The 67301-nt window shown below is 36.7% G+C and overlaps 2 protein-coding genes and 2 non-coding genes across 4 annotated transcripts; 1 reads left to right on the plus strand and 3 right to left on the minus strand.

Moving 5' to 3' along the window:
* Positions 1–3612: 3612 nt before the first annotated feature.
* LOC110675607 lies at positions 3613–4464 on the minus strand. Its single transcript, XM_021841051.1, has 2 exons — positions 4315–4464; positions 3613–4247 (listed from the first exon to the last, which is right to left on the minus strand). Exons 1-2 carry the CDS (start codon positions 4315–4317, stop codon positions 3651–3653), a joined length of 600 nt encoding a protein of 199 aa, XP_021696743.1. The 5' UTR covers positions 4318–4464; the 3' UTR covers positions 3613–3650.
* A 20336-nt stretch (positions 4465–24800) lies between these two features.
* Trnal-aag lies at positions 24801–24882 on the minus strand. The gene has a single exon. It is a non-coding gene; the product is annotated as a tRNA-Leu (tRNA).
* Positions 24883–26271: 1389 nt separating this feature from the next.
* On the plus strand, positions 26272–59887 carry LOC5566334 (titin). Its single transcript, XM_021841052.1, has 3 exons — positions 26272–26692; positions 38829–40571; positions 56885–59887. The coding sequence occupies exons 1-3, from the start codon at positions 26629–26631 to the stop codon at positions 58909–58911; spliced, it is 3834 nt and encodes a 1277-aa protein (XP_021696744.1). The 5' UTR covers positions 26272–26628; the 3' UTR covers positions 58912–59887.
* A 167-nt stretch (positions 59888–60054) lies between these two features.
* Trnae-uuc lies at positions 60055–60126 on the minus strand. Its single transcript has one exon. It is a non-coding gene; the product is annotated as a tRNA-Glu (tRNA).
* Between the last annotated feature and the right edge of the window lie 7175 nt (positions 60127–67301).

Here is a 67301-nt window from a genome sequence, read left to right on the forward strand (position 1 = left end):
TGGGTATTTTTGTAACGGGACCGACGCGTAGATGCCGGAAATAGATGTCCGGTGCCAATTGGCAATCCAAGATGGCGACTTCCGGTTTGGGAAAATCACTTAGAACCCATGCAATATGGGTATTTTTAGAACGGGGCCGACGCGTAGATGCCGGAAATCGATGTCCGGTGCCAATTGGCAATCCAAGATGGTGACTTCCGGTTTGGGAAAATCACTTGGAACCCATGCAATATGGGTATTTTTGGAACGGGGCCGACGCGTAGATGCCGGAAATCGATGTCCATTGCCAATTGGGAATCCAAGATGGCGACTTCCGGTTTGGGTTCTAAGTGATTTTCCCAAACCGGAAGTCGCCATCTTGGATTCCCAATTGGCACCGGACATCGATTTCCGGCATCTACGCGTCGGCCCCGTTCCAAAAATACCCATATTGCATGGGTTCCAAGTGATTTTCCCAAACCGGAAGTCGCCATCTTGGATTTCCAATTGGCACCGGACATCGATTTCCGGCATCTACGCGTCGGTCCCGTTCCAAAAATACCCATATTGCATGGGTTCCAAGTGATTTTCCCAAACCGGAAGTCGCCATCTTGGATTCCCAATTGGCACCGATGTGCGGTGCCAATTTCCGGCAAAGTTGCCATCTTGGATTGTCAAATTGGCACCGGATATATATTTCCGGCATCTACGCGTCGGTCCCGTTACAAAAATACCCATATTGCATGGGTTCCAAGTGATTTTCCCAAACCGATGTCCGGTGCCAATTTCCGGCAAAGTTGCCATCTTGGATTGTCAATTGGCACCGGACATATATTTCCGGCATCTACGCGTCGGTCCCGTTACAAAAATACCCATATTGCATGGGTTCCAAGTGATTTTCCCAAACCGGAAGTCGCCATCTTGGATTCCCAATTGGCAATGGACATCGATTTCCGGCATCTACGCGTCGGCCCCGTTCCAATAATACCCATATTGCATGGGTTCCAAGTGATTTTCCCAAACCGGAAGTCGCCATCTTGGATTGCCAATTGGCACCGGACATCTATTTCCGGCATCTACGCGTCGGCCTCGTTCCAAAAATACCCATATTGCATGGGTTCCAAGTGATTTTCCCAAACCGGAAGTCGCCATATTGGATTTCCAATTGGCACCGGACATCGATTTCCGGCATCTACGCGTCGGCCCCGTTCCAAAAATACCCATATTGCATGGGTTCCAAGTGATTTTCCCAAACCGGAAGTCGCCATATTATATTCCCAATTGGCACCGGACTTCGATTTCCGGCATCTACGCGTCGGTCCCGCTCCAAAAATACCCATATTATTTGGGTTCTAAGTGATTTTTACAAACCGGAAGTCGCCATCTTGGATTCCCAATTGGCAATGGACATCGATTTCCGGCATCTACGCGTCGGTCCCGTTCCAATAATACCCATATTGCATGGGTTCCAAGTGATTTTCCCAAACCGGAAGTCGCCATCTTGGATTGCCAATTGGCACCGGACATCTATTTCCGGCATCTACGCGTCGGCCCCGTTCCAAAAATACCCATATTGCATGGGTTCCAAGTGATTTTCCCAAACCGGAAGTCGCCATATTATATTCCCAATTGGCACCGGACATCGATTTCCGGCATCTACGCGTCGGTCCCGCTCCAAAAATACCCATATTATTTGGGTTCTAAGTGATTTTTACAAACCGGAAGTCGCCATCTTGGATTCCCAATTGGAACCGGACATCGATTTCCGGCATCTACCCGTTACAAAAATCCGGTCGGAATCCCAGGAATTCATATGGAATCCCAAGAATTACTTTGAATAACAAAGAACCGTGTTATTTCAAGAAACCGTGCAAAAAAAATCCGTGTTATTTCGAGAAACCGTGCAAAAAAAATCCGTGTTATTTCGAGAAACCGTGCAAAAAAAATCCGTGTTATTTCGAGAAACCGTGCAAAAAAAGCCGTGTAAAAAAAAATCCGTGCAAAAAAAATCCGTGCAAAAACAGAATCGGGTGTAATTGAATTTTGGTTACACGCTCAAAAAAGAGTTCTGGAAAACGTGAACTGTCAAAAATACACCATGAACTACCATCATGTTTACGCATAAACATGAACTAGTATACGGTGTATTGTTGCTTGTTGACGAGTTCACGTCTGCTGTTCACGGATACGAGAACGGATTTTTTCTTTGTAGATATTAGGCAATTTCTTTGGAAATTGTCTACATTTAGGGGTTTCCCGAGATATACTTTAAATTTAATTATTGATTCCATAAATATTGTATCATTAAGAATTCACCAAGCATATTCGGATTCAGGGACCCCATATTAGTTATGTAGAGTTGTTTTCAAAACGAACATTATTGGTAGTTGTTAATTTTACCGGGAAATTAGATTCATTGATTTTTTATTTTTAGCATGATTCTTAGCACTAAAACCACCTTTGTTAGAAAACTTCAATACAGGAGCCAAAGAAGTTCAACGTCGTACTTGTTTTCCTGCTTTCAGTTGTTTGGTATTGAAAAGATTTAGGAAACCACATCTGAAAAATCGTGAAAAATTATCAATTTCACCCGCAATTAGGTACCGTAAAACGAGGTATGTTTGATAATACGCGTAACTCTGATAGTCCGGGACCCGCTTCACACTAAACGAAGTAATATTATTGCTGTCTATCAGTTGACTAAATGTATGCAAAAGTAAAGGAAAATAGTATGCCACTTCATGTCAAAGCTATTTATGTTGGAATCGAGAAGACATTATGCCAAACGTCCTTATACAGAATGTCCCACCCTAAATCGGTTGGTAATACTCTCGGTAGGAATTATTAAAGTTTCAGTACATTTTTCCAAGAAATTTAACATAACACAATTATTTTGTAAAATTTATGTGTTGGATACATCTTTGAAAGAATTAAACACAAGATTCCATACATTTGACATGCAAATTGTATATTTCGGTCATGAAGCAGGCTCTGGAATAATTAATAGAATTCATGAAAACATATTATATTATTACAAGCAGTATGGATCATTGCATCACGGTGTGTTTCGTAGAACAACTTTATAACAAAAAATAGGTAAGTCTGAAACTTCGCCACAATAAAGTCTAGGTCTCTCACGTTCATTTGCTTTAAAAACCAAAAAAATCGGTCGGGGGGGCTAGAGTATGTTTTTTCGAAGATGCGTTGATTAAGATGAAAAAAAAACTGACAGTTAGATTTGTGTATCGCTCTGAGTACACAAATTCTTGAATAATAGTCATGGCTTCATGGCGCGTAGTCACATATCATGAAACATAAAATTTAATGAGGGAAAGTGTACCAGTTATGGTCATAGTGGTTCCCTATTTGGCCATATGTAAAGTGTCACATTTTAAATATTTTTGAATGCTTTAACATCAAGATTTATCTTAAATCTAACTGCCACAACACAAAAAAAAAATCAAAATTTGAAGACATTAAAGTTACCTCGTATGGCGAAATAGGGAACCACTATGTCCATAACTGGTACATTTACCCGATTTTATAACATTTTGTTCATGAATCCGACAAATGATCTTTCCGTGCAATATCAGTTACAAGGGACTCAATGCCACCAAAAACGAAGAAAAAATATTCATTTTTCATCTATCATCATCCTTTATTGCAAGAACCTAGTTCCACTGGAAGAATCCACGCAGACGTTCCAGGGTACCGTCGATGTCAACGCCGAAGGCGCGCATCTGGGCAGACCAGCGCATAACATCGGGATCCTCAATGGTGCGGGTGAAGGCCGGGCGGGCATCCTGGGTCATGCGGTACAGTTCAGCGAACTCGCTTCCGGGCGTGGCAATGAAGATGTTGGCCAAAGCAACCGCACCATCGGTATCGGTAACGGAACGGATTTCCTCCATCATGGAAGCCCAGGAGCGAGCACCGCTGCTGCGAACATTGGTTGGCATCGGCGGAAACCATCCGAACAGTTCAATGATACTGTACAACCATTCGCCGAAATCGACATCGCGTGCCGCAGTCCAATCGGAAACTCCCTGCAGCTCTGGTTGAGTGTACAGGACGTTCCAGGCACTATTGGCTTCGTTGGACTGCATGAAGGCGAAGATCTCACCGACTTCGGCATCGTGGGTGATCCACCAGTTGTAGATCTCGCGGACTTGTTCCATTGGATAGAATACCAACAGCTGATCAACCTCCGATCGGAGCGTGGCGTTGGCAAAGCCAACTCCGAGGATCACCAACAGCGAGAGCAGTTTCTGTAAATCCCATTTGGGAAGATTGTTAGATATGCAGTCCTATAAACCTTAGCAGTAGCGTAATTACCATAATGGTGGCTGCGTGGGTGCGATTACTACCTTCACTTCAGAACGGGAACTGTAAGATACTGTTCCAATGCAACGAGTCCCGCTTTTATACCGACCGCAGACAAATCAGCACCCAAATTTTGGCACACGGTCTCCAGCAAGCTGTTTTTTTTTTCTCGATAAGGTGCACCACAATCGGGTATTACATCGGACAATATTAGCGATAAGACAAGCCCCTCACGGAGCAAAATGCATCTTTATTGTCCGGCGATTTAGATTTATGTTCTGTTGCTACTGATAAAGGTTTCCCCCGATTGAGCTCCGTAGATGCATGGTAACAGGGCAATGTACAACGGGACCTGATGATGCATTTGAGCGATTTGGGGGTTTAGGCAAGGTCAACTGGTGATTGAACTCGGTCACAATCAAATACGTGAGCTCGAAGTAATCCTTGCGTCAACAAGTGTTCGCCGATTCGTTAAAAATGCGTAAATGCCCACTAAATGACAATGATTATAGCGCAAACAATTCAAAAATTGACATCTTTAAAGAGCAGATCCCTGCGGTACTCAAACGAACTGGAATGTTCGCCTAAAATCAGTCTTATGAGCTTCTAGCATGAGGACTAGCAATTTTTTGATTTTCAGGATTGGTCGCAATAATCACGTTTTTCTTAATTCTCGTAGATTGCATAGATTTCTATTGGTTTTATCTGTTTGTGACTTTTTCTCATAACGCTGCACATCCGCGATACTTGCAAATTTCAATTTTCAATTCTTCCAAAGAACTCAAGAGCTATGTCCTCTTCCATGAGTTTTCAGGTATCGAGGATTTCTTCATGAATTAATTAAGTACTTTTCCAGAGCATTCTTCAAGAACTCTTTTAGCAATTTTCATTTAGTTTCTAAAGGGAAATAGGGTAGATGTACCAATAGTGGACGTACTAAGCACCATTGAACTTCATTTAAACGACCAAATTCAAGATGCGCAATTAATGTACATGATAACGTTGTAACGGGAAGTAACGACCGTTGACTTAATGAGAAAAATGATTTCATCGTAGTAATCCACGGCATGTCAGTGAAAAATAATACCTCCACTATTGGTACACTGTTCCTTTAGTTGCGGTATATTTTTAATTTGTGTTCCTATAGTTGCGGAATCCGTTGTTTTCTTATGGGATCCTCAACTGTAGGAACACTTTACCGCAACTATTGGTACAAGCAAGTAAAGTTACAGCAATTTTAGTGATATTTTATCAGTTTAAAAGCAATTTGAACGCTCTTTTCAACTATTCCGTGTATCAACAAGCCAATACGTCGATTGGCAGTGTCGGTTCTGTGGTCAATGTAATAAAATCAGTAAAAACGGCACTACCGCAACTATAGGAACACCCACTACTAAGGGAACACTTACCCTACGTGTGGTTGCAACGGTATGACAAACTAGAATAATTTATTATGGCTAACATAATTCAAGGGTTACTATGATTAACATCCCCTCTTCATTCTGAATTCAATAAACCCCAAGTAAACGCCTTGCTTCCTGCTCCAACTGCTCCTTGATAAAATGATGACGCAGATCAATGTGTTTGGTCCACGTCGAGTATCCTACTTCTTTTTCAGCTAAACAGATTGCGCTCCTATTATCGTTATTCATTTGGACAGACGTGTTGACTCCGCTTAGCTCTGCTCATTCCACCAGAGAGTTTCCTGTCCAGTAGCTACGATAGCCATATACTCCGCTTCTGTTATGGATAGAGCCACTATTGGTTGCCTTCTGCAACTCCATGCAACTGCTCCGCCCGCATGCAGAAACACGTATCCTGTTACGGATCGCCTGGTTTCCGAATCGCTTCCCCAATCTGCATCCGAGTACGCGTTGAACTGTTCTACGTTGTCGCTATCATATAGGGCTCTGCACAAAAAATCATTGCCTCTCTTTCACTCTTTCACGACATTTGTAAACAACAAGGCCAGTGAACGTCAAACTCCCATACAAAATCAAAACAGTGCAGAGGCCTATCTTCTTCTTCTTGGCATTAACGTCCCCAGAGGCCTATACAAGTTGCATATCTTTTGTTCCTTTCAGATACCTGAGTATGCGTTTGGCTGCTGTCCAATGGGCTTCCCCCGAGTGGCTATTGAAGCTGCTGACTGCGTTGACCGTGAATGATACTTCTGGTCGTGTGCATTGTGCAAGGAGCTATAGCCCACCAACAAGCTCCCGGAACGGTACCTTTGTCATCCTTTCAGCTTCATCGGACGATTTCGGGCACATTTCCCTCGTCAACTTCTGGCATGAATCGAACGGTGTTGAAACGGGATTGCAGTTGACCATTCCAAACCGTTCTAACAGCTGCTCGATGCACTTCTCCTGGTCCAAGGTAATCCTCCCATCGGTTTGCGTAACGCGCATTCCTTGGACCTGCTCCGCATACCCCAGATCCTTCATCTGGAATTGTGCCATCAGCTGCTCCTTCAACGCTATCACCATGTCGTCATGAGAATCTTGATGTCGCCTTGGATCAAGTAGTAGACGCACGTGTCTACCTTCGACCTTTGCAGGACAATGATGCGCAACACCGTGTCGAGTTCCATACGCGGCTTGCTTGCTTCAGCCCGTACAGTGCTTTCTTCAGACGGCATACCTTGCCACCGGGGACGACGAAACCTTCTGGCTGCTCCATGTATATTTCTTCATCCGCTAAGTCACCTTGAAGAAAAGCCATCACCGCATCGAGTTGGTGTATCTTCAGTCCTAACTTCGCTGCCACCGCCATCAGATAACGGACCGTTGCATATCGAACGACAGGCGAGTACGACTCGCCGTAATCGACTACTTTGATCTGCGAGTATCCCTTAATAACGAGCCGTGCCTTGTTCCGCTCGATGAATCCATCTGCCTTAGTCTTCAGCTTGTAGACCCATATCGATTGCAGAGCCTTTCGCCCGACGGTAGATTATTGAGCTCCCACGTTCGGTTGTCGTTTAGAGATTACATCTCCACCTCCCGAGGAGGAAAGAATAACTCACCAATAACTAATGCATACCATATTTTGGTATCATACCACAATTAGGTATTGTTCAGTTATCAATACCTCATTTTGGTATTATAATGGTATTTGAAAAAATGTTTAAAACAATTAAAAATACTTCATTTTGGTATTCGACAGCTATTGAGGACTGCTGGAGGTATCGAACTAGTATTGGAAAATTTCACTTTTATATGAAAATCCATCAAGTATTATTTAGGTATTACATTACCTGATCCAAATATCAGCTTGGTATTTGTAGAATATGTAGAAGGTATTATTTGAGGTATTTTACCTCTTATGCAGGGCTCATTCATACCTCATTCAGGTTGTAAGTATTGGAAATTATCTGGTATGGAATACCTCAACTTGGTATTCAGTAGTTATTTTCTTCTGCTCGGGCTCCATCACTTTTCGCTGTCGTCTGATCGCAATGCCTCTGCGAGGAATTGATTTGAGGGACGGCACTGAAGCTCAATTGAAAATCATTGTACTTGCCTGGGATATGGTGCTCCCTGCCACTGCGCCGGACCACACATTGTGGATCCTTTTGTTGTCGAAAAACCGCTCTTCTGGTGTCACTTGCAGGCAGGGATGAGAAAAGTACTGGAGCAAACATTTACCGCCTCTACATTTACATCTTTCTACACGACCATCAAAATCCAAAGCAAACCATGACCGTTCAAAACAAAAAAATGTCACGGCTCTTCAAAACTGTTATCTTCTTCTTCCTAACGTTTTTCAACCCCGAATGCGAAATGACTCGAGCACAGTGGTGACACGATTTTTGCGGTTTTCGGGGTTTTGCATTTTTGCTCGATAAAGGCAGTATGAAATTGAACTTGTTTATATGTATCGCAACGGAATGATTGTGCTCTTTCTGTTAAAGCTAATAAATTTCAATTAGTTGAAAACACAAGCGAAATATTAGCGATTGAATGATTTAACACTTTTTTCAATCATTCAGCTTGGAATGGCTGCCCGAAAACGGTCATAGTGGAGAGACAAAAACAGTCAAGCAGTGTGTGAACCGTTGGCAGCGCAACGCCTGATGGTATTGATGCTGCTGCTGCTTTGTGTTTTGGTGGAATGGCAGAATCGATGAACTGTGGTGAATTGTGGTCACAGTTCCCAAGACTGCTTGCAGGCCCTTCGTTGGTGACCGGTTGATCAGGTAGCAGGTTGTTCCAACCGCTTCCGCCCATAACGAGCCGGATCTCCGGCTGCTGGATTGCTTCCTTCTGGATTTCCGTTCATGCTTCGTACTGGAGTTCTCTGCAGCGACATCAAATTCTTCGGAATTCTTCAATTTTCACTTCTTGGTTCTTGACGTGGGTGAAAAAATTTTCTTCAATTGTTTCCCCGTTGCTATGGTGCCACACTTGCGGCCCATAACCTAAAGGAAAACACGTGTGATTGCAACGGTATGACAAACTAGAATAATTTATTACGGCTAACATAATTCAAGGGTTACTATGATTAACGGTTATATTTGAACTTTTCAACAGATGTTAACCTGAAGATTCTTTCGGATTGTACCAGGAAAATTCTCGAAGAATTTGTATCAAATTTCTCAAAATACTCTCTTGAAGAATTCCGAGTTTCAAACATTTCTCCACGATGATCCTCAACGTGCTTTTTTAATTGTTTTAATTGTTAGTATAAAAAAGTCCAGTTATTCATTGATAGTTTAATAATCACCAAAATCAAGTAGTGTTTGATTCGTTGAATCAGTTGCATGCTCATTTGTGAGCGAGGGACGAAATCTGGATCGTGTCTTGTTACTCCCACTGTTTTCTTGTTGAAATGCAGAGGATTTCTCGGCTTCTATAAAGCAAGTTACACGTCAACATTTCCCTCCCATCCCCAAAATGACCTTCATTCGGACACAACCGGCGTCGGTATTGTTTTTGATAATATTGAGAGCCCAAGTACTTACACATTGAGGATGCTACTGATCCTGAGTAGCGTCTGTTGGTTCCCTGTGTAAGTGCAGCCGTTCCTGCAATAACGGAGTAGTATCTGCGGGCGGTCAATCATGCTCATGCTCAATTATTTAATAATCACCAAAATCGTCTTCAACATCGCCAAGCAAGGATTGTTTTTATAAATTCTCTATAAAGTGCGGCGACGGCAACGTACATCGGCGTGAAAAAAAATTGAACATAAAATAAAATCGTAAATTTATAAATTAATGAACCGTAAGTGTACAAATACAATGACAAACAAGTTTGAAATTCAATTTGCCATATCTGTCTTACAATTTAATGAATAAAATAGATATCAGGAATATTTTCAGTCATTTAGGTAAGAATTCAAAGGTTGGATGTTTATATAAAAAAATCCTAGTTTTAACTCTAGTAAAACTATCATATCATATCTTATATTCACGTTTTGAGAAAGTTACAGAAAAGCAATTTAATTTTGTTCAAAATTTTGTTTGCGTTTTTGTAGAAGTTTACTAGACTTTTCGTGTTCCTTTTTGAATTAACTTATCTGATATCCATATCTATAGCATCGTTCGTAGAACTCCAAAATTGAAAATCACAGTCGGTATTTTATTTTCTCGGAATAAAAAAGATGTACAAATTTCAATCATAATTTCTTACGAGCTGTTTAGATTACTCTTTTCTCGAGTAGTATCAAGAAGGAAACATGTCGAAAACACATCTTGTTTTCAGCAATAAGATAATAATGTTATTTAATATCAAATCTTGTTCGATATCATATTTTGTTTTTGTTCTTCTGTCAGTTTTTATTATTGTAACAATTTTACATTATTATAACTTTTGAGTGCTTTATGCATTAATACTAATATAAACATAAAATCTTTATTTTGATGCAGGCTCATTTCAATACCAGTCAAAAATATGTGTAACCTCAGTGAGTTCTCAATGCCATTAATGCTGAAAAAGTTTTCCAATCTTAAAAATGGTTTCACTGAAAGCTGCCAAATGTCGAATTTTCGGATACATTGAAATGCTTATAGCGTTTTTCCATGCGCAAATATGGCCAACTGCAAGTAATTCAGAAATGATCACCAGAGACAAACATTTTTCAATGACTATTTCCACGGAGAGGGAAGATATTCGCAACATTCGATTGTCAAAACCAGGTGATGTTCATGACATTTGACATCAATGATGGCAAAAATCGTTTTTAATCTGATTTGTTAGAATCAGTTTTGATGTTTTAACTATTAAAACTACCAAAATAAAAAAGGCTGAGTTATCAAAATCTGCGACAACGCAGTATCAAAATTAGTTTCCAATAATACTCATCGTCATATTCGGGTATCACGTGATTAAAATGTTGTTTTCATGCCCCGATTTTGTCAGCCCCTATTCCAAAACTTTGTTGAGAATTTTGAACATTGTAGGAATAAGTTAATGATTTTTTTTGTCGTCCAGGGAGGTGCAACGGATTCTCGCAAACTGAATATGAGTTTTTTTTGTCTTTTTCCGCTCGATCAGGCAAAAATAACAAAATTTAAGTATAATATGTACATTTTAAGCAAATTACAAGTTTTTCCGTGAGTTATTATATGGATCAAACTGTTGCCCCACTAAGTCTAACTTTTCACCTAAAGTGGGAAAAAAATGTAGTCCATTACAATCCGGGTTTGTTCTAGACAATCCTTCTAAGTATTAATAAGAACCAGTGTGTTACGTTTATCTTTCAACAGGGTTCTGCCAATGTTGTCGGTCGCGTTGCGCAAAAAACATTTTTTATTTTTATTGACAAAATCGGTAATGTTGCTTTCAGGTTTCGGAAAAAAAAATGTATGTGTTCAAGCACTTAACCACTCTTCTTACTAACTTATGAGGATTTTGTTTCTCTCACTGGAATTGGCCTTTCTTTGCACTTCTTGGCACAATTTCTTGGGGAAATGTTTTCCCACCACACTACACAGCACAAACGGGACGATAAGAATAAATTTATTAACCCGCGGTAACCATTCGGACACCACAAAAACCGAAAGCAACAAATTGTGTGTGCAAACACGGCGGAGTGACGATTTCAACTGAATTATTTCTCTTATGCTACTATTTACACGTTTTAAAGCTGCACTGTTTGACAGCTGCGTGTTGTGACTTTGCACGGTGGGTTTGCACACTGGGTGCGGTGTATAATTATAAAAACAATATGTTGGAAATTTCATTCCCTTTTCATAGGGGTTTTAAACAGTATGTTTATAATTGTTTGTTGTTGATACATTCGACATTCTGCTTCACAGTGGAGCAATTTGATCCTATACCGGTCAAAATTAAAAACATTATAAAGCAAAGCCAAATATGGCGCCTGATATGGCACCTTCCGCACTTCTTCCCACTTTCACCCCCTTTGCCATGCAGCTGGCTCGGGCGATCGAATGCAAACATAGTATGCGAATTAAATTCCCCTTACCTGCCTGGTTGAGGCATAAAATTACTATAGCTGGTTCGTGCATATGTATGTTGTATCTGCTGAAGCTCCGTTTCTCACTTTATTTCATTAGAAATGCTAAATTCGTGCATTTTCATCACTTTCCTAAAATATGTTTCTTCCAACTTCTGGTTTTATTCCTCTTTGCCTCACTAACGTTACATATTTTTATACAGCAATTTTACACCTCATAACGAAAGATTCACTGGTAAAAATATAATCACTTGACTCGGTAATTTATTCATTCTCCATAACTACAGTTAAACTCAATGTTTAAAGCTTAAAATCGTGAGGAAGTGCTTAAACATTTTCACTTCCAATTTCACTCTTGCAAAATGTCACGACGTCGACGTGTTGTTTTGTAGTATTGGTGGCTTTCTTAGTAGCGATAGATTAGTTTTACAATTGTATTAACACACCGAGGACTAAGCCTCAAAATCAGTTGGAACGCTAAACTCAACCCACTATATCTCGGCTTTCCTAAGCCCGATTTACAAAATTTTGGCACCTACAGAAATGTATGGGCTTCTAGATTCATGTCAGATTTTTGAAATATGTTTGGGAACTACTGTTTGATTTGTAGTACTTAAAACATCGGAGCAAGTCCTAAAAAAATTTCTAACCGGCGGTAATTTGTAGATAACTTAAAATTCATCGCGATAACCTATAGATTTTTTTATTATATGATGATCGTTTTAGTGTAATCTAACAATTGGCATTAAATTTTTGATTGTTAGCCGTTCAAAGAACTACAATATATTCACAAAACTGCGTAGAATACAGAAAAAATACATTTTCAATTATAACTTGAAATTTACCGCGATGACCCAAACATTTTATGATCTTAGTATATACTCATATTTAAGGCTATCAAATTTTCAGAACACTGATAATAAATTTCTGCTGGAAAAACTACAATATTTTCACAAAATAGTAAAAAATACAGGAAAATACAGGTTTTCTACAGTAATTTCATGTTTTTCGCAATGAGTCATCAAATTTATAATTTTAAACTCTTTGTTTGTTCATGAGAAACAAATTTCCTGAACATCGATGATCGCTGTTTGTTCAAAGAACTACAATATATTCACAAAACTGCGTAGAATACAGAAAATAATACATTTTCAACTATAACTTGAAATTTATCGCGATGACCCAAACATTTTATGATCTTAAAATATACTCATATTTAAGGCCATCAAATTCGCAGAACACTGATAATAAATTTCTGCTGGAAAAACTACAATATTTTCACAAAATAGTAAAAAATACAGGAAAATACAGGTTTTCTACAGTAATTCCATATTTTTCGCAATTAGTCATCAGTTTTATAATTTTAATCTCTTTGTTTGTTCATGAGAAACAAATTTCCTGCACATCGTTTATCGCTGTTTGTTCAAAGAACTACAATATATTCACAAATCTGCGTAGAATACAGAAAAAAAATACATTTTCAACTATAACTTGAAATTTATCGCGATGACCCAAACATTTTATGATCTTAAAATATACTCATATTAAAGGCCATCAAATTTGCTGAACACTGATAATAAATTTCTGCTGGAAAAACTACAATATTTTCACAAAATAGTGAATCATACAGGAAAATACAGGTTTTCTACAATAATTTCATGTTTTTCGCAATGAGTCCTCAAATTTATAGTTTTAATCTCTTTGTTTGTTCATGAGAAACAAATTTCCTGAACATCGTTGATCGCTGTTTGTTCAAAGAACTACAAAATATTCACAAATCTGCGTAGAATACAGAAAAAAATACATTTTCAACTATAACTTGAAATTTATCGCGATGACCCAAACGTTTTATGATCTTAGAATATACTCATATTTAAGGCCATTAAATTTGCAGAACACTGATAATAAAGTTCTGTTGAAAAAACTACAATATTTTCACAAAATAGTGAAAAATACAGGAAAATACAAGTTTTCTACAATAATTTCATATTTATCGCAATGACTCATCAGTTTTATAATTTTAAACTCTTTGTGTGTTCATGAGAAACAAATTTCCTGAACATCGTTGATCGCTGTTTGTTCAAAGAACTACAATATATTCACAAATCTGCGTAGAATACAGAAAATAATACATTTTCAACTATAACTTGAAATTTATCGCGACGACCTAAACATTTTATGATCTTAGAATATACTCATATTTAAGGCCATCAAATTTGCAGAACACTGATAATAAATTTCTGTTAGAAAAACTACAATATCTTCACAATATAATGAAAAATACAGGAAAATACAGGTTTTCTACAGTAATTTCATATTTATCGCAATGACTCATCAGTTTTATAATTTTAAACTCTTTGTATGTTCATGAGAAACAAATTTCCTGCACATCGTTGATCGCTGTTTGTTCAAAGAACTACAATATATTCACAAAACTGCGTAGAATACGGAAAAAATACATTTTGAACTATAACTTGAAATTTATCGCGATGACCCAAACGTTTTATGATCTTAAAATATACTCATATTTAAGGCCATCAGATTTGCAGAACACTGATAATAAATTTCTGTTGGAAAAACTACAATATTTTCACAAAATAGTAAAAAATACAGGAAAATACAGGTTTTCTACAGTAATTTCATATTTATCGCAATGAGTCATCAATTTTATAATTTTAAACTGTTTGTATGTTCATGAGAAACAAATTTCCTGAACATCGTTGATCGCTGTTTGTTCAAAGAACTACAATATATTCACAATATCTTGTATAATACAGAAAAATCTTAAATTTCTGCTGCAATGTATTGATTGCCTCTAGATCAATTAAAAGATTTGAAGTATTTTTAGTTATGAAAATAAATATATTTACAGAACATTTTTGATGTTTTTTAAAGAACTACAACAGTTTCACAAAACCATGAATAATACAGGGAAATTACGATCCTAACAACAGTTTGAAATTCATTGCAATGATACATGTATTTTGTGATTTTAAAATATTGTCATATTTAGGGTTATCAAGTTTTCACAATATAATCGATGAAATTTTATTAAAAGAACTACAATATTTTCACAAATTACCATATCATACAAAAATATTTTGTTGCTACCGAAGTTTGAAAATTTATCATCTATATAATTTTCTAAATCGTTGTGTATTTTCAATAACAATAAATGTGGTCAAAATTATTAGAAGCTGTTTGTTTGTTTGTTCCTTTGGAATATTGTAAAACTTTCTATTTATGAAAACATAACCCAATTACTGAACTGTAGTGGAAATAAATCCGAGATACATTCGATTTGCATAAACTGCTGATTTAGACATAGCGTGATATATTCTAGCAGTATTAACAACTTTCAAATGAAGTCGTCTGACTTAATCGCTATTACCCATGAATTTTACAATATGTAAATTTTCTCATATCTAGTGTAGTTTGATATTCATTGCGATGACGCATTGATTTTATTAATTCAAACCATTATCCTGTTCACGAGAAAAGAATATAAATGAAAATTGATACGTGTTAGTTCAAAGAACTAACATATTTTCATTAAATAATTTATTCAAAACTAAGAACTCTTTTGTAATTTAATAATTTTACGCAATGACCTATATTTTATGGTTCAAAACTTTCTCATACAAAAACAAGAACATGTTTGATGCCATCTATCTAATAACATTTAATAAGAATTAAGAATAAAAATATAAAGGTAATTATTTCAAATATGCAGTTATCCTAATCACTGTCTCAGCTAGGGCTTAATTGAAAACCTATTTTCATGTCACTTTTTCAGATCCATTTTTATTTTGTACTAATAGCATATACTTTTAACTACCATGTAGTAAGTTAAACAGTAAGAATCGATTCGACCAGCTTTACTTAAATAATATTTGAACATGACACATCTTAAAAAATCTGCTTCAAAATAATATCATTTTATTCTTAAAAGAACTACAATCACAATAGAATGTTGAATGCAATAAAAAACTTTCGTTTACCTATTGCTATGGAAAACTTACAGATATTTTAATGTTTAACCATATCGTACTGTGTACTATCACCGTAGTTTTCCTATTTCGCAGGGAAAAGAAATAGAGTACCATCTGTGCACCTTATTCCCCTCATTTAAGAGAAGTAAGGTGTTCGAATACTTTTTTTATGTTACAATGTAGCTCCAAGTATAGATGATCCGCGTTAATATAGAAATTATTTTAAAAACATTAATAAAACATATTTAATTGAAACTGTTACTGCATCTAAGTGTTCCTATTCCGCTCACGGTAAACAGATTTCGTGACGAACATACTGGATAAAAAGCATTACATAATTAGAATTTCGTTATTTATCCTGCTATTTTTTATGGTCAAATATACCTACTTCAGCAAAAACAATTAGTATCTATATAAATAAAAATGGAGTGGTGTTTGTATGTCACGAAATGGCTTACGAACGGGTCAACAGATTTGAATAATTCTTTCTCCGTTTTGTTCTTCAAGGGTTCCGACGTGTTTGTGTGTATAAAAATCCCAGGATATTCACCGGGAAAATCGGAAAAAAACGAGTATGAACGGAACTGTCATTTTGTATGGGACGATCCACAGCGTTTTTTAACAGCCTACTTGATGGCAAGGTGAACAACATTCGGTACCGACGCCCGCCCCGGTACAATCTGGAGCGACTCAAGCAACCCGAAGTCGCAACTGAATACGCGCAAAGCCTTGAGGCAGCGTTGCCGGAAGAGGGAGAGCTCACCGAAGCCCCTCTTGAGGACTGCTGGAGTAGTCTCAAAGCAGCCATAAACAACGCAGCGGAAGGTGCCATTGGGTTCGTGGAAGCAAATCGACGGAACGGTTGGTTCGACGAGGAATGTCAGACGGTTTTGGACGAGAAGAATGCAGCGCGGGCGATGATGCTGCGGCAAGGCACCCGTCAAAACGTGGAACGATACAAACAGAAGCGAAGACAGCAAACCCATCTATTCCGGGATAAAAAGCGCCGCCTGGAAGAGTTAGAGTGCGAAGAGATGGAGCAGTTGTATCGTTCTCAAGAAACACGTAAGTTCTACAAGAAACTAAATGCATCCCGCAAAGGCTTTGTGCCGCGAGCCGAAATGTGCCGGGATAAGAATGGAGGTATCTTGACGGACGAACGTGAGGTGATTGAAAGGTGGAAGCAGCACTACGATGAACACCTAAACGGCGCAGAGGAGGAAGATCAAGACAGCAGGAGGAATGGCTTCATCAGTACGGCGGATGAGGGAGACGTGCCAATTCCCACAATAGGTGAAGTTAAGGATGCTATCAAACAGCTCAAGAACAACAAAGCAGCTGGAAAGGATGGTATTGGAGCGGAACTTATTAAAATGGGCCCGGACAGGTTGGCCACTTGTCTGCACCGATTGATAGCCAGGATCTGGGATACAGAACAGCTACCGGAGGAGTGGAAGGAGGGAATAATATACCCAATATACAAAAAGGGTGACAAGTTAGAATGTGAGAACTATCGAGCGATCACCATTCTTAACGCAGCCTATAAAGTGCTTTCCCAGATCATCTTCCGCCGTCTATCGCCACTGGCAAGCAGATTTGTTGGAAGTTATCAAGCCGGATTTGTGGACGGTCGATCGACGACAGACCAAATCTTTATGTTGCGGCAGATCCTCCAAAAGTGTCGCGAATATCAAGTCCCTACGCACCACCTATTCATCGATTTCAAAGCGGCCTATGATACCATCGACCGCGAAGAGCTATGGAAGATTATGGACGAGAATGGTTTTCCCGGGAAACTGACTAGACTAATCAAATCTACGATGGATAGTGTACAGTGCTGTGTGAAGATATCGGGTGCTTTATCGGACCCGTTTGAAACACGCAAAGGACTTCGACAAGGCGATGGTCTTTCCTGCCTCCTGTTCAATATTGCGCTAGAAGGTGTTATGAAACGGGCGGGCTTCAACATGCGGGGCACGATCTTCAATAAATCCAGCCAGTTCATTTGTTTCGCTGACGACGTGGACATTGTCGGAAGAACGTTCCAGGTGGTTGCTGAACAGTATACCAGGCTGAAACGTGAAGCAGATCGGGTTGGATTGAAGGTAAATACGTCGAAGACGAAATATCTGCTGGCTGGAGGAACCGAGCGCGATAGAGCTCGCATAGGCAGACGCGTGACGATCGACGGGGATGAGTTCGAGGTAGTGGACGAATTCGTCTACCTCGGATCATTGACAACGTCGGATAACAACTGCAGCAGAGAAATTCGAAGACGTATCATCGCCGGAAGTCGTGCTTACTATGGACTCCACAAGACCTTGCGGTCTGGTAAACTTCACTTCCGTACTAAGTGTACCATGTACAAGACGCTAATAAGACCGGTAGTCCTCTACGGGCATGAGACGTGGACAATGCTCGAAGAGGACCTGCAAGCGCTAGGAGTTTTTGAACGACGTGTGCTTAGGACGATCTTCGGCGGAGTATGTGAGAACGGCGTATGGAGGAGAAGAATGAACCACGAGCTTGCGCAACTCTACGGTGAACCCAGTATCACGAAAGTCGCCAAAGCTGGAAGGGTACGATGGGCGGGACACGTTGTGAGAATGCCGGACAACAATCCCGCAAAAATGGTGTTCAACTCAAATCCGGCCGGTACAAGACGAAGGGGAGCGCAACGAGCTAGGTGGTTTGACCAAGTGGAGCAGGATCTTGGAAGTGTGGGGCGATCGAGGAATTGGAGGTTAGCAGCCATGGACCGAGTTAGTTGGCGTAACATTGTGGCGCAGGTCATGTCTTGAAGGACGTAGCGCCAGCAAAAGTAAAGTAAGTTGATGGCAAGACGAAGTTTGCTGGGCCCACTAGTACATAATAATTTTTGAATGAGCGATTATTGAAACATAAAAAATACCTACTGGTCCAATAGCCGCTCAAGGCGTCTTGTGTTTTTAATATAAAGAATAATTTTATCACATAAAAATAAAGTCAGACGACTTCATTTGAAAGTTGTTAATATTGCTAGAATATATCACGCTATGTCTAAATCAGCAGATTATGCAAATCGAATGTTCCCCGGATTTATTTCCGCTACAGTTCAGTAATTGGGTTATGTTTTCATAATTAGAAAGTTTTACAATATTCCAAAGGAACAACCAAACAAACAGCTTCTAATAATTTTGAGCACATTTATTGTTATTAAAAATACACAACGATTTAGAAAATTATATAGATGATAAATTTTCAAACTTCGGTAGCAACAGAATATTTTTGTATGATATGGTAATTTGTGAAAATATTGTAGTTCTTTTAATAAAATTTCATCGATTATATTGTGAAAACTTGATAACCCTAAATATGACAATATTTTAAAATCTCAAAATACATGTATCATTGTAATAAATTTCAAACTGTTGTTAGGATCGTAATTTCCCTCTATTATTCATAGTTTTGTGAAACTGTTGTAGTTCTTTAAAAAACATCAAAAATGTTCTGTAAATATATTTATTTTCATAACTAAAAATACTTCAAATCTTTTAATTGATCTAGAGGCAATCAATACATTGCAGCAGAAATTTAAGATTTTTCTGTATTATACAAGATTTTGTGAATATATTGTAGTTCCTTGAACAAACAGCGATCAACGATGTTATGAAATTTGTTTCTCATGAACATACAAAGAGTTTAAAATTATAAAACTGATGAGTCATTGCGGTAAATATGAAATTACTGTAGAAAACCTGTATTTTCCCGTATGTTTAACTATTTTGTGAAGATATTGTAGTTTTTTCAACAGAACTTTATTATCAGCGTTCTGCAAATTTGATGGCCTTAAATATGAGTATATTTTAAGATCATAAAATGTTTGGGTCATCGCGATAAATTTCAAGTTATAGTTCAAAATGTATTTTTTCTGTATTCTACGCAGTTTTGTGAATATATTGTAGTTCTTTGAACAAACAGCGATCAACGATTTTCAGGAAATTTGTTTCTCATGAACACACAAAGAGTTTAAAATTATAAAACTGATGAGTCATTGCGATAAATATGAAATTACTGTAGAAAACCTGTATTTTCCTGTATTTTTCACTATTTTGTGAAAATATTGTAGTTTTTCCAACAGAAATTCATTATCAGTGTTCTGCAAATTTGATGGCCTTAAATATGAGTATATTCTAAGATCATAAAATGTTTAGGTCATCGCGATAAATTTCAAGTTATAGTTGAAAATGTATTATATTCTGTATTCTACGCAGATTTGTGAATATATTGTAGTTCCTTGAACAAACAGCGATCAACGATGTTATGAAATTTGTTTCTCATGAACATACAAAGAGTTTAAAATTATAAAACTGATGAGTCATTGCGGTAAATATGAAATTACTGTAGAAAACCTGTATTTTCCCGTATGTTTAACTATTTTGTGAAGATATTGTAGTTTTTTCAACAGAACTTTATTATCAGCGTTCTGCAAATTTGATGGCCTTAAATATGAGTATATTTTAAGATCATAAAATGTTTGGGTCATCGCGATAAATTTCAAGTTATAGTTCAAAATGTATTTTTTCTGTATTCTACGCAGTTTTGTGAATATATTGTAGTTCTTTGAACAAACAGCAATCAACGATTTTCAGGAAATTTGTTTCTCATGAACACACAAAGAGTTTAAAATTATAAAACTGATGAGTCATTGCGATAAATATGAAATTATTGTAGAAAACCTGTATTTTTCTGCATTTTTCACTATTTTGTGAAAATATTGTAGTTTTTCCAACAGAAATTCATTATCAGTGTTCTGCAAATTTGATGGCCTTAAATATGAGTATATTTTAAGATCATAAAATGTTTGGGTCATCGCGATAAATTTCAAGTTATAGATGAAAATGTATTTTTTCTGTATTCTACGCAGTTTTGTGAATATATTGTAGTACTTTGAACGGCTAACAATCAAAAATTCAATGCCAATTGTTAGATTACACTAAAACGATCATCATACAATAAAAAAATCTACAGGTTATCGCGATAAATTCTAAATTATTTACCAATTACCGCCGGTTAGAAATTTTTTTAGGACTTGCTCCGGTGTTTTAAGTACTACAAATCAAACAGTAGTTCCCAAAAATATTTCAAAAATCTGACAAGAATCTAGAAGCCCATACATTTCTGTAGGTGCCAAAATTTTGTAAATCGGGCTTAGGACAGCCGAGATATAGTGGGTTGAATTTAGCGTTCCAACTGAATTTGAGGCTTCGTCGTCCGTGTAAGTGACGAATATCTTAGGCGGACAAGTGTTAATGAAATGCTTTCTTCCTCACAAACATTATCACTGTTTGAAAAAAGTGGTTGCTCAACAGATACATATGCAGTACTCTATATGGCTTCCTTTTATAATGTCCTTAATTAACTGTTCTGTGAAGATTGTCGTGCTTAGTAAAAGCGTAGATGGCGCTTAGAGTTACCATAGAAATGTGACTTAATTCTTTGCAATTTATTTATTTGTAATAATTATTGCGACGTAAGACATTGTCTTTTAAAATGCCACAAACTGACTTCAAATTGGAGTTCATGATTTAATTCACTTATCTAATACTACTCTATTTTTCCTAGTTCCTGAAGGTTCCGTACTACCTAATTCATGTTGCTGAATCTGATAAGATCCCGCCTAAATCCAATAACAGAAGAACATAATTTAATACTGATGGGTAACGCATTCCAGTGTACGATGCTTCGCACAAAGAAAAATTGGCCGTAATAAACAGAGTAATGTTGAGGGATGCTAAAATTCATTGTACGAGGCTGTCGCATACGAGTTATTTTTGAAAATAGATAATTCGGGGTTCTAGATTTAATTATTTTATGAAAATTTAAACATAATCTGTATTCTTAGAAACGTTGGAAAGAGCATCCAAGTAATGATTCGTGCAAATGTGAAACTCTGGAGTATCTGGGAAGGCAATGGACATATCGCACACAAGCATTAAGGGCAAGACGCATTTTATTCATGGCAGCCATGGACGCATTACTGTATATAAAATCACAGTAGATAAAATGCGGTAGTAAGAGTGCTTTGAAAAGTTTGGTTTTTGTTTGAGCGTCCAAATGAATCGTAACTAAGTTCAGTTGCTTCAAATTATAATATACTTTTCTACATTGCTGGTTTATCTGAGCATCCCAACACAGATTTGAAGTGAAAATCATACCAAGATTAGAAGCTTGATCAACAAACTCTATATTTTCGTCACCCAAATATAAATCTGGTGTTCTCAGTGCATCTCTAGATTTATTGATTAAAAGAGCTTTGGTTTTGGTTGAATTGATTGGTTAACGATTTCTGTTTAACCATTCAAAAAGTTTTTGAAAATCAGAATTTATTCTTCTTGCTACCTCGTCTAGACTCATATTTTTATGACAGCAGAGATAAATTTGCACACCATCTGTGAACAGATGCACAGCGCAATATTCTAGAACAGACGGTAAATCATTAATAAATAACGAAAATAATAATGGTCCAAGAATTGACCCTTGTGGCACTCCAGATTTAATCTCTACGAAAGATGAATATGTCATGTTGTGAAAGACAGCAATTGACTGTTTAACGAGAAACTTGCGACGATCGATGCACCACCATAACTCATATAACGGTGGGCATCAGAATTAAGTTGGAGGTGATGATTTCGCATTTTGGAGGTTAACATCATCTCCAAACACTAGTGATTTTGCGGTGGGATGTTGATTTTTGATCACGAATAATATTTAGATGTTTCTGTTAAGTATTTTGAGAATGTTTTCGGAATAGTACCTGCGGATGGCGAAGTAAATAATGGTCGAGGGATTGAATTTGATTTTAAAATAAAATTAGAAAAACCCTTTCAACGATGTACTTTGAGAAGTATACTTTCGGCCTAGTCGACAGGCAGACGATTATGGTTGCCAGAACTAGCCGAAATTCAATAACACAGTGGAGTTAATGGATCGGATAAATGGGCAGAGTTATTCAAATGTTTCAATAGAGCATTTTAAAAATATTGTTTCAGAAATTTGTAGAAGACTATTCCAAATGGTGAAATAAAAAACCTGTAGATCTGTTGTACAGTGGTGTAATTGCACTTTGTTTTTGGGTTAAATTTGTTAACCGTCCTTTTGATATATTTTGAAAATGATGTTTCCATCTACGTTATGAAGATCATTTAGAGTGTAGGTGTTTAGGATTTACTAATGGTGGTCTGAAGGATAGGAAATTTTGTCACACAGGGGTGTAATTGAAAATGATATTAGGGCAATAATATTTCAACGTATCCATATAGTAGTTTGAAGATCATGTTTTTAGCAAAATTGTTGAGAAAGTTTATGGTCTCAAAATAGTAATCTGAATATCATGGAATTCTGTCACACAGAAGATTTAGTATATCAGATTATAAGGTGAAATAGAAAATACGTTTTAACTTGTAACATGCTAGAATGAACCTACAATTTTCAAAACGCTCGTTTCTAGCATTTATCGAATTGATTGTATTAGCTTTTATAGGGAAATAGTTGTACCAGCTTTAAGCATTGGCGCAATTCGTCTGAAAATTTCCACGTTTTTGTGAGATGCAAATATATATTTTCTATGTTTTTTTTTTGCACAAAGGGTGAGTTTCGCCTGATTTTTAGAAGTGATTCAAATCTTTTCAGAAAAGTGTCGGTCGGTAAATGGATAGCCTCACACATGCTGGGGACTACTTGGCTTCAACCTCATCCACTGGAAAATCCGCAATATCCATAAAAATTATCAATTCTTGAAAATCCAGCGTCAGAAATCATAATTATAAAACATAAATACCACATTTATCACCAAAGTTTATGATTATAGGGGGAGATCCCCCAGTACCGGACACTTAAGCCACTAAATTCATAATTCGAAAAATATTGATTTTATGGGCTCGTGTTACCCATTTATGATAAATATTATCATTTTTATAGTGTACAAAAATAAATTTGAAAATATAAATATGAATTTTGATATTGCAGTTTGATGATGAGTTTTAGTACCAAATTGATCGATCTCAAAAGGTGGCACCCAATACCGGACAAGATCTGGAAATGCCTCGAATTCTGTAAATTTGAACATCATCGAATGTGTACACTTTAGGAATAGTTTATAATTACCAATTCAATGCATTTGCTACATTTACAAGAATAATTTGAGTTTTTCTTAGTTTGCAAGATGCCTATCAAAAACCTCTTTCATATATGATGAAAAATAGCACATTTTACGATGTTGTTCTGAATGTTCATTATTCTTAATTTTATTGCATATTTGATACCATGATCGACGGAACCCATGAAAAATGAAAGTACTCTGAGACACTGATGCAATAATTACAAAGATATAATATAACAAATCAAGCTGTCCGAAACTGAGGGACAGGAGGTGCTTAACCAAAATTGTAATTTGTCCATATTTAGTTCAATTAAGGTACAAAATACATTCAAACTATCAAATTAGGATTATGTTCGATCATGCGAATTGGCTGAAATGTGGGTGACGAACTACAAATAACTTGAAGTTTTGCCTGTAAGGGAATTATTACATTGCAGTCATTTTACATATATGTAGTTTCAGAGGGTTTCTAAGTAACCGAGAGACTTTAATTCGAAAACGGTAAGTCGTGGAAAGTTGGTGTGTTCCACAAAGTTGTTCAATTTCAGAAGACACACAAATTTGCAGGGCACACCAACTTTCCACGACTGACCGTTTTCGATTTAAATTGAAAAGTCTCTCGGTTTTTTGTCTTTGAACAACCCTCTGAAACTATATGTAAAATGACTGCAATGTAATAATTCCCTAACAGGCAAAACTTCAAGTTATTTGTAGTTCGTCACCCAAATTTCAGCCAATTCGGACTACCAGAAGCTGAGATACAGCGCCCCAAACTTGGGCGTTTTGTATGGAAAAACAGAATTTGGTTACTAACTTATGTCACTGACTGTACATAACATGTTTCATAATGAACCTTTCGAAAATCTTATTTCAAACTTTAAACAGCATGGTATTTAATTCATCTGTTCAAGACTAATCCATTCTCAATGCAAAAAGATTATTGGCAGCGGTGGGATTCGAACCCACGCCACCGAAGTGACTGGTGCCTTAAACCAGCGCCTTAGACCGCTCGGCCACGCTACCGTTATGCTTGAGCGCCGGCTCCCCATCCCGTCAAAATCCCCATTAGTTGACACTACACGGCTAAACATTTATGACACATATTCCCTGTATGTATTCCTTTATCCCCAAAGCAGATGCCTGTTCGAGCGTTCTCACTGCTTTTCAACGCGACTACGGTTACTCAACTTGAGCGCTTAGCCTCGAGAGAGTATGGGGAGCAGCAGGTAGCAGCTATCGGATCGTTCGAAGTGGTTGTTTGTTTCTATGGCGCAAGCGTGGTTCTATCATACAACAGATTCGATTTTTTGCGGCTTCGGCTTGGTTTGGTATCAGTTCAGCGCAGGGCACAAAAATGAATTTCAAATGTGCCCAATATCGAAAAAGGTGATGCGTGATTGATTTTTAACTTTCAAATCTGATTCTATCACAAAGAGACAGTTCCCAAAAACAGCCGTGTTTGAAAGAATGCAATCGGTCATCGTCGGCGCAGACTCGTTTCGTACACTCACTTCCTCTTCTTCATCCTTTTGTAATTACGACCCCAATGAGATAGAGTTTGCTTCTCAGCATAGTATTCCAAGACCACTTCTAGAGCTATAAACTCTCTAATACCCTACCCCGGCATTAGAATTTTAAAATTTTGTATAATTTTTTCAAAGCTCTGAAACCAAAGTGTTTTTATTTTTGGCTTAAATGGACTAAACATGCATATTTGGAAGGTATTTTATGACTTTTGAAACATTTTTGTAATTCGTCAGCTTGTATGGCAGTTTATTTACTTAACTTGTCACAGAATTCAAACTTCATGTGTAAAACAATACTTATCAACAATGTTCATAACATCTTCAACGCTCAAAAGTTATTTTTTGATGGTTCAGAAAAGTATTTTTTTTTTGTCATATAAGAGAAATTAGGAATCTTATATGGAGCCTGCAAGCAGGTTGGAAATTCGATTTAATCTAAATTTAATCTTGCATTTGCAACCAAATACATCTAAAACGGAAGTTAAAGTCATATTTTGCATGATTGGTAGATAAGATCACAAAAAAAACTTTTACAAATAATACTTCAAATTTTATGTAGACAATTACAAAACCAGTGTTTTATACTACTTTGGCGACCCGCAGCTAAAAACTGTAATGTGCTGGAACATTTTTGAGAACGGTTACCCCAAACCTACTAGAGACACATAATTTGATCCTTGAGACATGCAAAAATGTCATTTCTGTAACGCTGTGTAATCGATCCCATATACCTCCAGCATAGCTTTGGTTTTTAGCCATAGACGTTACCACCAGACTAAGGAAGTCCCCCCACCACTCACTCACTCTCGATCCCCAAAACTCGATCCGGTGGCGCACCTGCGCAGCATGATTCGCGTCTAAATCTGACCGCGAGTGCCACGATCCCCGTCCGAGGTTCAGTTCTCGACCGGTCGCGACTCTGCTCGGACATCCTCTCGAAAGCGCGGTGAAACCTCGAAAAACCACTTGAACCCGCCGAAAACGCACGCGTCTCACGTTCCGAACCCCGTCGCAATCTCCGTCGCGATCGATCCTTCTCACCGAGAAAAACCGCGGTTCGGAAAAATTCCTCTGCCAGTGACACGACCGAGCAGCAGCAATTGCAGAAAGCGAAAAATGGCGCCCCTTGGCCTGTGCTAGTGATTAGCAAATCACTTCGATTTAAGAGTGTTGAAGTCGTGAATGCAATCCGATTGTGTTTTTTTTTTTGAGGGGGGAGGGACAGTGATCATCACTACGAGGGATGGGAAATCAACCAACGAAACACTCCGGAAAGCCGAAGAAGGCCGTCCACTGGAAGTCAGCAGGTGAGGATTTTCAACCCACAGGCGGGGAGAATGAAATTTTCCGTCCCCCGAAATATGGACGGCGAAGATGACGACGTAAGACGAGAGAACCGAGCAGCCGTTGGATTATTTTTAGACCCGAGTTAAATATTTACTGTTCAAGGTGCTCCACAGACCGGTATTGTCAGACAAAATTCCCCATCAAATCTTTTATTTATTAATTGATTTTAATCATAAATTAAGAAAGTAGTAAAAGCCTCTTAAATTGATTCTATTTAAACAAAAATCTCTCTCAAAAAGGCATGAAGCCTCTATATCTTTTAGAACATCGTTATACACTAAAACCTGAATTCACGAAGTCTTTTTTTTTTGCTTAAATTAAGTTTACGCTATTTATTTTTACGAAGTTCGTATACTTAATTGAGACGATTTGATTTTGTTGTTGTCGTGATGTATTTCACATATGTTCTAAGTCATCCAATAAATTAATAAGTTAAAAGAATACTCCGTTTACTTATGAGAATGGCTAATAGTCATAATCAAAATCTATCAATAAACAACTGATTAGGATCTGAGGCCTAAATTAGATGGAGGTTTTGGAGGACCAAGAACATCCGTACAAATCAAATCAATGCCCCGTTTAATTTTATATAGAGCTAAGAGTCTGGGCCATTATCAAATACCATCAATATACAACTGCTTAGGCTTGTAGCACTTTAGGCTTATATTCTATTGAGCCCTTGGAGGACTAAGAACATCGGACTAAGAAGGACTAAGAAAATTTTTCGATGAAAATGAGTTCACTGTGTTTCGTTTGGAGAATAGAATACAGTGAACACATTTTCCTGTAAATTTTATTGATTTTGAACGACGAAACTGCCTTTGAAAATTCCGAAATCAATGACGGATCCTGCCCCCTTAATATGAATGTTAAAGGATTTGCGTCGTATTAAAACAAATAAAAAATTGCTTATCAAAGGTATTCATTCAAGAAAGTTTTTGGGTAAATTAGAATACCTGTTGTATTCACTTCGTTAACAAAACGGGGATCTTGATAAAACGAATGTTTTTTTCGAGATCGTATAGTCTTCTAGGGTTAAGAATTATAAGATATTCTTGTACCTATTAATTTTGAATAGATTCCCATTTAATCTTGTAGAATTATATGTAGAGGTGCCAAGTTGTTTTTCGAACAAATCTGGAAGATTTTGGGAATTTTGTCCGGAAAAGTCTTGGATGCCCGTATATGGGGAACCTTACAAATTCACTACAAATTTGTATCTGGATCTTCCAGAGTTTTGTTAAATGGAGCTCTGAAGATCTGGAATATTCCAGTCAAATCTGGAAGGTTGGCATCGCTCTTAACTCTAAAACATTTTTGGGAGACCTTATAACTTGCTCATATTTTGTCCTGATTGAGCAGCATATAAATCAATATTATGCTTATGAAACTGAAAATGCATAATTTCTGGAAATAAAAACATTGATTTCTTACAAGTAGACTTCAAATGTCAAAACCTCGTTTTACGAACTAAACTCCCTCGTTATACGGATTGATTGAACTTACGAGCCAATTCAATTTGAAAACCCCCGAGATAGTTCGTAAATTGAGGCTACAGTGTATATATAATTATATACTAAACACTGCCGTTTGATTCATAGCGGAGTCACAATGATCAAGAAGAACAAGGACTAAGAATCAACTTGAAATAATCAAAAATGGGTCGGACTTGGAAGTATTTTCTTCAACAATAGGGAAAACAACAAAAGTTCTATACAAAATATGAAGCATAATTTAAGAACCAATAAGAAATTTCAGTGTTTGATTAAATCTACTTCGTAAAATACCCTGAAAATCTGTTCTCACCAATCGATTTTTATTGATAAACTGTATGTCTGATGGATATTTTTGTATGGGACGTAATAATATAAAGCACGTATACCCTCGTCATTCTTTTATGGGCAAAATAGAAAATGCGATTTAAGTCAATCTCGTCACGGGTTTAGTTAATTATTTTGGAAAAAGTGAACAAAACCTGAAGATTTGATCCGTGGCAAATAAGGTCAACAAAAAGAAAATCCCAAGAAGAAATTTCTCCAGCGTTTCATCTTGTACCTTCAGAATTTTTGCTGGCAATTCATAAAGGATTCTTCAAAGATTGCTCCAAAATCCGTCCGATTTTTCCACAATCTCAAAGTCACTGTTGAAATTAGTCTAGGAATTCTTTTAGACGTTGCTCCAAGAACTTAGGGCTTTTTAACGACTAAGTTTTTCTTGATATCAAACCAAACAGTTTTTTTGTGGCACGAGGAATAACATCGTGAGTACTTCCTGGAAATTCAGAATATATTCCTTTAAAAAAAACCTCGAGGGTTTTTCAAGAAACATTCTATAGGATTACACAAAGTATTCTCCTGAGAATTCATATTTATCAATCAGATATTTATCAATAGATACTTTATGAAAATTCCACTTGAATTCCTTTAGGGGTTTCACTCTATGAACTATCTTAGCAATACTGCATAGCTTCCCAGACTTCAATCTTCCAAATTTGTCTTGATACATCCTCAGGATGTTTTTCAGGAGATTTGCATGAAATTCATTGCATGTTTTATTCAAACGCTAGAATATCTTTAAGCATATATATTTTGAAACTTTTTTTAGAAATTCCATCAGAAGTTTATCAGTGATTTCTACTTAAATTTTCCCGGAAGTCTCTCAAAAAAGGTTTTCTCTATGATTTTCTTCTGGAACAATCCGTAAATTTTCTATAGTAAAAATTCAGTTTAACTTATAAAAAAATTTCCAAGAAGAATATATAAAGGGACTTTTTCTTTGGATCTATTCCTAATATATCCTTTTAATGATACCTAAAACATGGTTTAAATCATGGAAAAAATCAAGAAAAATAATAGCAGAAACGCTGAAAAAGTACATCTGAATAAATTGCTGGATTGTTTTCCGGAGAGACTGGTGAATAAAATGCTTCGAGAAATAAAACAATAATGTAATGGTTTATTTTAGGAATTTCTTAAGGATCTTTCAGGATAGCTTAAGTAAAACTTCTTTGTCGAACTTTCGAAAAAAAATGATGAATTCATTTTTTATCTCCTTAGTGCATATATTCCACACAAACCTCTGGAGTGCTTAGGTGTAATACCTTGAGTAATTTAAGGAAAAATCCGAAAAAGGTACTACTGGAAAATATTCTAGAGTTATTTATAAATAAATTCATATCAACCTCTTCGAGAGAAACATAGCAAAGATTGACTTTATATGCCAATGGTTGCTACTTTGTAACTTGTAACTTGCACTTCGATCCAAATGAATAAGGGAAGGAATTTTCCACTTACTCTCGGAGGGCACATTTTAGCAGCTCTCATATTATTGATCAGACTCTAAGACACTACCCCGAACGCCACTACCCCGAATGGCTCATTACCCCGAACGTCACTACCTTGAATGGGTCACTACCCCGAACGCCATTACCCCGAATGCATAACATTTTGAGACTTATTCTAGTTAGAGAGTGGGGAGATAATTGTACGATTCCTTATGAGTATTTAACGAGTTTGGCCCAACAATGTATTTTTCAAATTTTAGATGATAAAACAGCAGATAGTTTTTCAGCAAATAATTTTTACATACTTAGTTTTGCTTGGATTAGTCCTCTAATTTTGGTGAGATTCACGCAGCCACATTGCAATGCTCTGAAGAACAGCCTATTTCAAAAGTGGTTACATAACCATAAAAAATAATGTGTTTGATTCAAAACAATGAAGAAATTTTGATAAAAATTATGACAAATACATATGAGACCTGTTTTCATGCAAGAAAATAAATTAAATGGAAAATTTCGTATTAGAATAATAGCAGGATTCCTTAAAAAAAAATCTGTTCTGTATGCAAGTATTAGTGACTACTTATTCAATGAAAACTTGAAAGAACAGCCTATTTGAGAAAGAAGGGCATATTTCTGATGAAACGTTTGCAGCTATGGCAAAACCTATATTCATAAGAAAGGAAAATATAAGTTTAAAAACAAAATTGAAATATGAACACCACCAAGAAGTCCAAATACCAGTGATCACGCAGCTGTTCAGTAAGATCATCTTGAGGATTATGGGTTCAAATTTTTGCGCGTTATGAAATTTGTGTATAAATCCTTGAACGGCGAAAGTGCCCACTGAGCTGATAAACACTCAGGAATTGTCTCAGAAAGAATAAGAAGAAAATAGTTGCCAACAAAACATTTTGAAAAAATAGCTGACATATAAAAGAAGGGGAAAAATATGATGATCATTTTACTAACGAATTTTACGCTCAATTAATTACCAGTTTTCATTAGAGACGCATTTTTGCCCGCAAAACAAGATACTGCACTGTATCTCATACTATTCGGGATAATGGCTAATTCGGGGTAGTGACCCATTCGGGATGATGACGTTCGGGGTAATGGGATGGAGCCTATTGATCATTTTGGAACTTATTAGTCTTAAAAACCTTAATAAACCTTTGATAAAACTCCGTTCAACCCGAAAAGGTCCATACTGCACTGTTGTGTGCAGCATAGTTGTCTTACTAGAACGGGTCTATGAGTCACCTTAGGTCGGTGATGCGATCCATGGATAAGGAGGAAAAAAGCGATTCGGGCAAATTTTAGTGATCGATATTGGTAGAAGATTAAAAAAGCACGTCCTCGTTCAGAATGTTGAACTATTCAAGGCTTATTTTTCGTAATGACCATAAAGTAAAGGTACCGTAATCCGGGTTATCATTGATCAGTGGGGTAACATTGATCGGAGTGACTCATCTCGCAAAAAGTTCGTATCATATATTCATATATTCATAAGCTAACAAAAATTAAGATTTTTGGGAAAATTGCATTTACTTCATGCGCTAACTTGTCAACTTTCCGAAACAGCTATTTCAATGGTTAAGGATGACACTGCCTCACATAAGTTGTGGAAGCGATATGAGCAAGGAAAATGTGGTTCTAACTAAAAATGGCTTCGCCGGAAACAATTCAGTTGTCAAAACTACCATAAGAATATTCAATTGGACAACATTAACGAATTAATGTTAATAATGTAGATTTTCCTTAGGAAATTGCCCTTAGGCGTATTCCGCGGGTTTCAATTTTAAAATAACTCAATTAGTAAATGACTTGTAGGCGTTTCATTTAAGTAAGTAACGACATTTTCAATATTACCAAAAGTTGTTTACATAGGTGATCAATGTTACCTCATATCAGCTAAATCAAAAAATCGCCCCAAACATTATTGCAAACATACAATAAACGAAATATAGCATACAGTCATGATCTATTGGTGGTTCCCAAATCTTGATGAAGGAGACCTTATGTTGTGGGTTAAGCTTTAAGTTAAAAATAGAATTATGTTGAGTGATTCATTTTTAACAAAATACAGAGGTCGTCTTACAATTTTGGTGAAAATCCCTGGAAAACTTGTGTGGATCGTGTCCCAGACTGACTGCTACGAAGACCTAATTGAATAATTGCAGGTTAATTCAAATCTACACTGAAAAAAATATTTAAATTTCAATGTAGTGTAAACTGGAGTTTACTGTAAAAATAAATCAAATTCGTGTGTTTTTACAGCATTATTTAAACTTAAATGAATATACATTCAATTTTCAAATAAAAATGCTTGAATATTACATGATCGTGTAAATTCAATGTGAATTCGATTGAAAAATAATGGATTGGTCGTTGAAATTTAGGTTAATTTTGATGCTCCAAATATGTGCATGAAAATAAATTTAAATTAACAACATTTTTTTAGCTGTCTACCTTAGTTCTAGTTCTCGAGTCTTCATTATTTCAATTTGAAAGGTATAATAATCGAATTCACAGATTGAATATTCTTAGAGCATAAAGAATTTCATAATTTCATCCACTGTCTTTAAACTTCTTGTACTTAGGTATATTATTGATAATATGCTTCAATTTCTGCGAATCACTCTAGTCTAACAACTCACGTATAGTAACGTCAACGACGGCTCAGGTTGACAGCTCGACTTTCGAAGCGCTGTTTGTTGTTAGCAGCTTCGACGTGACGAGGGGTTTCATCGTGACAACTTGTTTTAAAAATATATAAAACTTGTAACATTTGCATTTTCAAATGCAATTTTTAATAATATGCTAAAAACTGATCAATGTTACCCCGAATCACGGTATAAATATATATATTAAAACTATACGAATCAGGACTAAGGGTCGACACTTGTAGTGAAGAACCATCCATAGTTTGTTTTATAATTACATAAACTATACTATCGCTGCCAGGAAAAACATATGTTATTATAAGTATGAAACGAGCTCACCAGTCGGCAATCCATCCTCGACTGAACACGTATAACTTTTCTCACTCGCACAATGCGAACCGTACACGATTGTTCTTGATTCCGTCTCTCACCCCACAGGACCGTGCAACGAAATCGAAAGACCAAACATTACTGACCTCATATCAACGTCTGTATAATTTATAAAATTATTCAAAGCACAATCTCAGATGAATTACAAAGAAAACTTTAAAAATTCATTCTTACATATAAGCCAAATTACCGGAAAAAAGTAAATGCATTGCTCTAAGAATTAAAGAACGTCTTGAAGAGATTGAAAAAAAAATCTGATTTTTTTAAAGTTTTTATTTAATTATTGGATGGTTTTGCTGGACAAGTTCGAAAAGAAACACCAGCACCAATAAATCCTAAATAATAAGCAATTATTGAAATCACTAGCTAAATACTTGATGGGAATCCTTAAAAATGAGACGAAATGTGTTTCAAAATAATTATTGCACAAATTACTGGAGAGTTTCATGAAGTAATTAATTCTTAGTTTAAAATATGAAAGAGTTTTAAGACATTTCTATCTAGATTTTTTTTGGAAATACAGTAAAACCTCCATGAGTTCCTAGTTTAAAATCTATCCAGCAAACACAAGATCGTTTATGATGGCACATAGAAGTACAATCTGGGGGCGTACATTTACAAACATTATATACGTATAAGATCTCCAGAATGTACAGTTAAATGGCATCATATACGATCTTGTTAGTTTGAGATTTCGGCCCTCAGTCACGAATTAAGCTTTGATTATTTTAAATCATTGCCAACTTTTCGATCCAGTTGTTGGGATCTTCTTCAGGGCCTGTTGTTTATTGTTCAAAAATTAATAGTATCGTGTTACATGATTTTGATTTCTTCTACTCACTCGATGGGAATCAAATTTTCGTTTAATCGTGTAGCGTATACGGTGCTTGTCTCAATTTGGAATCGCATGGGTCTCACTGTAGGGTCATAATTGGTTTTTGTGTTACAATTAGGTTGGGCTAGCTTACTTCATCACCAGCACCCTATATCAGATGTTGGGTGGGGCCATCGGCTAATGGAAACCATAATAGTAACCATTCAATTTTGTTGTTTTGTATGAATTTGTGAGTCGTTTTCGAGTCATTGAACTTTGACTTAAAGAGGTTTCACTGTATTTCATGAACAATCTCGGAGAAACGCATGAAATAGTTCAAGAAAAGAAATACAGAAATTCATGTGAAAAAATATAACATTACGTTCATAACTGGTATACCTATTCTATTCAAAAATACGCATACAAGCATAAAAATAGATTGTTCATTCAACCAAATGATGGGACAAATTTAACACTATACTGAGGTTGGACACCAAATTGAAAAGTTTTGCACGGTGACGTGAATGACCTTGTAATTAATTTTTAATAGTTTTCAGATTTATTACCGCCAAAATTTTGCAAATGTTCTTTAAGTTATATAAAATTACGATTTTCCAACCGACTTATTTAAAAAATTTAATTTAGCCTGAAAATTTGATTGTTCTTTTTTAAATGTCAGAATTAAAAGTAAAAATTTAGTAAAGAAATTTTACAACAATAAGATTAACTAACTTCCTTTTAAATGAGCTAGGTAGAACCACGTCGCATAACAAGTAACTATTCGATACTGTTTTAATCGATTTCTCTTGATTGATCTTTTTTTTTCCTAATAATTTTACTACATTCCATAATTTCACAAATCAAACAAATTTGATTATGAAGAAAAATAAAGTAATCTTTTATCGTAAAACACCAAGAAATGTTTCAGAAAGTGGAGTATTTCTGTAAAAAGATTAGATGCCCCAACAAAAATAAAGTGAAACTGTATGCAAAGAAACCAAAAACCTTTTTTGATTAAATTTACCGTCAAGCATGGGAAACATTCACTCGAATATTGCATTTCTCTCGCTCACATCCACAAGCGGTCAAGAGCGAGATTGCCGTTTATCCGACCAAGCAGAGTGTTTCAATTTCCAATGCACTTTCTTCTTGTTCGCCGAGCGACAAGTTAGACAAAAACGGCAACAGAATGATTCACTACCGACTCCTTGTACCGAAGGCATCCGATTGCTGTAGCAAATGATTCTTTACATTCCGATTCCGCACGAGTGGCATTCATATTTGAGAGGTGAAGAGCGTTCACTGACTGGTAATAGGCCAGGAGAAGTGGATGAACTTGTTATTCATTTTTCTGTCAATTCTCATACAAAATCTACTTTATCTTTGACATGAATTCACTCTAGGAGAACCACTTCCCCTGGCCTATACACAAGGCGAAATGTTTCAGTGAACGCAAAATCTGTACATTTCGCAGGAAGCATTCAGTGATCGAATGGCGAACGCGTTCTTTCTTGTCCAGTGTTGCCACATTTTTTCCGACTCTTATCTGTGTTTTCGGCTAAAAAAACCTTTTTTATCTTAAGTCAACCTCCAAAAATCTTGGTAAAAATCTGAGACGCAAAAATATCTAAAATTTTTATTTTTTAGGTCAAAAAGAATTTTTGCAAACGTATTATGACTGTTTTTGGTATGTCAAAAATTTTTAATTTGTAATTATCCTTCTAAAAGTACACTGAAATGAATTTTATAGTACAAAAACTGAATCCATGGTAAAATAAAGAACTGCACCAACGATTTTCAACCGACTACATTGATCTGTTAACTCTACCAAAACATAGTCAACATCACTACACAAGAAAATATATTCTGTTTATTTAACTAGAGTTGTAGTATTTATGACCAGAAACATTGTAGATTTGTCAAGTTTGGCATTATACTTTTGACCACACTGTTTTGTACGGTGGGTGTCACGGATTGAAATACAATGCTTTATAGTCAAGGTTACTATGGACATAGCTAAATTTACTGCACTTCTCAGTGATTTTTACCAGATTATAGTAAACATAACAGATTTTTGTAGTCGGTTGAAAATCGTTGGTGCACTTCTTAATTCTACCATGGATTCGGTAGATTATACAACAAAATTTGTTTGCGTCTAAGTTAAAGGTACGTAATAGCACAGACAAACAGACGTCACACTCTCATCGCTGTCCATCAAACAACGCTTTAACGATCGATTCGAATATCTGGTAGATGGTCATTCGACCACGCAGCGCTCGCGTCGTTTTTGTTCGGGTTTGACGTTTACACACTACCGTCACCTGTTGGTCAATCGGCCAATTACAGTGTTTTTAGCATTGGGCGTACACGTTTTCGCGACTATGATTTTGATCGTGATTTGTTCTAAGTGTTACGTCTGTTTCTCTGTGGTAATAGTTTCTAAAATATTGAAATATTTAAGTTTTTGAGAAAAACTAAATAGAGAAATGATATTTCTGATTTTATCTTCCAAAACCGAGTCCTAAACTCGTAAAATATCCTAAAATCTTAAAAATCTTTTTAATCTAAAAAATCTGTGATCTGTGATCAGCACAGGAAAAAATCTGTGTGATTACAGATAAATCTGTGTATGTGGCATCACTGTTCGTGTCTCCAGTTTAAGAGAGGATAGGTGCTCTCTCCGCTCCGTATATCTTTTCATTTTCGGTTTATCTCAATCGTTTACGATTCGTCGAGATTGCGCTCACCATAGTAGCGTTCGGCAGTCATTGAATATTCGGTGGCAGCAGATACTTAGCAGATATTTTATCGGTAGCGTTCGGGTGAGTGAGTGAATTTTCCCATGCTTGTTTACCGTATCTTGCTAAAGCTCTTCCAATAGGCCAGGAGAAGTGGATGAACTTGTCATTCATTTTTCTGTCAATTCTCATACAAAATCTACTTTTTCTCTGACATAAATTCACTCTGGGTGAACCACTTCCCCTGGCCTATTTGTAATAGCTCTAACATTCCTCGTTTAGCTAGTACAGTCAATGTTTAACTTGTGACTTCTATGGACTGCGAGTTAAACCATTAATATTTTGACTCTTAAATTTTGCAAATACTTTGATTTTAAGTACTTTGAAGCAAGGCTTACCAGAAGAAAATTTCAGATAGTAGAACGTTTTGCTTTATTGCTTTTAAAAACAAGAGGACATTTCAAAACTTTAACATACTAAATCAAAAATTGTGTTTATAAAAAATATTGAGAACGGCGTTGAAAAATACTGATAATTGAATAATTTGCTCAAAAAACAACATCAATCCATCAAAAACAAAAACAAAATAACATGTTTCTAAACCAAAAACTTGAATGGCAGAGTCGTCTGCAGCGAAAAGCAATAAATACAATAATAACCGAACGAACTTTATGCTTCTTCTTTATTTGGTACAAAACTTAAATTCAAGTCAACCTAATAAGCATAATTTTGTTTTGCTCTTAGAGGTGCTGACATTTTAGATCTCTGGTTTTTTGAACATATGAGTGATTTATTCCATTGATCACTCCTTGCTTTGTTTTTTTTTTGAAGAACTGTAGTTTTGGATAAGGATGTTGTTTTATGTTCATGCCTTTGGCTTGTGTTAGGGTATCAAGTTTCTTGCATATTCTGAATCTATGTTAAAAATTGAACTAGAATCTTCATACAAAAATTCAAGTTATACGATAAAAATTGAAGTAGAACTTGAAATTAGTATGGAAATCACTTTTGAATCACCCCTTGGCAAATTTTACTTCGGGACGAACTATCATTATGTAAATTGAAATTCAATTTTCAAGAGCACAAATGTAGAGAATCAGACAACCATCTTCTTCTTCTTCTTGGCATTACGTCCTCACTGGGACAGAGCATGCTTCTCAGCTTAGTGTTCTTGTGAGCACTTCCATACTTATTAACTGAGAGCTTTCTTTGCCAAAGTTGCCATTTTCGCATTCGTATATCGTGTGGCAGGTACGATGATACTCTCTATGTCCAGGGAAGTCAAAATAATTTCCTTACTTTCTCCAGATCCAGACCGACCGGGATTCGAACCCAGACACTTTCAGCATGACTTTGCTTTGTAGCCGCGGACTCTAACCACTCGACTAAGGAAGGCCCAATCAGGCAACCATCTGGGCTGAAAATTTAGCTTACTGGCCACTCGCTGGTGGTGATCAGTAAGTAAAATTTTCAGCACATATGGTTGTCTGGTTCTAGAGATTTGTGCTCTTGAAAATGCGAGGTTTGGCTTCAATGCATCTTCATCTAAACGTTGGGTTTCAAGTACAAAACCCTTCGTCCTTATTTAAAACTTATAAATAGCCGATTTAGTACCGTAAAACGGGGTAACTTTGATAGTTTTTTCGAAGAAAACTTCAATATTTATGCATGCTGTTTATACATTTATATTTTTAAAACAAGTACTGATATCATAGCTATTGATTGCAGTAGATAGATTGCCATAGGATTTATTTTGAATGGATATATAATTCTTCATATAATCGAAAGTCGGTTTTCCGTTTTGGGGTAACTTTGATAATGGAGTATAAATCGAACAAGATTGAATGAATTATGGAACATTTATAGGGCGTTGCATACCTCTAGGCGTTTAACGCTACATGGAAATTTCTGACTTAGATTACAAAAATGTTCCCAGTTTTTAAAAATGGTTTTCGCTAAAAGATTTGAGACCGAATTCATGTTCTACTATAACTAGGCTGTCATCCGCTATTTTTTTTCAATTTCGCCCAGATAGAGATTTATTTTCAATAATAACGGTCTGAGGAGCACTGTGACAGTTGAAATACAATTTTGCTGGTGACTGGTTTTCTCGTCCGTCTGAATACAGTCACGAATTGGGTTGCAGATGGCAGCATGATTGATTATATTGAACACCCAATGAGTGATTGCTTTTTCATTTCATTCCAGAGCCGCCTTCACCCCCGGGGAAGCCTATGCTGGTTCCTGGAACTCCGAACAATTCGGCACCGGATGTCGTGACGCTTCGATGGAAACGGCCCACCAGTGATGGCGGGTCGCCAATTCTCGGCTATATAATTGAACATCGGCGAACAGGATCGCCACACTGGGTTCGTGCCTCTGCTCAGCTGATCCAGGCCACTGAGCTGTCCTTGAGTGGACTCGAACCAGGGTGGCGTTACCAGTTCCGGGTAACGGCTCAAAATATCGTTGGACAATCGGATTGCAGTGAATTATCCGATCCGTTGACGGTGACCCTACAAAGGGCGGCCATTGCTCCACCACGGTTCGTTCAAGAACTGTACGATACAACTGCCATCGAAAATGAGAAAATTGAATTCCGAGTCTCGGTTGCCGGAAGTCCTGCGCCACAGATCGGCTGGTATAAGGATGGGTTCGAGATATTCAGTAGTCGGCGAACGAAGATCATTACCGAAGCGGACTTGAGCATACTTGTGATCCATCAGGCAGCGTTGACGGATGAAGGAGAGTTCAAATGCACTGCAACGAATCGCGCAGGTCACGCTGTAACCATATGTAGTCTATCTATCGACGCGTATCCTAAGATACGTCTTCCTAGACAGTACGAAGAAGGCTTGATTGTTGAAGCCGACGAAGTAATACGTCTTAAAGTAGGTGTAGCCGGTCAACCTACTCCAATAGTCGAGTGGAGCCACAACGGTGAACTCATAGAAAACGGTGGTCGCTACGAGATCGAAACCAACGACAAGAACTCGTCCCTTCGAATCGCCAACGCCCAAAGAAGTGATCGTGGCGAATATAACCTGCGGGCGTTCAACAAGCTAGGTGAAGACTACGCATACTTCTTGGTAACTGTCACAGCTAAGCCAGAACCTCCGAGCAAAGTTCAGATCAGCATCGGTCTTAGCAAAGCCATCACCCTCAGTTGGTCTGCCCCTGAAGACGACGGTGGCTGCAAGATCGGTAACTACATAGTAGAATACTATCGAGTCGGATGGGATGTCTGGCTCAAGGCAACCACCTGTCGACAACTCACCACTACCCTCAGTGGACTCTTCGAAGGTTCCCAATACCGATTCCGAGTGAAGGCAGAAAATCCGTACGGCCTGAGTGAACCTTCCGAAGAATCCGACACGCTCTTCATTCCGGATCCGAAGCGCGGAATCAACAGTGCCACGCAAATTCCGGAACCCGCACCCCCAGAAGACGAACCCACCCCGCAAGCCATCCCTCGTAAACGCCGAGACGTTTCTCACTCACCAACCAGGGAAGCCGAACATATCAAGAAGGTGAAAGCCTTCACCCCGGAAACTTACAGCCGGGACGAAATCGTCCGCGAAATGTCCTACGGAACTCGGGACGAAGACTTCTTCCAACCGAAGCAATCCACCGAAGCACCACCCAAACCACCAGCCGTCGTTATCACCGAACCAGCACCAACACCCAAGCAAGAACCCACCCCGCCTCCATCTCCAAAACCGCAACGACCCCAATCGTTCCCATCCCCACTGAAAGCGATGGAGAAATTCTCCAAGGAGGCCAGTCCACTCTTCAGTCGGCCGTCCCCATCCCCGTCGGACAATCAGCTGTCCCCGCAGCCGATCTCGCAGCCGACGTCCCCATCCGACGGTGCCAAGTCGCCGACCATGCACAACAGCAGCGAGTTCATGCTGGTCCTGTACAACGAACCGGAAGCGAAAAATAATACACGTAAGTAGGACGCGGAATTTGACGCGTCGCGATGTTACTCAGCTCACCGAACGGATTTGTTGCTTCGGTGACGTCGCCGTCGTGGTTTTGTCCCGAACTGTGACTGACTTCGTTCTTCGCCGTTGTCTGTCGGGGTAAAAATAGAATGCACGCTAATCACTGCTCCCGTTGTACATATACATACTTTCCCATGAATATTTCTGTTTATATTGCCGTCTCGCTCTGGTATTAAGCACTTATTTTGCGAGGGTGCAGTTTTCGTGAGTTTCCATCCCATCCTGACTAGCCCGGTAATGCTGTGATTTGTGAGCTAAGAGAAAATACATCTGTTCAATTGAAATTTGAATGTGCTTGAATTTTTTTTGTTTTTGGTGGAAGCTTCGTCCAATTTTACGCTAAATGAAAATCTGAGGGAATTCCTTAAATACTCTCCTTTTTTCATTATGTATTCACTTTTATTGAAGTATTTTAGCATTTCTATAGTCATTAACCTTCTTTAGTTTGAAGTACCGGTATAAATACACTGAAATTACGATTTACGAAGTTCTATTAGACGTAAATTAAATTCACGTAACTTTATTTTTACAAAATTCGTTAATTGAATTAGGAAGATTCTATGTGATTTTTTGTAGTCGAATGATAAGTTTCGCTAAAATAATGTGATTTATTTTAAACATTTGCGCTTTAGTTCAGTTGAGACGATTAGATTAAACTCTTAAATAGTAATACATACCTGCCCTAAACTTCAGAATACTTTATAATATACTCGCCAGGTATAAGCGTGATCTATAAAGCTTCGATATCTTTGTATACTCAAAGAATTTCAAAGCAAAAAAAAGATGTTCTTAGCTATCCAAGAATTTCCTTTAATATAGTTCTTCAGATCTTCATAATAAGTGACATAGTAACGAATATTTATGTACTACGTGCTCTTAGAAATGAAATGAAGTAATTCATTCAGCGATTCTCTATGAATTCACCACAAATTTGAAGCCAGCCAAGAATTTCCGGAAAGATTTGCCATTAGATCTACAAGGTCTTCCAGCATAATAACTAATAGTTTGATAAGCATTGCACGTATAGTGGACTCATATTATTAAGCTGATTGAGTTCAATTGTCATTGATGTGCCTTCTTGTTATGCAAATACATCAAGTTTGGTATGTCACAAATGCGGTTTCAGAATCATTTCGAAAGTGACCACTTCCCTGAGGGCACCAAATCTCCGAAATATGCCGGTAGGTGGCCAATGCTACCGGAAGTCATTGAAGCCAGAAGTCTTCTAATGAACTTATTTTTCGAAACGATGAAGTTTGATTTGGTGGAAGGTTTCAGAATTTCTATTCTTAAAGTGGCCACTACCCTCAGGGCATCAAATCCTTGTAATATGCCAGTGGGTAACCAATGTCACTATAAGTCATTCAAAAGTCAATAGAAGTTGAACTTGTTTTGCAAAATCATGAAGTTTGTGTCGAAAGAAAAGTTTTAGAACAATCCTAAGAGTGGTCACTCCCCTGGAGATGCCGTCCCCCTCTACCAGGGATCCATCCTTGGCCAACCACTTTTAGCTACACTCTTCCTCTAAGGGTAGCTTGAAAAAGTTCATTACTCGGTTTTCTAGTTTCTGAAAACGAGTCATTTGAAGCACACAAGTCTCGTCCCGGGATTTTGAGGGTTAAAAACCTCCAAAGATATTCCTCATAAAAAAGATCGAACTAACCGCAGTAATGTCCAAAGGAATATCTTGAAGTTATCTCAAGAAGAAAATTAGATAAACATTTGAAATTCTAAGCGTAATTCATTAAAAAACTTAATTTAGGAATAAATATCTGGAGACATCTCTGCAACATATATTGGAAGATAACTTATGAACTCATCAGGGTTGTTAACGTTAATCAACGATTAACGCCGTTTCGTTATTTCGTTAACGTTAGCCTGTAACGATTAACGAAGCATGCGTTGATTGCGTTGAAATGCGATTTAACGATAACGTTAACGCACAGCGTTGATTTAACGTCAACGACTTCGTTATTTCTAACGTTAACGATTTGGAGATTCTAATATTAAAAAACCGATAGATCAATAAAAAAGTTAATGTAGAAAAGCAGAAAATGATTCAGATTACATAATGATAACGAGTGAACAATTCATTACTAACATTAGTACAAGATAACTACGAATTGTGAGGACAGTTTCAACGGTTTCAACTTAGACGCTGACACATGCCATGTTCAGAAACGATTTTTAGAAGAAAACAAATGCATGATCTCAGTGCAGTTTTTATGGAATGATGACTGATTTTCTTTCAGTTGAATTTGGTGGGAAAATGATGTTTACAGTAAAGGTGCACAGTATCGGAAGTGGGAAAATCTGCTCTATTACCATTGCCACTTCCGATTGCAATGAAAACTCTCGTTAGGGTAGTATGACAACTTGTATTTGAAAATGAGAAATCGGGTCATTCTGGGGGCGGTCACTCGAAAACATCTTGGTTGCTGGAAGGGTAGAAAAAAAGCCATGTACTGGCTGGAGGCAAAGGAAGCCACTCTCTGGTAACGATTTCAGCTCATTGTTGTGGGTTGCTGGAACGGTGAGAGGTCATACGACGGTTACAATATTGCTAGGAAATCTTTGCAATTTGTAATAGTTCTTCCAAGCAATCAAAACTGACGGTCAAAGAGGCTGGCTGTTGAGTGTCAAATAATTACTCTGCACTGTGAACTTTCGATTTTTTTAATCAATTTTCCATGCATACGGGGTATCAGCATAGAAACGTGTAGTTTATTGATGTTTCGAAACATTCTCGGGGAACCTGTACGAAACATAATATCAACGCTTTGGTTAGCGGTGATCGTTGACGTTGATTCAACGCAAACGCGTTAACGTTGACGCTAACAACCATGAAAATTAACGCAACGGCGTTGACGTTGATCCAGAGCACAATCAACGTTAACGGCGTTTATCGTTGATTAACGTTAACAACCCTGGAACTCATGCACCGTATCTTTAATCCAGTCAATTCGATAGAATTCATTGAGCAGTTTCTGAAATAAATCCTTGAAGATTGCAAAAGATGCATGTTTAGACATATTCATATTTACAATGGTTTCAGTAAAACGTACCGCAGGCATTCGAAATATCGAAATATAATCATTATTCGCTATAAGAATGGAACTTATTTAACACCTGTAATACATATGGATCAAATAATTATTTGGAACGCCAAAATATCATCTCTCCGAACATTTTAGACAAATTGGATGTTCTACAAACTTTTCATAAATTTGAGTTCGAACTAAATACTAAAAACTTCGAAGTTGGTTGTAAAATAACAAAGTTATGCAGACTTCACTGAAGGTCATGTTAAATAAATTGAAAATTTATCTTCTAGTCACTTGCGCCACCTCTAAATTTCAATATTTTTGGCTCAAAGTTAGTGGTTTTCCTTTTTATATAATTTGAATTGAGAGAAGCATACGAATTTTTGTTTGATTTCCATCAAAAGGAACCCTTCCAAACGAATTTTCTAAATTCTAAATTTTTGTTGAGCATTTGATACCGAAATTCATCATTAACAATAAGTATCTATGAATTTCTTTTAGATCACTAAAAATTCCCACACATATTCACATGAGATTTTTTTCACGAATTCCACCAGAAATTCCTACAATTAATACAATTAATTACAATTAATTTTGGGAATTCGTCTAAAATTTCTTCTAAACATTTCTACATAAAATTTCTAAGGAATATGTACTTCGGAAATTCCTCTTAGAAATGCCGTTTTGTCTAAAATTCCGAACAGATTCATATTCCGAACACTTGCTTCTTGTATGGCGATTCAGTTGAAATATCTCGCTGAAATATGTCATCAAATTCCCAGAAAATGGCAGCCAATTGCTATTCAATTTAAACATATTCCAATTTATTTAATACCTCGAGAAAGGTGAAGCTTCTCTAGTTCGATGTTAATAAAACTAGCTCAGATAAATTTATTTGCGAAATTATTCATTTGAATACAGTTTATTCACACTGTTCGGAATTAGAATCAAGATGTTCGGAATATGAGACATAATGAAGATAGTGATCGGTATTTGAATCAAAGAGTTGTCCAAACCTTTACAAAAAAAAAACAGTACTAAACAAGTTTCAATCAACATTTTTATCGGCACACCTAACAGCTAACAGTCAGACCTTGCGAAGAAATTTTAATTTTCACAATCATCATCAAATTTATGCCTTTGAGAAGCATTTGAAGTCACTGTTGGCCTTAAGTGTTTGGAATATGAGCCACAACGGTGCACTAGATATTCTTTCAAAAATCCTTCAAGGATTCTTCCATGATTTTTTTCTTATATTGTTGGCAGAAATTTTGGGATCCAAGAATTAATATATTGAGAAATCTGCTTTGAATTTAGCAGTTGGTTTTTCGTTCCTAATATATCTTTGAAAGAGGGGGTAATCACAGAATTCATTTCTGAACAAATCAATTTTAGACACAATTCCTGCATGAAATCAAATTATATTACTTGAGGTACTTTTGGTTGGCTAATTGAATTGTTTTTTTCGAGGGAATGCTTGAAAGTTTCTGATTTTTTATAAGAAATTTCGGGGAGCTTTTCGAGATATTCTCAAGAGAACTCCAGGAGAGACTCTTAGAATAAGTTCATGGAAAAAACTCGGATGGAATCCTAAAGAACTGCTTGCAGAAATTTCTGCAATAATCGCACTAAGCTCTTTTTGTGTAGACGGAATCCCTGCCTAAGGCAATGATTCTTGGTTCCTTGTGACTATTATTATTATTGACTCTTTATTATGGGAAAATTCAACCCGAGACTGGTTTGTGTTCCTTAGGAGATTCCCAGTCAAATGCTTGAAATGTTCCTGGAATAAGTATTGTAGGAATCTCTTGATAATTTAACCTCTCTACCGGCAGCTTCATTTTTTACCGCAATAAAAATATCCAAGCCATGATAACTTTTTTGTTTCCCGATATTTTTGCACCATTTTTTCACAAATCTATGTCGATATATGTCATTGTCATTGGTGATCTGGTTTTAAAGATGTTTCGATGTTCCTTGGGGGACTGACATTCTCCATATAAAATATCTTTGGCGGCCATTTTGTTTTACGTCAAAAAAAATAATATGTGGGCTATACAAACCTAGGTGATGAGGAGCTACTCTGGAAAAATCATACAAATCGGTTAAGTATTCTTGGAGATATCTGAAAATTACAATATGATGTTTATTGAAGTTTTTAAGAACTATATTTGGTCAGCGTGGTACCAAACACATGAATGCTCATGATTAAAAGACAGCTGCACCAAATTGCTCCATTTTTCACAACATGCTCTCATTAGTTTATTATTCCGAAGAGTGAATATCCGAATAAGATAAAAATTCTGTAGGCTGAGATATTTACGTGAGTTATAGCTACGCATTGATCCCCCAAGGAATTTTGGAATACATCATGATCTAGTTGACCAATTTCGACACAGATTCTAAAACTGGAAGAATTTTTTGAAAACTTTCAAAATAATGGTGTAAAAACATCTAGGAACAAAAAGGTTATAGAGGTTTGAATAGTTTTATTGCGGTAAAAAACAATACTGCCGGTAGAGGGGTTAAGCAGTTACTTGTGAAATTTGTCATTAAAATATAGTAAAAAAAAATTAAGAAGCTTTTGTGAGACTCTTCGGAAGAGTTCCAGAAAAAGTTCTCAGAGGAATCCCTGATTAGTCTAAGGTTGTATTTCATCAAGGATTTCCAGAAAAAATTGTAGGGAAAAGTATTTTAGGAGGGATCCTTCATAAAGTTTATGGAGTTGTTCAATTGATCCCAAGATAGTTGAGGAGCAATTGTCCGACATATCCCCTAAAACCATTTCCCCGAATGCAATTTCCTCGAATAACATTTTTCCGAATGTACTATTTCCCCAAAAAAAAAAAATCGTTATGTAATTTACATACTGACAGCAATTCATGGCCCAGCTGCCAAAGGTGTTCAACGTACTAGCTGATGTAAGATTAAATTCAAATTTCCTAATTTTGCTATAAAATCCATATATTTGAAGTAACTGATATTCGAAATGATGTGCCACGTGCGTTAAACAAAAAAAAACTTTAAAATCGTTCTTGTGATAGCCTGACATGAAAGCACATGATAGACAGTTTTATTGGAAGCGGTATGTTTAGCATATAGATGTTTATTGTTATTTCTTAAATTTATGCTGATCCAACACTTATTAGCATTTAGCTGATCATATTTTAATATGAATTTACTCTTGTTGATAGGCTGTTCTTTCAAATTGTTTCGCAAAGATATATTATTCGGCTAACGTCCCTATGCGGTATGTCTATTAGGTCAAACGATTTTTTTCATTATACTTAACGTAACCTCAAGCAATGTAGCTACAGTTAGTCCATTGAGCTTTTGTACGTGAGGCTAGAGATATATTCTATCTGTTTTCCAGATAAATATCCTTTGATATCTTAAGTCATATTCAAAGAAAAAGCTTTATCAAGAGTAGATCCAAAGCATTAAAAATGTTGGATCAGAAGTATTGAACAAATTTTTCGTTCCTCGGAAATCGAAAGGCAAACTTTAAGAGGAATAGAGAAACAAAAAAGTAGATTGGAATACCTTGTACCATTCATTTCCACCCTAATTGCTCATCTTTGACAAATACGCATATTTCGACTACCACTTGCAGCCTTCTTCAGTGGATTCGAGTAACTGACAGAGGATTCGAATACATTTAAAAAAAATTAAGAGGAATCCCAGATGTAACTGAAGCTATTTCTGAACAACGTATTCTTCGAAGAATGCTTGGATATATTCGTTTTAAGATAACTTGGCAGATAGGGGCCCAGATAGCCGTAGCGATAATCGCGCAACTATTCAGCGAGTGCATGCTGAGGGTCATGAGTGCGAATCCCGTCGGTCGAGGTAAGAAAAGTAAAGGCAATTTTCCGGACTTCTCAGGGCATAGAGTACACGCTCAAAAAAACGTTCTGGGAACTACCTGGAAAACTGTGAACTACCATCATGTTCACATGGACGTTCTCGGAACTAAGCAACGCGTTCATATATACATGATCTAGCTCACGATGTGTTTTTGATTGTTGACGAGTTCACGACTGCTTTATTTTCTGTGTAACTTCGGATCTGCCACACGATATACATATTCAAAAAAAGATCAATTGGCAAAAAAAGTTCTCAGTTTATAAGAACACTAAGCTGAAAAGCAGGCTCTGTCCCATTGAGATGTAACGTCAATAAGAAGAAGAAGAATAACTTGGCCGATCCTTAGTATTAACTTTGGTATAAAATTAACTGTCTACTTTTGGCTACGCAGTTACCCTATGGCAATGGTGCAGCAATTTTGATTTTAATATACTTCTTCTCTGTTCGGATCTGCCACTGGACAATGAAGAATCGTATTTGATAAAGTTTTTATTTTATTTCCTCAGAAACATAAAGGTCCCGCTATTTAGACCATTCACTGGGAATTACGGTGAAGATGAATCGAAGCCAAATTTCAAATTTTCAAGAGCACAAATCTGGAGTACCGAACACCCGTTTGAGCTGAAAACTTAATCAATTGGTCACTAGACTGATGCAAATTTTGAAGTTTTTGCACCCCTATGCTTAAACGGTGCCAATTATGATGAAAATCATTCTCCCAAAGTTTGAAGTGGTTTGGATGAAGTTTTGCTGTGCACACGCCATACTTGAAGTTCATATGGAAATTCTTTAAAAAAGGCAAACCATATGTGTTCAGTCGTCTGACTGCTCTTCATAATAATCTATAAAAATTGTGAACAAACCCTTCTCATGTGAAAACTTCCCAGCTACAACTTTGACGAATACCACATTTTAATGAGACGTAAGGATAATTTGTTATTATTAATAACAAAGTCTAAATCATACAAAAACGGTCATTCAATTACTTTCAGAGCAATACTACTTTTTTGCTATTGAACATAGTAGCCTGGATTACTTTGATCTATTCTTCCCGCCAGGAGCTCCACTGTTGTCTGCCGAATAGTTAGTTAAGCTAGCTTGTAAATTTTTCACTCTTGCGTGTTACTCTGAAATAGTGTTGCCATTTGTTTGGAAGACGGTACACTATTTCATTTGAAAAAAAAAACTTTGGGAGGATGCTATTTATCAAAACTCGTTTAAGCATAGGGGAGCCAACATTTCAATTGACATCACTCTATTCGCCACCGCCAGCCCAATCGATTAAGTTTTCAGCTTGAAGGGATGTTTGGTTCTCCAGGTTCTTGGAGTTTGGCTTCAATTCAATTCAATTCAATTCCCAGAAAAACTTTGCGGAAAACTTGGGTAGGATTTTTGCAAAATTTTGGGCAAGATGGCCACAGAATCCTAACCATAACCAAATCCGGGACATTATCATAGATATAGATTTTCACACAATATTCAAATAGTTTCTTACAGAATTATTAACACAAAGATTTGTTCAGGTTCTAGAACAGGTCCTTCAAATGATTCTTAGTGTGGTTCACAACCCTCCAACGCCCAAAAGTGAATTGTTATAGATAAAAAATTAATTTCAATGGGAGGTGAAATGGTATGCTAAATCTTGTTTTATGATGAACCGGTTCAATTTACCGGTTCACTTCCGGACCGGTAAAATTAATAATTTTTATTTCAGAAGATATCCGCTGAAATTTGCTGCTATTAATGGTAGCAATTTAATCGTTAACTGAAATGTGTAATTTTTTTACACCGTTTCATTCTAGCGATTCACTTTTAAACCGGTTCAATAATTCATTTTTATTTCAGAAAATATTCCGTGAATTTAACTGTTAACATTTTAGAGTAAATTAATCGTACAACAGTAATGTGTAACTTATTGCACCGGTTCATTTTACCGATTCATTTTTGAACCGGTAAAATATTTTAGAAGATAACCAGAAAAATTGCTGTTTTATATTCAAGTTAATCGAAATGTGTTATATTTTGAACCGGTTAATTTAATCGATTCACTTTAAAGCCAGAATAGAAAGAAACTTATGCAGTTAGTGATTCTTCAGTTGGACGTATTTGTATAATAACGAGAATCAACGTGTTATGATCTTGTTATTTGATAAGCCGGTTTATTAAACAAATCTATTTATTCAAAATATAATTTCGATGTTAGGTGAAATATATTGCTAAGTCTTGTTTTTGATATTCCGCTTTGGTTTACCGGTGCACTTTCAAATCGGTAAAATCAATAATTTTTATTACAGAGGATAATGAAATTTGTAGCTTTTTTAACCGATTCATTCCACAGATGCACTTGTGAATCGGTAAAATTATTAATTTTCATTTTAAAAAATTACCCGTGAAGTTTACTGTTATCAATTGATAAAAGATTATTCGTACAACTGAGATGTGTTGTTTTAAACCGGTTCATTATATTGATTCACTTATGAGCTGGCATATAAGAAAACTTATGGAGTTAGTAAATTTTCAGTTAGACGTATTTTTTATAATGATGAAAATCTAAGTGTAATGTTAAATCTTGTTATAAGATTAACTGTTTCATTATTCATACAGATTTACTCAAAATTTATTTTTGAATCGGTAAAATTTGTTTTTTTTTTCTCAGAAGATAACCCGTTAACTTTTCTGTTATCAATAGATAGCAAATTACTCATACAACTGTAATTTTGTACTCTTTATATCGGTTCACCGCTTTTGATCCTATACATTTTTCATTTTTATTTTTTAAGATAGTCAATAAAATTTGATGTATTAATGTAATGGAATTTTAATCATACAACTGAAATGTGTTACTCTTGGAACCGGGTAAATTTACCGATTTACTTTTGCACCGCTAAAATATTGTTTTTCTTTCAGAAGATAAGCGGTAAAGTTTGCTGTTATAATTTAAAAGTAGTGTAGTCGTGCAACTGTAATTTGTAACTTTTTGAACCGGCTCATTGTACGAATTCACTTTTGAGTCAATAAAATAACAGTATCGGCATGTATGGGAAGTTGTGCAGTCTGTGATTCTACTTCGGTTGAACGTATTTTTATACCGTTTTACCCAAGTAACCAGTAAGCACGATAATGCGGCACGGTAACAGCATTATATGCGCATATAGGGTAATCATTTGATGCATGTCAGTTTTATATACGCATATAATGCTATTATAATGCCAGAAAAGGCAAAATAGCGTGCCATTATAGTGCCAAGATATAACCGTGCTTCTCTGCACCACTAATGCTGATATAAGACCACGTGAGAAACGTCAGTTGTTTTCGCCAGGTTTTTAGGGCGAATATTTTGTGCTTTCGCGTACGCAGCCAGAGAGCTTTCGCGTATGCGGCCAAGCAACTGGTACACGAGGTAAATATATTAATGAATGAAAACGGAAACCTCTAATAGTATGCAAACAATGTAATGAAATGATACAGATAGTACTTCTCCGTATCAGACATATTCGTTTTGGTAGTTTTCATCCTTTTGAGGACTTGCAATTGCCACATTTTGATCCTCGTTTTATGATGATAAAATTCCTCATTTAACGTCTCGAACCTGCGACACCCGTATTGTTGAGTTGTTGTCCTGCTCCTTTGCTCCTACGGCCACATAAGATGAATAGTATTGGAAAGAAAAGTGACCCATTTAAACCATCACTTTTCCCCGTCATAAAACCTGCAATTGTATTAGTGAGAAGATTTATGTTTGACTCCCTCTTACCACTATATGCAAACACAAAGCACGTGGTATATCTGTCAAAACACTGGAAGGCATTTAAACATGCCTTGTATTCGAATATTAAGCCAATATAGTGCTTATTTAATGCCTGTATGCATCAGGCTTAGAAGCATTAATGATGCTGTAATAGGGTTTCTATGCAGCGGAAGTACTGTTATAAGGTGTGTAAGCATTTGTGGTGCTATTATAATGCAAGTACGCATCTATGATGCTGATTAAGGGCTTATTATTAGTGCTTATGGTTACTTGGGATACTCTCGTATTGTTTTTTTTTTCTGTTTGCTAATAGGATTTTGTTTGTACGACTGAAATGCATACTGATATGCGTACTAAAATGCGTTACTGATTTGCTTATGAGACGGTTTAAACAGTTAAGCCATCATATAATCAAACAAATTATGTTTATGATTCTACAGTCAAATCACAATATTGAACAGGCCATCGAGCTAGGGAGATATCGAATTATAGTTACAGTTATAGACTACAAAATCTGAGCAACTGCGGTTGAAGGGACCATCGAGGTAGCCATGAGAATTTACTTCTAGTATTGTTCTTTATTTCGATATCGAGCTGCGTAATAAAGAGTTAGGGAAAGTAAATTGTATTGCGATTGGAGATATAATTATGAGATTAAAAGATTTTATTCAGTTCAAGTGTAACGTTGATTATTGTCATATATTTGTTTAACAGATTGATTATTACTATGTTTGATGGGAGTTTAATTTACAACAGATATATGTAAATTATTGAACCGGTCCGTACATTGTCCGTGCATTGAAATTTTATTATTTGAATTTTCAATCAGTATATGTTCTTTTATCTCATATGGTTTTCCGAAAGTTGTATTGTAATATAATAAAGGAAGTTTGATAATTGTGTTTCAGGTAATCAATCAATCAATCAGGAAAATTGATTGATCTTTTACGTTTAATTGATGTTCTTTTGAATCGGTTCATTCAATTCCAATTCTCTATAAAGAGTTTTCCATGCTCTTCAGCTCAGTGTTATTTGAGCACTGTTACAATTATTATCTGTTCGTTTTCTTTGACAATTAACCATTTTTACATGTGTATATCGTATGGCATGCACGAAGATACTCTAAAATGTTCGATCGGACAGATAAATGAATTTACCAATATGGCCCCTTATCTACTATCATCAACAGTAAAGCATGGAATTTACTTTAACGAATACTCTAGATTGTTCAGTAGGGCTACAGTGACAATACTAATTTCATGCTGAAATAGTGAAAACATATATTAGAAAAGTTTGTAGCGTACTAGAACACTATTAATTATTTCATCGCTTTAATCGTTGTTCAGGATTTCCTGCGATAGGTACTCAATGGCTATCTAGATTAAACAATTAATTCCAGTATTGGTTCCATAAATTAATCAAGAAAACAAATGTTTTTGAAATACTTCGGGAATTGTAGATCATGTTTTAGGCTTATACGGATGTTCCGGATTATCCGGTGGAGTATTTGATGGCCACCCAAGCTTATAAATGGGTTTCAATATTGGTGCAACGTATACACTCCCGTGCAAAAGTTTGGGTTCACCCCCTCAAAAACATACAAAAGTGTTCTGTCCATATCTCCGTGATTACAAGTCCAATTCAAACTCTTTAAGCCGCATTCGAAAGGCAAAGAGTTATTCTTACTTTGTATGTATTTTTCCAAAAACATTTTTTTAGCTTTTTTGTACTAAATTTTCATTTAAAGTTGTAACATTTTCCAAAAAACACACTGAAAAATCATATCTAATTTCCTCAGAATTGGGTCGACCAAAATTTTAAAACCAAGTGTCATTAGAATCGTAATCTTTTATTCTTCGATGAGACACCACGAAATTTTGGCGGAAAAATCTGGAAAGTATTCAAAATCAATGAAACAGTCAGTCAAGTCATCGTGCAAAAGTTTGGATTCATCTGAGCCACACGCACATCATTTTTGTCAATATCTCTGCCATTTTTCAACCGATTTTAAAAGTTTTAAGCTTTTTTGAGCGCAAATAATGGTGCGTACATGATTGGTTTGAGTTTTCACAGATTTAAGTAAGTTCAGGTGAACCCAAACTTTTGCACGATACACCATACTGAGGGGTGAACCCAAACTTTTGCACAATGACTTGACTCATTGTTTCATTGATTTTGAATACTTTTCAGATTTTTCCGCAAAAATTTCATGAGTGCTCTTCAAAGAATATAAGATTGTGATTCTAAAGACACCTTGTTTTAAAATTTTGGTCGATCCAATGCTGAGGAAATTAGTAATGTTTTTTCAGTGTGTTTTTTGAAAAATGTCACAATTTTAAGTTCATATTTATTATATAAAGTTCAAACAATGTTTTTGGAAAAATACATACGAAGTAAGAATAACTATTTGCCTTTGGAATGCGGCTTAAAGAGTTTGAATTGGACGTGTAATCACAGAGATATGGACTGAACACTTTTGCATGTTTTTTAGGGGGTGAACCCAAACTTATGCACGGGAGTGTAAGTCATGAAAACAAATGGATTAGAAAAAATCACGACGCTCTAGAACAATATTGATGAATTGGCCATTTTACGGATGTTCCGGATCTTCCAGAAGGCCAAACTGTTGCCACGTAGGTCCAACATTAGACCATAATAGTATTTTGATCATTGCCTAACGAATCAAGATAAATACAGCTCATTTGAATTGAACTGCGAACCGCAGTATTTATTATTTCGATTAAAACAGTTTTGGAACTCTGGAATGCTCCCCGAAACAAGTTCTGACCACGGTAACCATTTCTGATTTTTCCCGACATTTTACTACTATTAATCATCGCTTCGCACAGTTACTTTCTGAATATTATTGCAACCCATTATCATACCAAATGGATAGACGAAAATTTTTCAGAGATGAAAAAATCGGAATATCAAGAACATACTGTGCCCAAAAGTTTAATACCTCAAATATATTCGAAGCACATCTGAAAACAATGCAAACCACGTCTGGTTTAAAATAAAATGTCGTTTTGATTTCCTGTTACCATTGAAAACAGAAAATGGACTTTTTCTGCTTGGAGTCGATTCCCGGTGGCCACTCCGGATTGAAGTGGACTACTTTAAGCAAAAATCAAACTAAATTAGTATAGCTTTCATTTGCAACTGATTTCATGAAAATCAAATGAGAATTGGATTTTTGACAAGCAAAACAAAACAGGTGTCACCTAGAGGTGACACTGGGCGTTGGGGGGGTTAAGGACAATTTTCACAGAATCCTGAGCATGATTCTCGCAAAATCTGAAATTTCACACTTAGAAGTTCCTGAGCAAGATTTTCTAATAACACTAGATGAGATTGTATAGACATCCAATAGACATTTCTGACAAGATTCTGAGAATGTTTTTTATTTTTTATAAAATGTCGGTAAACTTAGTCACAGGGTTCAGGGAAGAATTTTTATGAGAATCGTGGGCTTGATTTAGGGCACGATTCCCACAGAATCTTCGGCATGGTTATCAGAGAAGTAAATATCTGTTTTCAATGTTTTCAATAAAGTTTTTATCAATTTAATTTAATTTTACTAAAAAAATCAAAATTACTGCAATTAAAAAGTTTGGCCTGCCACACAATATGGTATCTGAGATGTGGCCCGTAATTCAATACAGTAGGGCCGGCCGTATCTAGCGGAATTCCTGGATGAGTTGAGTAATCTTCATAGTACATTTTCCCAACTTTCGTAAATACGGAAAAAGGAATAACTGATAGATGTTCTTTTAAGTAAGCTTTCCAAACGCACGGGGCTCGTGGACCTACAAATGAAATTTGAAGATAAATCTCTGAATGAATCCTGTTTTATTATAGAAGACTCCGCTGATGATATATTGCAAAATTTCTAAAAAATTTACTCCAGATACTTTTGTTTTCATATATTACTAGCGGTAATCATTTGGGTATAAGAAAACATAACATTTACGGTCCAACAATATCCTTTATAAGTTTCCGAAGAAATCCCTTCAGCAATTCCTGTAGTTATTTTTCCATGAATGTTTAAAATACATGAAAGAGTGATAAGCATAATTCTATACTCGTAATAGTAATGACTCTAAATTGTTCTCAGAACTCTAATTGGCCAGAGCAGAGTCTATGATAAATTCACTTGGGCATTGTTACAAATTCTATTATAGTTCGTATACCCGAGCAGAAGAAAATAACTACCGAATACCAAACTTAGGTATTCTATACCAGATTCAGTCGAAGCTTGTTATACCGACATCGCAAGGGACCGTCGTATAGGGAATTGTCACTATAGAGAATAGTTATAACATCAAAATATTTTTCAAGGGACCGAAAAATGTCGCTATAGAGAGCTTTTGTCGCTATAAAAGTTGTCGTTATAACGAGCTTCGACTGTAATTCCCAATACTTACAACCTGAATGAGGTATGAATGAGCCCTGCATAAGAGGTAAAATACCTCAAATAATACCTTCTGCATATACCAACACCAAGTTGATAACATATTGTAATGCCTAAATAATACATGATGGATTTTCATATAAAAGTAAAATTTTTCAATAGTAGGTCAATACTTCTAGCAGTCCTCAATAGCTATCGAATACCAAAAAGAAGTATTTTTAATTGTTTTAAACATTTTTTTCAAATACTATTATAATTCCATAATGAGATATTGACAACTGAACAATACCTAATTATGGTATGATACCAAAATATGGTATGCATAAGTTATTGTGAGTTATTTTTCCCTCCTCGGGTATCGTAGACATTCGTAATGCTGCCGCCAAAAATAACTCGTTTCCCATCACTTTTTCCCATTTTCGCATTGTTATCCAGAAAAAAAATCCATTTCATCAAGTTCATCAGTTCGTCGAAACAGATGTTGATTTCGATTCCAATTCGTATGTATCTGCACGCGTGCCCAGGCCCACGTTTGTTGAGCGAATTAGATTTATGCCTCGACGTTAACGGCGTAATTGACACGAACAAACATAATAAACACACGCGAAAACGGAGAACACATTTCCACAGTCCGTGGAATTTTTCGCTCATCGGGTGCCAATCAGGTCTGCGTTTTCCAGCTTCGAACATTTTGTTTCGACAGTGACCTTGACGATCGTTTCGCATTCTGGGTCTCATTGGGGGATGTTTTGCCCTAGATCACACATGGCAGTGGTGTTTTACTCATCATACAATTCTATACTTTCTTCTTATAGCCTCCAGTAGTTGCAAACAGATACAGACCACCACAAACAAGCTTCCCATAAGATCAATGCTGTATTCCCATCTCTATCGGGAAAAATATTTAACTCGACGCCTTCTGCAATCTGCTTATAATCGTCCCGCAAACATGCGTCAGCCGGTTCGTTCCCTCTCGATCGCTTCCGGTAAGGTTCTGTGTCTCTCGATTGTCGTAGGGTGCCGTCCCTCTCTAATGTAGATAAAGGCATGTCACACTACTGTAGTCATCCATGCTCGTACTCCTTGTACAACTGCACTCCCTTGGGTGATTTCATCGCACCGCATCTAAAAATGAGAACTGTCTCTGATCTTTTACTAATACGAATTTTTTCTTCCGCTCGCAGGAAACTCAACCTTCGATTTTGAGCTGGAGGACCTGGCAGCTCCGCCACCCCCGCTATCTCTGTCGGCTCCGGAGCTAAACGTGGAACCACCACCAGCCCCGAGAATGCGCCCTGCAGTCAGTTCCACGGAGTTGCTCTACGAGCGGGCGATGGCACGATTCTACCAAGCAGTCGCCATGGAGGAAACTGAAAACCAACGCAAGGAAGCCGAACGGAGAAGAAGCATAAGCGTTGTCGAGACGCAGCATCAGCAGCAGCAGCAACAACTACAGCAGCAACCAGAAACAGCGGGAGTGGTGAGTCGGGTGTCGGATCGCAGGAGCAGCCTTCGACGGCGTCTGTCTGGGGATAAGGAAACGATCGTCAAGCAGTCTAGTTTCGAATCGCAACATTCCAGTACCGTGGATGATGTGATACCAGAGGAGAAGGACGAGGTAGATAAGGTAAAGGATTTGGGTGAAGAAGCGGGAGCAGTGGCTATGGATAAGGTGCCGGATTTGGACGAGGAGCTGTCAATATCTTCGTCAATGGATTCAATGCTGGAGGAGTTGAAGCGGAGGGAGTCGGCACGATCGAGTCGATCGAGGATAATGAGTGATGACGAAGAAATGGAGACGTATCATCCGGGACCGAGAGTAATGTCTCCGTACAGGAATCCTGATCCAAGCCAGGCCGTTCAAGTGTTAACGAAGCCATTACCGATGCCGGATCCGAACTTTGTTCCGAAGCCTATTTTGAAACGACCGTCAACAGAGATCTTGACTAAAGACGAGAAAGAGAAAAAGGTTGCTCCGAGTAAACCGGAGCGCAAGAGTTTGTCCAATATCTTTGACCGCAAGTCTCCGGCGAAAGAAGAGCGGAAGCCAAGTCCAATTCGAACTGCTCCTCAGGTGGAGAAGGAAAAGACACCCGAAGTAGAGGAGAAGAAACCGGAACCACCACAGTCTCCAGAGCCTTCAAGTGAGAAGCAAGCACCTACGGGTCAGGAGATCAACACAGCAATCAAATCGGAAGCTGCTCGTCAGAGACGATTGGAATCTAGGCAGAGCTCTATCGAAGAGTCTAGGGCAGTGGCTGATTTCTACAGCGAAATCGTCCAGCAAGTCGAAACTGCCAAGAAACCCCGTCAGTTGCCTTTGTACATGAACCCGGACGAGGCTCGTAAATTGAATGAACGAGGGCGTTCTCGGGAGACTTCGTATGAACGGTTAGTTGGGTCTCGCTCTGGATCAAGGTCTCCCATGCCTCCGGAAGAAACCCATCGGGCTCAAAAATCTCGGTCGCCTTCGCTGACTTCAGAGCAAACTATAACGAAAGGAAAACCTGCACGGGAGAGCCGTATTCTTCGGCAGCGATCGGCCTCGATCGACAACGACACCAGCCGACCATCGTCCGCGATGAAAGAGCATCCTCCAATGCCACAGACTCAACCGGAAACTGCATTTAACTCTAGCGGAGCTATCGAAGAACCAACGAGGCGCAGTCGACCATTGCGTGAGTCTACAGCGATCGCCAAGAAGCGAAATGTTTCTCAGACACGCTCCCGCAGCAGTTCAGGAGTTCGCGATGGAGTTGCAACTCCGGAAAAGACTCCAATGGACGTAGCTAGGCGTGCACGACTTCGTAGTGCTTCCAAGTCCCCTGCGGCACTACAGCGAACTCCCATAGCTGAGCCACTTCCAGAACCACCGAAGCCACCGCTAACTCCTTCAGTCGCTCCAACGCTTCCAGTCACTTCAACGCCTTCAGTTCCACCAACGCCTTCAACCCCTGTTGAACAACCGAAACCGCAAGAGCAACGATCCCGCTCACAGTCCCAGGCTCCTGAATCACCCCCTGCAGAAACCACTTACCAATCCACTGTATCCTACCTAACGGACGTGGCACTGTTTGCCCTCGCCTGTTGGTTATACCTCTTCAAGAACCCCAAGCTAGCGATCCCGATCATCGTACTGATCATGTACCGCCACATTAGGGATGCCCTCCGGCATCGGATGCCACCGTGGATGAAGCGAACCCTGAGCTAATCGAGCATAAGGCCATCTCAGCTGACAAGCAATCTGATGAAAGACATAATCTCAATAGCAGCAGAGAAAAAACTGAAGCAGAAGGATATTTTTAGCAGGTCTGAATAATCTGATTCTCTTGTTTGGATACTTTTACTATCTATCTATATTGTCTTATTCTAATGGGGCACGAAACGATATTTTCCTGCACTCGCACTTTGTTTACCGCAGAAGAAGAAGAATAATATTTATCGTTTTTTGAATCTCTTTTTATAAAAAAAATATTGGATTACAAAGAGACTTCTCATGAACGCGACCAAATATTTTGTGAGAGAACGATCAGCTGTCATGTTTGACAGTGGCGGTTCCTTATGCGGAACCGAACCAACCGATAAATTTTGATTAGCGTATAGAAAATTTTATAAACAAAAAAAAATCGAAAAATACTTGCACATTACCACATTGAATCGCACTCATCGTTCACGTTTTCAGAAATTCACGGCGCCATATTTGTTTACAATGTCATAACAATACAAGTGTCACACCCTGCCCGAAAGATAATCACCCATTTGTTCGATGTAATTTTACGTGTTAGTCCATTGATAAGCGAAACCTATTTTTAATCAACTTGTTTATGTTGAAGCTTTTCATTGTTAAATGTGTTGAAAATACAAAAAAAATCTACTCACAAGCACCGACCAAACTACGAAAATTCTTCAATGAATTTGCATTACACAAGCGCACACATACACACGAATTCGATTTTTTTACAATTTCATTTACCGAGCATCATGTATTTTTGGCGACATCCATTGAGACAAAATACCCCAAAAATAATCACCACACAATTACCATACCAATTGTACATTTCGGCACTGCAAGCCATGTGAGAGCCAAACAAGAAAAAAAAAATACATTGATAGCAAACTCGAAGCCAAAGAAAGCTAGTGAATTTGTTCTTAAAATAAACATTAAATACAACAACACCGATTTTGAACTGGTTAGTGTTATTTATTATGAAAGAAATTCGATCCCCTAACCTTTATTCATTGGTAGCAAGCAAGTCAATCATATTTTCTAATCTAAAGTCAGCTCACCGACAATGCTGTGGAAAGCAGTGTACCATCCAAATGATTACAAGCACTGAAAGGCAATGAAAAAAATTTCCCATACCGGGAATCGAACCCGGGCCTTCTGGGTGAAAGCCAGATATCCTAGCCACTAGACCATATGGGATACTTGTGAAGTGATCGACTAATAGCATCCGCATTGCATGGTTTCTCGTCATAACGTGCTACAAACGGCAACGCTAAAGCTGATAACATGCTTGAACACTGATTAATTTCAGGTGTATGATTTAGCAATTCATCAATCATAAAAATTACTTTTATCACCTCATCATTCCATATTCCAATCACTATTTATAGAATTATCTTCATCTTCCTCAGGCTTTCTGTTGAGCGAAGAGCTTGAAGGCAACGCAAAGAGCAAACAAAAAGCTTTTAGAGCACCTCTGCTATAAAGCAAACTGCACGAAGGACAAGCGTATGAATGGTGTAGTGCTCGCTAGCTTTAGCTGTTCGAGCTTCACGAATAATGAAGAGCTTTCGCAGTTTCTGTATTCAACTTCGATATATGTGTTGAGCGCATGGAAGACGATGAGCAATGATTTGAGCAATAAAATAAACATTTGAAGTATTCAGAAATCTGAATTTCAGATTTGACGATAATTAAAAGCCACTGGGTACGCTTTCACTTGCTTTAGATTCTACTCCGTATTTGACGCCTCCGAGTAGAATCTCAATACAAAGAATCAAAAAAAGCGGATTTGAGTATTGCACTTTTAATTACGCCCTTGTTCTAATTGCCCTAATTGCTCTAGATGTTTTGGGCACTGCAGTGTTAATAATCAGCTAAAACAAGTGTTGCTCATACGTCCAACGTTTCGATCTTTCAGATTCGTTTGGATAACTAATATACTAAAAATAATAATAATTAATATACTAAATTGCATTCCAAAGCAAGAGATTAAAAGAGTAAAGATTTTAAATCTAGGGCTAAATGTAAATGTTAGGAATTCAGATATGATTGGATAATGCCGTAATTTAGGGTCAAAATGGCCTCCAGGGCTTGGTCAGGTCGGTATCAAACAGCATTTCGATCCAAGAATTCTGAACAATTTTATTTTCACAATGTTTGCAGTTAGTTTTGCACAGAAATATTTCCATTTTTTTTAAGGTGTACGCAATGCTATTGGAAAATACAGTGCTAAACAGCTTGCTAGAGCTTAGCTTTTATGCAAACTTTGAATGTTTGAATTGTTTTGTAAGCAAAATTTGTAGTTAATCGATAATTTTAAAGAATAGCATACCAATGATAAATTTTGCTTTGATTGCATGTATTGTTATTGTTGTGATCGCAACATTTGATTTTATGTTTTCATTATATTTTTATTTTCCTTTATTTAGTTGAAGATATATTTTCATGTTATAAAAAATGACCTGTGAAGTGTAACTAACCTTGATATTTTTGCGGCTTACAGAAATTACATAACGCCCGAAGTGGGGTAGTTAGGCTTGAGCGTTACGAGCCAGACATAATTTAGAAAATGTCCATACCAAAAGTGTTACAGAAGGGGTATGGGGTCAAATATTTCATTCTCTAGCGTTGCGTAATAAATGGGTGCTACTTTATTACTGTAAAACTGATATATATATATAAGACATTTTATTATAACTACCAGTTGAATAGGGCTGCATATTTATTTTGTAACATCACTCGAAGCGCATAAATTAATTCCACTGCGACCTGAATCGTTCGGTATAATAAATAACCGTGATTCCTGCAAAAAATATAGATTTCGGTGGATTTTTACCGAAATTTTTAAAAATTAATGTACCTGGGGTAAGTGGATACCTACAGAAAAATCAGTAATCAACTTCATAGTTATGTACAGCTAACGTTAATGTCATTCAAACTTTTTTATGTGGATAACAAATGAGGAACTAATATACTTCAAATCGGCATTTGATTTGATTTATCTGATTGTTATGTTTTGAGTATGATGGACTTGAAAATTTGCGCCACCAATAAAAAAAAGTCTGTTCTCAAAACAAATAAGATGGAATGTGATGTAATTATGTGTAGAGAGAATGATATTTCATTATTTCCTTAGAAGATTATGAAAAATACATATACAATAGTTCATACTAACTCCAACAAATACAAAAACATTTTACCTAGAATATTTCGGAGAAAATTTCATACATATAAGTTATACAGAAGTATTTCAGGATTATTCCTGACGATGATTACGAAAGACAGTCGTAGTTCAAATAATATTATTACATTTACTAAACTGAAATCTTTTTAGTCTGTTTATGCCTATATTTGTATCATCTTACTAGAATAATTTGTTGGAATTGTGCAATATTCAACTTTTTACATTCCTTATACCAGAAAGGCAGTAAAAAACTTTCAATTGAATTAATTAAAATTTTCTCGGGTCAGTTTTATAATTTAAAGCTAGGATTGAAAAAGGAAAAATAAAGGAAAAAACATTTGAGGATATTAAAACTGCAAACATATAATAATAATACTTGATCCACTTACCCCACCCCATTGAAAAGGGCGGGTAAGTGTACCATGTCCAACATATCTGTATTTATTTGTGAAAATCATATTTTTTCATTGTGATTCATTCAATATCAATAAATCTGTTTACCAAGTGTTGAAAAAACTTGCAGTATTCGAATTTAAGGCAAAGTTTCAATGGATTTTTGATTGAGACAAAACCATTTTAAAATTAAATGATTTTTGCAGCTAACAAGTTTGCTTGTGTTAGTGCTCCTATGGACCTATGCACGTGTTCACTATTTGACGTTTTAGCGGTGCCGTGTTATTTATGTGACCATAGTAACCAGTGAATTCGGCACCGCTCAAACGTCAAATTAATGAACTCGTGCATCGGTCCATAGTATCAGTTTTGCAATAGTATCAGTGTGGACGTCAGAATGTAACCTAAAACGAAGCAATGGTGGGAAAACATTCAAAATATTTAAGTATTCATGCTTAATATGGAAAAATGATTCACTGATACTATTCTCCCACTGTACTTTACCGTACTCCGTTACCGAACTTTTCAGCTGTTCAGAGTTCACAAAAATCCGTAAAATCATTTAAATGTGTTCAAGTTATAAATCTTTTCCAAGATATTTCAAAGGAGTAATAAATAACAATAATCAATGTCTAGGTATTGACATTTAACTGGCAATATTTTGACAAACTTGATATTTTTCCTTGAAAGATCATAATTTTGCTTATTACTAAGAAAACCATTGATTGAACATTAAAACTTCACATCATTTTTGCAAAAAAAAAATCAAATACTAAAAATCACTAGTAAGGCAATCAAATTCCTTCAAACTCTGATTTGTTGTTAATCTTGACAGATACGCCTATTTCGTCTGCGGCGCTTGGTTCGTTTCGATGCTTACTGATTTTCCGATGGCTTGCTCAATTTTCACCACCTACCGTGTGGGACCAACAACACCAAAATCCGAACACTTGATTGAATTTTCATTATTTTAATATTAAAACGAATAAATATACAGTTTTAAAATTACATATCAAGCTGAGAGAGACTCGCGAAGAGGAAACATATCAACGTCATATGCAGCCCAGATTCGGCTGTCACGAAATGTCAAATGCAGCCCGTCGTTTTTATGGCTGAAAAAGTGAAAAGTATTGTATTCAAAATAAACTATTTTGTAAAACCTCAGTCAGCGGATCAGTTTTTCCAAAGATAAATCTATACACAAGACTAGTTATTTATAATGTCTGCTACGTTTGCTGGCATGAAATTTTACTGAAAATGCCGTTTATGCTTCGATGTGATGCAAACGCAATAGTTTTCTGCTGAGATGAGCATGTGAGAACTTGAACGGCTTGCGCAAGATTGATATAAACACTGAGTGGAATAAGAAAAAAAAACTCAGCAATCGCAGAGAAAGAAGACCGTCTCCGCGAGCCTCGTCTCAGGTTATAAGTAGTTGTTCGAACAAGTTGGCCATGCTACGAAAATTATAAAAATCAAAATATGACCGCTCATTATTGTGATGATTGGTTTGTGCGCCTTCTTAGTGATTTGCTAAGAAGAGTGAGAATGCTTTCGAACACATCAATAGTCAAATTCGCACTTTTTCTAAATCAACTATTGATCATGATGACTTCTTATGGTTAGTATTTGTAGTTCCGCAGCAGTAAATGTTATTTCTGAACAGTACAATAACTGTTTGGGAAGATTATTGTGATGTACGGTTTAGGATTGATAATTCCAAATTGAATATTAATCCCGATTCCGTTTAGTGCAAAACTTTAACATATTCATCACGTTTTAGCCAACAAATATGGTACAGTAATACCTCGATGTAACGTAACTCGATTTTTATTTTCGTTACGATATATCGAGGTTACGTTATATCGAAGCATAATATTTTTTTTTGCTAAATTTCGTTCAACATGTATTGTTTGATGAGAAATTGATATTATTGAACTAGCAGGCAGTTTCAGTTTATCTTATTTTTTTCGATATTTCTCCGTATTTATTTGTTTTATAGTTTTCTTATTATTTTTTTTTTATTTTAAGGTGAAGATGAATTGAAGCCAAACCTGAAATTTTCATGAGCACGGATCTGGAGAACCGAACACCCGTTTGAGCTGAAAACTTAATCGATTGGTCACCACCAGCGAGTGACCAATCGATTATGTTTTCAGCTTAAACGGATGTTTGGTTCTCCAGATCCGTGCTCTTGAAAATTTGAGGTTTGGCTTCGATTTATCTTCACCTTAACATCTTTATTGCAGTAATCCTCAAATAAATGTATTCAGGAAAAATCTTTGGAGGAATCCTGGAACACTTGGAGAACTATAAAACACCAACACGATCGACTATTTTCAGTTGACGAAACGGAATAATTTTCTTTAACAAAATATTATACAAATCTAATAGAAAATGGCTCTTTTAGCATGAAAGTACGCATTTTCATTAAATAAATGCATAGGGTAAATTATGTATTTTGGACAGGCTAAGGATATGTCTGCGAACGGCGAGTGAATAACTGCATTAGATAATAATATTTTATTACCTTATGTTACTTATATGTTTAATGTCCCATTGTACTTTGAGTTTATAGGGAGCAAAAGCTTACAAACTGTAGTATTAGCTACCAAAATAGCATTTTTTGGCGGCCTGTCTGTTATACATTTCGGACACCAAATATACATTTTGGACACCCTCACGTGAATATAATTTGGACATAGACGATATCTCAATATCCATGCAATGATTTCTTAAGAAGACGATTATATCATAAAATTTTGAGAGTTTACATATGACTTATGCATTTTTTCGCTTAACGGATGTGTATTTTAGTGATAATCAATCATTTCATTTAATGCAAGCAAATACCATCAGATCCACGAAAAACGCCTGCAAGTATGCATGTATGCGACATTCCAGTGTGTTTCATCAGATGGCTAAATTATATCAACTGAACAAAAACCATAATCTATTTTGGACATCATCTGATTTATGCCTTATATACTCATGTTAAGATTTTAGATGAACTTGGCATAAATTTTAGACATATTTTATCATGTTGCCACGTTTAAACTTTTTATGAATGCCAATTCTGAGTGCTATTATTGCATTAAATGTATGTTCTTGAAATGCACATCCTCTTGCATTCGTAGGTTTCACAGATGTTCTGTTGATACAATTTACAATTTTGATATTTTTGAAGCCAATTTGTAATTGTTATGAAAAAGGTCTTCTTTAATAAGCAGCATAGTGTATTATTAATGCGATTTATGATTTCCCTTACATATATTCCTCACCATCTCATTAGAAATGGGCATAGAACGACTACCCTGTCCAAATTATATGCATGTCCAAGTAATATACGTTACCCTAATATTGATGTTTAGGGGCTGTGTGGAACCTTTAGAATATTCATTCATATAGGTAATGGAATGGAATTTGATTGCAGTCTCCAAACAATTGGTATGATTTTGCGATAAATCCTAAAAGATATGGTTTTACTTCTGGTCAGAATGTCAAAAGATGTATTGTGGATTATTAAAACGTTAATCACATAAATGTACTATGCACTATGAGATTGGACATATTTGTAAAAATGAAGAACGCGAAAGTGTGCCAAGCTGATCATTTATTTTTTCTTCTTTCCTTCTGATCATTTATCTTTTTCTTCATAGTATTAAAACCTAATTGGGAAAACGCCTGCTTCACTGCTCAGTGTTTTTATAGAAACAGATCCAACTGACAGCTTCCATTGCCACATGTACACTATTTTCGCATTTGAAGTCACATGAAGATACTCTATGCCCTGGGAAGTCGACAAAACTTCCAACCAGCGGTACATTTTTTCTCGAAGTACTACTTTTCACTTCATTGGATGTCATTGCTTATATTGTCATTTTCACGAACGTCCCAGCACATCTGTTTTTTTTTAAATAAATTAACTGTTATTATTTATCGGTTTCAGCCCATTTGCATGCTAGTTTACCGGCCAAAGATTGAAAATCGATTGAGTTTGTAATACTTTCTTTACAACAGAAGGGTACTTTTTGATTATTTAGAAAATATTGTAACTGGCATTTTAAAGTGACAGCTTATTTTGTGTTGAGGCTGCAAGCGTGCTCAAAAATTCGATCAAATTGATATCAAATCAGGCAATTTAGATCAAATTATGTATAAAACTACAGTTTAGGTCTTATTTTGCAAGCTCAATTAAAGAAACATAGTTGAAATTTCAATGAAACATGATTTAGTATAACTTTAACGACCTATGTTAAAAACATGCTAGTTGATTTCTGAGAGCGGCATTAGTTTCAACATTCTAAAATTAATTGAGTTACATAATATGCTCTTTGATATACGCGAAATTGTTTTTCTTGTTGAGCGGTGTAACATATATTTTTGAATAAATACATCACTAAAGTTCTTGTTGATTATTCAGTAAAACTTATGTTGAAAAGGTTCATCGAAAAAAGAAGTGTGCACACTCCACTACAAACATCCTTAAGTTAGAGCTAAAAAGGAAAATCTTGTGTGCAAAGTTTCAGTAAATTGGATGCATGAATAAGTATATGACAGTTTGTGTGAGACTTTTCATAACTTTATTGATATCCAAACGGAGAAGAGGTGCGTGTCTACTCGAAGATATCCCAACAAATTTTTAATAAAAAACGTGCGTGGCGTGGTAACGTCAGATGGGAGCCGGTTCTATTCTTGGCACTTTTGATTCACTTCAGTAATTGTTTTTTTTAAGCTATCTCTTATTGGGCGTCGTTCTAAAACGCATCTTATTGCAAAGTTTCAGACAAATCGG

This window comes from Aedes aegypti, chromosome 2, assembly GCF_002204515.2.
Source record: "Aedes aegypti strain LVP_AGWG chromosome 2, AaegL5.0 Primary Assembly, whole genome shotgun sequence".
In the NCBI taxonomy this organism is placed as follows: domain Eukaryota; kingdom Metazoa; phylum Arthropoda; class Insecta; order Diptera; family Culicidae; genus Aedes; species Aedes aegypti.

What these genes read in the sequence shown, in the direction of transcription:
- LOC5566334 (XM_021841052.1), top strand. Translation starts at nt 26,629, where the DNA reads ATGGGAAATCAACCAACGAAACACTCCGGAAAGCCGAAGAAGGCCGTC. An exon ending in CGTCCACTGGAAGTCAGCAG is followed by an intron (nt 26,693 to 38,828) that starts GTGAGGATTTTC and finishes ATTTCATTCCAG; the next exon opens with AGCCGCCTTCACCCCCGGGG. An exon ending in GGAAGCGAAAAATAATACAC is followed by an intron (nt 40,572 to 56,884) that starts GTAAGTAGGACG and finishes TTCCGCTCGCAG; the next exon opens with GAAACTCAACCTTCGATTTT.